We start from the raw sequence: 72,089 nt of genomic DNA, 5'->3' as shown, positions 1-72,089 counted from the left end.
ACAAGGCAAGCTATATGTGGGAGAGAGAATAAGGGGGGAGGGACAGAAAAACAAGAGAAAGAGGGAGAGAGAAGAGAAGAAAGAAAAAAAGAAAGGGAGAAAAAGAAAGAAGGAAAAAAGTATAATAGTTAGAGTTGTTAAGGGGTCCTTTGAACTTGTGTTTTGAGATGCCGTATTTTCCAAAAACACTGGACTCAGAGCATGCAAGAGGTCCTGAATGTGTTAAGGATGCAGCTCCCCCTGAGCCAACACAATTTGTTGTTTGCACTTCAAGTTAGATTCCCCATGCGTCCCTGGGAGCCAGAACAGGCACCAGCCAGTCTGTGCCAGGCTGGGACAATGCTTGTGCAGCTGGGGTCCTTTGCAGATAAGCAGACTCTCCTATTTTCATAATACTGTGGTTCCCAAGAGAAAAGAATGTAGCTTTTGCCATTGCCTTGCTCCTCCCCTTTGGGGAGGGGTCACCACCTCCCATGCCACACCCGTTTACATGGAGATTGGTGTTTTCTCCTCCTCCTCTTGTTATACTGTCATAAGTATACAAACTTCTGTAAGGACTGTGAACTCTTTGGGTTCTGCTTGTGTGTTCATGTGTGTTGTAATAAACCTGGTTTTCACATAGGTCTTGTAAATGTTGTGATTGCCTGTTGACAGAAGAAAGAAAAAGAGAGAGATTGAGAGAAAGAAAGGAGAAGAAGGATGGAAAGAGGAAAAGAGTGAAGGAGAATGAAAGAAAGAAAGAGAGAGAGCAAGAAAGAAAAAGATTGGGAAGAGGAAAGTGAGGCCAAGGCAGGGATGATGGTCTAGAAGAGTACTGAGATACTGAGAGGTGGGGAAAGTGAAGATCACATAAGGAGAATGAAGAACAGGTTTAGGGAGAGATGGAATGATAGGAGGCTATAGCTGCCAGTCAGTTAGTCAAACATTTATTAAATCTCTACTGTATTCCAGGCTCCGTGCTAAATACTAGGGACACAAAAAGGCAACAGAAAGTTTCTGCTGTCAAGAAGCTCATAGTCTAAAGGGGGAGACAATAAGCAAAAAAAATACGTACAAAGAAGTGATATACAGGATAAATAGGAAATAATTAACAACAGGAAAATATTAGAAATGATGGATTGAGAAAGGCTTCCTACAGAATATGAGATTTTAGTTGGGAAGCCAGTAGGTGGAGATAAGGAGGGAGAGCATTCCCAGGATTTCTAGATAAAGGAATTTCACAGTTCTTAATCATTGAAGTGGAACACTTGTGATGATAGTGAGGTCAAGACCATGACCATCCCTGTGTATGGCTGAGCTGAAATAAAGGGAGTAGATTATGTGAGGTGAAGAGACTGAGGAACAGGATAGCCAGGGAATATCAATGCACGTGCTGAAATCTTCAAATCAAAAGTAAGGAGTTGGGGCAGAGAAGATGACTAAGGTACTGGACTCCTTGAGAAAGGAAGAATTCACAACAGGACTAATGTGGAAATATGGTTAATATGATTGTACATGTATAGCCTATATCAGATTGCTTGCTGTCTTGGGGAGGCAGGATGGAGAAAAAAATTTGGAAGTCAAAATCTTATAACAATGAATTGTTGAAAACTATCTTTACATGTAATTTATTTTTTATTTTATTATTTTTTTTAGGCAATTGGGGTTAAGTGACTTGCCCAGGGTCACACAGCTAGTAAGTGTCAAGTGTTTCGCCTGAGGCCAGATTTGAACTCAGGCCCTCCTGACTTCAGGGCCAGTGCTCTATTCACTGTGCCACCTAGCTGCCCCCCTTTACATGTAATTTGAAAAAATAAAATGCTATTAAGTGGAAAAATATAGAAAAAGGAAGAAGAATAACCTCTGGACTGGTAGGTAACTGCCACCAGGACCTGTATCAGGTATCACCCACATAGACACCCACACACACATACATACATACATATATATATATATATATATATATATATATATATATATATATATATATATATATATATATGAAGTGGCAATAGAGAGCAAGAGGTATTCTGACTCCCCTTCCAGTACCAGTGAGTCAATAGGGTAATGAGGAAAAAGTTCAACCAGTACTGGAAAGGATGCTTAGGGATGCAATGAATTCACTGGGGAGGGTCAGGCCTCTACGAAAGCCAAAAGGAATATGGAAAGAGTATGAGAGGAAGAGGTCTAAGATGAAGAGAAAGCTGTTAATGATGAAACAGAAGCTCCAGAGGGAAGGGGTTGCCTCAAGGTAGATTGGAAAACAGGAAGAGTCGGGCAGGATGAGGTGTGGCCCAAGCCCAGGTTTTAGCCCCTTGCACCAAAGGGAATCTGAATCCCATTTGTCTACAGGCCCCAGCCCTTATCTCCCTTTGAAAGCCCTAGCCCCACCTTTTTGATCTCATCATCTATTCCCATTGTCTATTCAATCTCTCAGACCTTCCAATCAGAATCCTCTTATCTCCCTTTGAAAGCCCTAGCCCCACCTTTTTGATCTCATCATCTATTCCCATTGTCTATTCAATCTCTCAGATCTTCCAATCAGAATTCTCACCCACACCCTTTTCCCAGACCCTCCCCTGGTCACCCAAAGTCACTTTAGTATATAAGATCTACCCTGGCCCTCATTCGGGGATGAGAATCTCATCCCCACAAGGCTGGGCCTTTCTCATGCCCGCTTTTGTCCTCACAGATGTTATGTGATTTATCACTAATAAACTTTTCCTCTGGCTGGAAGAAGATTTGAATTGAATTCTTTCAGGCAGAGCCTGGTACGATCTTGGGGTTCCCAGACCTCTTCAGGGCTGGGGTGGATGAATGGAGATTAAAGAACCAAACCCATCAATTAACACAAAATTTGCTTAGTCCTTAAATTTAGGTCCCTCTAATATTAAAGAACAGGTACTGATGGGAAGCAAGAGGTGTGGTTTTCTGATTAGGCAGCTGGGGATTATATATTACAGAGACCGGAAGAGTAAGAGGTGAGAGTTTGGACCTTTGGGAGTCCTGTAAAGGGTAGACAGTGTGCCTGTCTTCTTTCAAGTATCAGGGAAGAGAGATGAACTGATGTTAGTGGTTTCACCTGGTTTTTCACAGTCCTGGAAGTAAGAAATCTGAGTCTTTGCTCCTAGGCTGACTCATTAAGGTGGGGGCCAATTGTCAGAGACTGGGATCCTGAAAGTGATTTTGGAATTGCCTGGAGGCAAAGACAAGTCAATGCAACAAGCATCCATTTATTTATTTATTCATTCATTTATTTATTCTATTAATTAATTAATTAATTTATTCATTTGCTTACTTTCTATTTACTAATTTTCTTACTTTTTTATTCATTCATCTATCCATTCATTCATTTAATCTAGTCATTCACTTATTTGTTTGTTTATCCTCTTATTCATTCACCTACTCATTTGTTTGTTTATGAAAGGTTAGATTGGTGAGATTCTGATCTTGAACTGGGTCCAGTCTACTAGCTACTAGAGCTTTGTCCTGGTCCTCAGCACAGTAGTGGTCTTTAAAACAGCTATTCCCTTCTCCGATCACAGTTTGTCTTCCTTCCACTTCTGCCTCGTTCTTGCTAAACCTCCTCTTTTCCCTCCATCCTCCCTTAATTCCTCCTTGTTCTCCTAGTCTGTCACTCCAGTTCTGGCTTAAATTTCTAGGATTAACCAGTTCAAAAAAACCACTTGAGTCTTGTCTTTCACTAGGCTGAAAGGCCTCTAGGTGGCGCTGTGGCTAGAGGACTGAACCTGGTCTGGGAAGACCTGAATGTAAATCTAGCCTTACTACATGTTCAAATCTAGACAAGTCACTTAATCTCAGCCTCAGTTTCCTCATCTGTAAAATGGGGGTGATAACAGCACCTACCTCCCGGGGTTGTTGTAAGGATAAAATCAGACGGTATTTGTAAAGCACCTGGCAAACCTTAAAAGCATTATATAAATGCTTGCTATTATTATTATTATTATTATTATTAATATTATTATTATCCATGCACTGCCAATCCATAACACTGGGTTACCCCCACTGGCTACCTGCTCAGATCCAATTCTAGCACTGATGAATGAAGCCAGGGCAATTATAGAACTGTGTGGGTGGAATCACCAACATATCTATTTTATCTTGCTATAACTGGGGCCTCACAACTCTTTTGACCCTGTCGGTGCCTGAAGTTGCTATCCACTTTCTCTCCATCTCTGTCTCTACCTCTCCTTCACTGCTGACTCCTAGAAAGAAGAAGCTACATTTGCCTTTTTTCTTACTGCTCATTTACTCCTTATTCTACTGAAACCACTCTCTCAAAGGTCATCCATGACCTCTTAATTGCTAACTCTAATGGTCTTTGCTCAGGCCTCATTAGCAGCTAGGTGGCACAGTGGATAGAGCACTGGACCTGGAGTCAGGAAGACCTGAGTTCAAATCTAGCCTCAGACACTTATTAGCTATATGACCTTGAGCAAGTCATTTTACTCTGTTTGCCTCAGTTTCTTCATCTGTAAAATGAGCTGGAGAAGGAAATAGCAAGCTGCCCCAGTATCTTTGTCAAGAAAACCTCAAGTAAGGTCATGAATCAACCACAACATCTACTTAGACCCTTCCGCAGCATTCAATGCTGGTGACCTCCTATAGATATAGAGTTGGAAATGTTAATGGAAGCCATGTAGTCCAGTCCTTTCATTTTACATATGAGGAAACTGAGGCCCAGGGAGGTTGTGTTTTGCCCAAGGTCATAGTAGTAGTCAAGAGGTCAAGAGTAGTAAGCATCAGAGGTAGAATTTGAACTCAGATCTTCTGACCCCAAAGCCAATGTTCTTTCCACTGTATCACACTGTCTTCTCCTTCCTTCTCCACCGCCCACCCCAGAAAACTTTCCCTTGCTTTCAGTGACACTACTCACTACTGTTCTCCCCATATCTATCTCCTTTTAGGTCCCCTTCACTGATTCATGAACCTCCTTCTGCCCCCTATGGTTGGATAGCCCCCAGATTTATCTCTTGGACTCTCTTCTCTCCTATTTCTACATACTCTCTCCCTAGGTAGGCACCTAAGTGGCTCAGTAGGTAGAAAATGGGACCTAGAGTCAGGATAGATACAAGTTCAAATCCAGATCTAGATATTTACTTGTGTGAATGTGGGCAAGCCACTGAACCTCTGTTTGCCTCAGTTTCTTTATCTGTAAAATGAACACAATAACAGCACTTACCTCCCAGGGTTAATCTTTGTAAGGTGCTTTACAAATCTTAAAATGCTAGCTGTTAATGTTATATTCATTGGTTTGACCTCTTAGGAGATAATTGGCAAGTCTGTATGGCTAGCTCTTAGTGGATGATACTCTCCTGCTTTCTCAGTCACCAACAGGGTGGAGCGGGGCTTTGTGCGTGCTTTTTAGCATAATGTTTTCATCGATGTTGTCAGACACCTTCGATGAGGATGAAAATGGCATCAAAGTCAGCAAATGTACTAACAGTAAATTATTTAACTCAAAAGACTAAGCCAAGACTAAAGTGAAGGGAGAATTGGCACATGACTTTTTATTCGCGTGTAATTGTGCATTCAATGCGGTCTCTGAGGCTAAGATGCAAGAAAGTATGGATCCACTCTCTGCTGCTTGTGCTAATTTTGGCCTAACAATTAATAATCAACAACAAGAAAACAGAGGTTTCACCAACCAGCACCATATCATCCACACTTGGAACCATCAGTTACAGCAAATGGAGAAATTTTGAATGCTGCGGATAAAATCACTGAAGTTGGTAGTATACTTTTGTGCACATGATGATGAGGCTGATGTACGCATTGCCAGAGCTAGCTGAGCACTGAGGAGGCTTTGAAGAGAAGAGTGGGAGAGAAGAGGTATTAGACTACCTACCAAAAGGAAAATCTCCAGAGTTGTGCTGACCTCATTGTTGTATGCCAGCAAAACCTGGATAGTATACCAGTGCCATGCCAGGAAAGGGAGTCACTTCCATTTGAATTGTCTTAGGAAGATTCTATTGCATGACAGAAAGGTACCAGACTGTGAGGTCCTTTCTAGAGCTGAACTGCCAAGCATTCAAACTCTACTGCAGAGAGTGCAACTCGGATGCACCAGCCATATTGTTTGAATGCCCAAGGTATGTTTGCCTAGAATATTTTATGGAGAATTCACACAGGGCAAGCGCTCACATGAAGTTAGAAGAAGTGGTACAAAGACACTCTCAAGATCTATTTGGAATTAATTGTGAGACATGAGAGATACTGGTACAGGACTACCCAGCATGGTGTGCGTGAATCAAAGGAGGTGCTGTTCTCTATGAGCAAAGCAGAATTGTAGTAGCTTAAAAGAAATGTGAAACACACAAATTTAGAGACCTCTCCACTCTAAATGTTTATATGGACTATTTCTGCCCAACCTGTGGTACAGCTTTCCCAGCTCGCATTGGTCTGATCAGCCACAGTTGGACACACTGTACCTTGACCCCAACATAGTGACGTCATTTTGGTCCTCTTTGAGAACAAAAGATAACAACCAACCATATCTAGCTCTAATCTTTGCTCTGAAATCCAATACATGGACTCCAACTGCCTCCCAGACATCTCCACCAGAATGTCCTGCCCCTCAGTACTTCAAACTCAACATAACTGAAACTGAAATCCATCCTCTTCCCTAAACCTACCTCTCCTCCAAAATTCCCTATTTCTATTGACAGCAACACCTTCCAATGACCCAGACTTGTGTCTCAGAACCACATCGGACTCTTCCCCTTTCTTCACATCTTCTTTCCCAGTGGGTTGCCAAGACTTGGTTCTCTCTCCATACCTTTCTCAACCATCTCCTTCCTTATTCTTACAGGCACCCTCACTTTAATCCAGGTGTTTATCAGCTCTCTTCTTTACTATTGTAACAGCCTCCCTGTTTCCAGTATGATCCTTTTATAATCCATCCTCCACATTGCTGACAATGTGTTTTTTTTCTCGGTTTGAGCATATTATTCATATACTCGAAACTCTTCAGAGGCTTTCTATTGTCTCTAGGATAAAAGGAAAACTCCTTAGCCTTACATTTAGACTTATATTAACCTTACACCCTTCACAATCTAGTTACTGGTCTTTTTCTATCATTATTCATGTTAATCCCCTTCATGACCTCTACACTCCAACATTCACATTGTCTGCTCCCCATGCCTGGAATTTGCTCCCTCTTCTTTCTGTGCATTTAAGAATCTTGTTTTTCACATAGTGGTGATTTATTCCCATAATCCTTGCTCCTGAGGAGACTGGTGGATCATTTGAGCTTGGAAGTTCTGAGCTGCTGTAAAGCTGATCTTACAGGGAGTCTACGTTGTCTGGCATCAAAATGGTGAGCCCTTGGGAGGAGAGAGTCATCCAGCTGCCTAAGGAGGAGCAAACCAGTCAGGTTGGAAAGGGAGCAGACAAAACTCTCTTTGTCGATCAGTAACAGGACCCAGCAATGAGAGGCCGCTGAACTTTCAGTCTGGGCAAGATCGGGAAACCCAGCCTTAAGCAAAACAAAAATTTGAATCCTTTTCTTTCTTCAAAGCTCAACCAGGTTGCCACCTCCTCCTAGAAGCCTTTGCTGATTTTCCCAGATGAAAGTACTTCCTTCCTCCTCAAATATTCCTTTTGCCCTTAGTCTGGATCTTCTCTTTGCCCCTACCACATTTCACTTAAACTCATATTTATTTGTGCACATGTATCCCCACCCTCACCCCCTCGGTGAAATGTAAGCTCTATGAGAGAGGGACAACTTTGTTTTCATCTTTGCATATACATAGTATTTGAACACACTGAGTGCTTATGAATGTTTGTTGAATTGAATTGAAGATGACATGACTGAGCTGTTCCCAAAGCAACCTGGTTTTCAGTGTACCCAGAGCCCAATAAAGATTCCCCTTAGGCAGATGGAATTGCCCCCCACGAGTAGTTTGCAACAAGAAATTGAATAGATTAAAGACAAAAGACTTGTTAGCTGTGTTCAACGGTTCAGATTTAAGGGTGATGTTATGTCAGCATATCCTTCATAGTTTGGAATGGGAGAATGAAAGAAGATGTTCATAGGCCTATAAACTTGTGAAGTACTCCTGAAAATGCAGCAGACAAAGCCTGGACCCCTCGAGAAAAGTTACGGAGTCCTCAATTCAAGGGCATGACATGGGCTTACTCAGTTGTAGGTTGTGATTCTCCAGAAGCAGCCAGCTAAATTTAAGGAGTCAGTGATGGACTGGGGTGTGAACAGAATTATTCCTTTGTAGATCTAAGGTTCATTCTAAATGATGACATTACATTTGGTGATGAAAAGCAACCTGGTGTAGATGAGACCATGTTGGATTTGGGGTTAGGAAGACCTGGGTTTAAATTTGGTCTCGGATGCTTTCTGGCTGCGTGGTCCTGAAGAAATCACTCAACATCTCTGATCCTCAGTTTCCTCATTTTTAAAATGGGGCTACTTTAATAAATATTATTATACGCCAAAAGATGTAGCCTTAGAGATGGACATAGTGACATATAGACCTAGCTATTTTCCATCTGTAGGTATGCATCCTAAGATCACAGATTTGAAATTGGAAGCAAGTGTAGAAGAAAAATTGTGTACTCTGTTTTGGGTGAAAGGCTGCCAAAATCAACTTATGAATTCATTCATTCTAATTACAAGCGTCTCTGCTTAGAGAAATCCAAAAAGGGAAAGAAATCCATCCTGCCTTTAAAAATTGCTTTCTTTCCCACAAGCTATTTTCACCCACAACTTATAATATTCCCCAAGACAAAATTCCGCAATGAGATACAACAAATTTATAAAACCGGGGTTTAAAGCTCAGTTAACAGTTTTCATTCTTCAGATAGTACTTACATTTTGGGATCCCGTGAAGAATCATTGTCCTAAAAACATTCAAAATCTGTTTGACCGACTAGTCTATCCAAGGTTCTTTCAGCCAGGTCAGTGGGGCACTCCAGAGATACTTCTATAACTTGAATTAACTAATGACTGTCTTCTTTCTCTTAGTCTGATCATTACCCCCATCATTTCAGGGAGGAGTCCTTTCTGGGATGATTGGGACTTTTTCTCGGTAACTGGTTAGGTCTTGGATAAGAATGATGTTAAAAGATTTCAGTGCAGGACATTGGAAATTGATAGTTAAAGAAAGCTGACATTGTGTAGGGCGCCTTGAGGGCAGCTAGATGGCACCGTGGATAGAGTTACTGGGCCAGGAGTCAGGAAGACTTGAGTTCAAATCTGGTTTGATACTAGCTGTGTGATCCTGGGCAAGTCACTTAACCCTGTTTGCCTCAGTTTCCTCATCTGTAAAAGGAGCTGGAGAAGGAAATGGCAAGCCACTCCAGTATGTTTGCCAAGAAAATCCCAAATGGGGTCATGAAGAGTCAGACATGACTGAAAAACAACTGAACAAGAAAATAGGTTGCCTTTACTTAACTGTTTTTCTCTGTTACAATAGAGAGCTTAGTGTTAGGATTACTGTGGTTAATTTTTAGAAATAATTGTTGTAAAAACAAAAAGCATCAGTAAAATATATACACTTTAAAAAAAAGAAGACGAAGCATATGAAAAATACTCTAAATCACTATTGATTAGAGAAATGCAAATTAAAATAACTCTGAGCAATACTACTTCTAGGTCTGTACCCCAAAGGGATCAAAGAGGAAGCAAAAGGACATATATGTATATAATATGTATATATTATAATATATATAATATGTATATATCTGTGTATGTATATATATTTAAATGTGTATATATGCACACAAATATATACACACAAAATATTTATAGCAGTTCTTTTTGTGGTGGCCAAGAATTGGAAATTGAGGGGGTACTCATCAATTGGAGAATGGCTGAACAAGTTGTGGTATATGATTGTGATGGAGTACTATTGTGCTATGTAAGAAATGATGAGTAGGTTGATTTTTAGAAGAATGTGTCAAGACTCATACGAACTGATGCAAAGTGAAGTTAGAAGAACCGGGAGGGCATTGTGCACAGTAACTGCAATGTTACAATGATGATCAATTGTGAAAGACTTGGCTCCTCTGGTCAATACAATGATCCAAGACAATTCCAAAGGATTCATGATGAAAAAATGCTTCCACCTACAGAGAGAGAAATGATGAACTCTGAGTGCAAATTGAAGTATAATTTTCTCCAAAAAGAAGTATGTCTTGCATACATATTTCCACCCTTATCTTTAAACTGGTTGTTAAGTATTTACCAGCATACCTGTAGCCTGATCCTACTACTGCCTGCTTTGGCCTGCTCTGTTTGCTACCTGGGCCAGATACAATCTGGTAGCCCCCCAGGCCCAGGGATTCACCATATTGGTACCAGACTTCAAGTATTCACCTATTGGCTTTAGTCCTACTGCAGCTCACGGCTCCCAAGCTCAAACAATGCCCCAGCTTCAGCCTCCTAGGTCGTAGGGATTGCAGGTATGCATCACCACACTCAGACTTGATGTTGACTTCAAGACTTCTTGGGTTTCTGATGATGGAGACCAAAGAAAAGCAATAAAGTGATATTGGAGTAAGTGTTGTGGGACTGTGAAATTTAAGAGAATCCAGGATAATGAAGAACAAATGGCCAACCCTCAGCTATTTCAAGAAAAATGAAATAAATGCAAAGACAAAAATGGAAATTAAATGGATTCCAGGTCTTAAAGACATTGCTGAAGAGATGATTTTAAAAAAATGTTAGAAAGAATCAACTGTAGCTCCTTGGGAATAAGTTTCATTTATTTTTTATTTTTAAATTCAACTTTATTTTATTTTCAGTTCCTAATTCTCTTCTCCCTCCTCCTTCTGTCCCACCCACAGAGAAGGCATGCAAAACAAATTGGGAATGGCTTTTAGAAAAGGAAAAAGATGAGCCACTTTCTTTTTTTAAAATTAATTTATTTTGATTTATCAACAATCACTTCCATAAGCTTTTGAGTTTTAAATTTTTCTCCCCGTCCCTCCCCACCTCCCTTCCCCAAGATGGTGCACAATCTGATATAGGCTATACACATACCTTCCTATTAAACATATTTTCACATTAGTCATGTTGTAAGGAAGAATTAGAACCAATAGGAGGAACCACCAGAAAGAGGAAACAAAACACAACAGAAGAAGAGAAATTAGCAAATAATATGCTTCGATCTGCATTCAAACTCCATAGTTCTTTCTTTGGATGTGGATAGCATTTTCCATCATGAGGCCTTTGGAGGTAGATGTCTTAGATCTTTGTATTGCTGAGAAGGATTAAGTCTATCAATATTAGTACCTAACTGATTATGTTATTAGCTTCTTGAGCCAAATCTGATGAGAATAAGGTTTAAACAATGCTCATCTCCCTCCCTTCTTTCCCTCTGCTTTAATAGGTTTTTGTGCCTTTTCCTGTAATGTAATTTACCCTTATCTGCCTCCTCCTTTCCTTTTCTCTCAGTACATCTTCTTAGATCAAATTAATTCACTTACTTGGATCCATTTAACCCACTTGATTAGATTTTTTTTTTGTCATTACATCAAAGTCAACTTATACTCACCCCCTCTATGTATACCCCTTTAACATGGTGTAATAACAATACAGTTCTCGAGGGTTACAAGTGTCATTTCCCTTTTAGGGATGTGTACAGTTTGTCCTTATTAATAACATGTTGTTTCTTTCTATCCCATTTACCTTTTTATGTCTCTCTTGAGTCTTGTATTTGAAGATCAAATTTTCTGTTGAGCTCTGGTCTTTTTATCAGGAAGGTTTGGAAGTCTCCTATTTTGTTGAATATCCATCTCCTTCCCTGAAAGATCATGCTCGTTTTCTCTGGGTAGTTGATCCTAGGTTGTAATCCAAGCTCCTTTGCCTTAAGGAATATCATATTTCACACCCTACAGACTTTTAATGTTGAAGCTGCAAGGTCCTGTGTAATCCTGACTGTGGTTCCATGATATTTAAATTGTTTCTTTCTGGCTGCTTGCAGTATTTTCTCTTTGACCTGGTAATTTTGGAATTTGGCTACTATATTCCTTGGTGTTTTCAATTTGGGATCTCTTTCAGAAGGTGATTGGTGGACTCTTTCCCATGGCTATTTTACCCTCTGGTTCTAGGACCTCAGGGCAGTTTTCCTTTATGATTTTCTGAAAGATACTGTCCAGGTTCTTTTTTTTCATTGTGATTTTCAGGAAGACCAATAATTTTTAAATTTTCTCTCCTGGATAGATTTTCCAGGTCAGTTGTTTTTACCAGTGAGGTATTTTATATTTTCATCTATTTTTTCATTCTTTCATTTTTTTGTTTGACTGATTCTTGCTCTCTCATAGAGTCATTAGCTTCCATTTGCCTAATTCTAATTTTTAACAAATTGTTTTCTTCTACTGGATTTTGTACCTCTTTCCTCATTTGGCCAATTGTATTTTTTAGGGATTTGTTTTCTTCACCATATTTTTTTCCAGTTGGCCAATTGTATTTTTTAAGGACTTGTTTTCTACAGTTAATTTTTGTCCTTCCTTTTCCAAGCTATTGACTCTCTCTTGCATACCTTTCATTTTTTTCCCCATTTTTTCTTCTACCTCTCTCATTTGACTTTTAAAATCCTTCTTGAGCTCTTCTAAGAGGCTTTTTGGGCTTCAGACCAGTTCATAGTCCCTTTTGAGGTTCCAGGTGTGGGTCTGTTGACCATTTTGTCCTCTTCAGAATTTGTGCCTTGATCTTCTCTCTTCCCATAATAAGAATCTATCGTACGTTTCTTTTTTGCTCATGGTGTTGTTTGCTTATTTCCTGGCCTTTAAAGAGATTGAGCTCTCCTGCTGGGGAGCAGAGAGCACTGACCCCAGCTTCTTGTGTTGGGAGCCTAGGGCCTGGTCACTGGCTTTGTATGCTGGGGCCTCCAATGCTGGCAGTTGGAGGCTGTAGGGTTCTGGCAGCTTACCTGGTGTTGGGCTGGAAGCAGCAACACTGGAACTCTAGGGGTGGGATTGGGTAGTCTGGCCCCTGGAGGTTGCTTGTTCACCCAGGCCTTTCCTTCCTTTCACTTTCTTCAGCTCCTTTCAGATGGATGTTGCAGGATGTTTATCCACCTTGGAACGCTGCTTCCCTTATTTTGCTGAGGCAGTGGGAGACCTGGTTGCTGCAGAATGCTGAGGCACCTGGTGGTTTTCTGATCTGGTTTCCACTGGTTCCCCCACTCTCACTGAGGCACTCGGGGGTCCTGGTGTTGGTGTTTGCCTGCTCCACCACCTGGGTTTCAGGATCTCCTCCTGGTATGCTGAGGTGGAGCATTCTGCTAGTTTGCTGGGATACCTCCTGTTCTGTACTGCTCCCCTTCCCCCAGAACAACATTAATCCCTCAAGTTACCTGGGCTACTGGACTGCTGCACCCCATCTTTCTTCTGGTTCAGCTGTTCCAGGGATTTTCCTGGGGTGATATTTTCTGGGCTTTCAGAAATTAATAAGGGAGGGTAAGAGCGACTTACTTCTTACTCCGCTATCTTGGCTCCCAGAAGTAGAAGCCGATGAGCCTCTTTCTAACAATAAATTCAACAATCCATACTTCGCTGAAGGAGTTGTAGAAATAGGTACAAAGTGGGGGGAGGGAGGAATCCACAAGGTCTCCAGAAGAAAAAGCTGCGAACAAGAAAGACAAAAGGTTTGAAATGGCCTTGGTTGTGATGGATGATGAAGAGAATGGTAAGAAATAATTCAATTACAACCGGGGGTAAAACAATAGGATCTGAATAAAAAGAAGAAACCGCTAATGAAAAGGCAGGAACTATTGGAAGATGACTGAGGTGAACTGTCCAGAGATACCATCCCAGGCAATGCATCTTTCTCACTTCCTTGGCTTAGATCCTTCAGATACTAATTTCAAGAGAACAAAAACTGGGGGAAAGCCTGGCAAAGGCTGGACAAGGGTGACAAAGATACATATTCCCTATGCCAGTGGAATTCCAGGCCCAACCCTTGTCCTTCCTCAAGGTGACCCAACCCTCAGGGTTCTACTCCTTGGCTTTTAGCACACTTTTTCTGTATCACTTACTCCAGGTGAAAGGAAACAAATTCTAGAGTTTACTATGTATATGCAGATAGAAATAAATAACAAATAAAAAAGAGATCAATTAATTGTGCAGAAAGAAAACTTTATTTAGTTCATAAGAACATTTAAAATATTACAAAGTTGTTAAATGTTTATCAGAACACAGTCAGATTAGTGAGACCCTTGATTCTGTTTCTTGTCAACTATCAGTTTTATTCTTGATAGAATTTTTTGAAGAGATTCTCACCTATCATGCTCAGCTGCCAGACTATTTCTTGCTTTGGATTTGATGGAGAAGAGGACTGGGAATTCTGATTCACAGAGAGAAGTTATTAGAAACCAAAGCTTCTGAACCTGAGGTATGGGCATGCTACTTTTGGAATTTTGCAATAGGATATTATAATCATTTGCTAAAAATTCCCCATGCCCCCTTAACAAGCTTCTAGTACCTCCTGAGAGTATGCATACCCCAGATTGGGAACAAGCATACCCTAGGGTGGGAACACACATGCCCTAGGTGGAAATGAATGTCCTATCCCTAGCTTAATAAATGGTTTGCTATAATGAAGACAGTTAGCTTGAGATTTTATTGATCAGCAGAGACTATTCGGTAAAACAGTCATCATCATTTATGTCACAGAAAATATTCCTTTCATATGCAGTTTTCTTTGTGTATCTACCCTATGTCTTGTTATTCTTCTGGGGAATATTTTAAATATACTATAGTAAATGTCAGAAGCAGTGGGCTGAGTTTTGAAGGAAGAAAAGGATTCTGATGGCAGAGGTGGTAAGGGAGAGCATTCCAGTCATGAGAGACAGCCTGTGCAAAGGGATGGACATGAGAGATGACATGTTATGTACAGGGAGTAGCTAATCGATCATTCTGACTAGGGGGCAGCTATGTGGTGCAGTGGACAGGGTGCCTGCTCTAGAGGCAGGGGCGCTTGAGTTCAAATCCAGCCTCAGACACTTACAAGCTGTGTGACCCTGGGCAAGTCACTTCACCCTGTTTGCCTCAGTTTCCTCATCTGTAAAATGAGCTGGAGAAGGAAATGGCAAACCACTGCAGTGTCTTTGCCAAGAAAACCCAAATGAGGTCATGGAGCATCAGACACAAGTGAAATGAAATGACCAATTGATAAATTGGAGAATCTACAGAGGAAGGCAGTCAGAATGGTGAAGGGCCTTGAGCCCATACCACGTAAGGATCAATTGAAAGAATGGGAGTATTTTGAAGGACTGTCATGTGGAGCAAAGATTAGACTTGTTCAATCTGGCCCCAGAGGACAGAAGTTGCAGAGCAGCCAATTTAGACTTACTATCAAGGAGAAACTTCCTAATAATTTTTCGCTGTTGTTTGTTTGGATGTTTCACTCATGTCTGAGTCTTTCTGGTCAAAGATACTGGAATGGTTTGCCATTTCCTTCTCCAGCTCATTTTACAGATGAAGAAACTGAGGCAGATCGGGTTAAGTGACTTGCCCAGGCTTACATAGCTCATCAGTGTTGGAGGCTGGATTTGAACTCAGGAAGATGAGTCTTTTTGACTCTAGACCCGGCACTCTATGCACCATGGCACCACCTAGCTGCCTTCTTACAATTAGACCCATCCAAAAATGGAATGGGGTGCCTCCAGAGGTGGTGGAGTTCCTGCTCACTGGAGGTCTTCAAGAAGAGGCTGTATGACCATTTGTTAGGTATTTAGTACAGAGTCCTCTCACGAGTTCTCTTCCACTTCAAATTCTGTTAAGTATGGGGGCTGCACCAATGATCTGCCAGACCTCTCAGAGACTGACTGGGAAATGCGGACATGCTCAATCTTTGGAGAACTTCAAAAGCAGAGTGAGCAGATCCAGTGGGTCACCCAGGGTGAGAGCTCCTTCCTCCCCCAAGGAGGACATAGATGCAGTCCCGGCTGGGCTCCTCCTACTCTGACCATCTCTTCTGGGAGGGGTCAGGGATCCTTCCTCTTTCCCATGTCTGAAGGCAGGAACAGGACTGCAGAGCTTGCAGCCCAGCGAGGATGGGCTCACTTCCTGAATGCCTGAGCCTGTAGTCAGGACAGTAGGGCTATTGTTGGGTTTGGTGGCTGGAAGCCTCCCACCTTCATTTCTGTGCGGCAGACTGTAGGGGAGAAGTGCCCAGTGCCCTGCAGGATGGAGAGAGAAGGAGACAACTTGGTGACGGTGTTTAACCTACTGACTGTGATGGAAGACAACAGGTACGGTTTGGGGAGACTGGGAAAGATGCTGGGGCCCATATGAAGAGGCTGTGCTAGTAGATGGATTGAGGCCGGGCTGGAGCCTGGCAATGGTAGGGGAAGGGCCATTGCTATAGTGGATAGGACACCTTTTTAATACCTTTAGAATTAATAGGATCATCCTATCATAGATTTAGATCTAGAAAGGACCTCAGAGGCCACCTAGTATAACCCTAGATGGATGAAGAAACCGAAACCCAGAGAAAAGAAGCGATTTTGCCTAAGGTCCCACAGATTAGTGTCAGAAGCAAGATTTGAACCCAGGTCCTCTGACTACAGAACCAAGGCTTTTTCCACTGTATCATGTTGTCTCAGTCCTTGGCCCCTTCACTGTGTTCCTCTCATCCCTCAGGAAACTTAGGCTACAATTAGATATCAAATCTATCCAAATTCTAAATTCCAAAAAAATTCCTACTAACTCCTGATTTTAAGCCCATTTCCCCCCCTGCATGGTACCTCACTCTGTCGTATGGTCCTCAGCAAACATGTCTCATTCTGTCCTAGTGCAGCTTAGGGACCTGGAGGTTCAGGAAAATGGACTTAGGGAATAATAGTAGTTATGCAAGAAAGAAACTCTGTGTCCATGTGTGCGTATGTTCTGAATATATGATTGTATATATGCGATACAAAGGGGCAGCTAGGTGGCACAGTGGATAGAGTGCCGGCCTGGAGGCAGGAGGATTTGAGTTCAAATACAGCTTCAAACACTTACTAATTGTGTGACCCTAGGCAAGTCACTTCACCCTGTTTGCCTCAGTTTCTTCATCTGTAAAATGAACTGGAAAAGGAAATGGCAAACTATTCCAGTATGTTTGCCAAGAAAACCCCAAAACTGGATCACAGAGAGTTGGATACGACTGAAACGACTTACTGAGAACAGTAATATATGATACATGTGCATATAATATGGGGGGTTTATATATGAATGCATATTATACATGGATATGTGTTTGTGTACTACATATATGCTCATGCATCTGGAAACTACTTAAGTCGGAGTCTGGCCTGTGAAAAGTTGGTATGGGGTTGTACAACTCTTCCTAACTGAACTGTGACCTCACCTCTTACTCCCCCTTGCTCCCTTCTTCCTGTTTCCTTATCTCTCCAATCTTGTCCTCTTCCCTCCTCCAGATCACTGCCTGGCTCCCAAAATGTCTCCCTCCTCCTCTCCCCACATTCCCACCTACTTAGCCGGCATCATGCCTAATTGTAACCTCTTCCCATGTGTTCTCATCTTCTCATTCTTGAACCTTCAGCTTTGAGTGGGTGGGGTGGGTCGAGATAGTGAACAGGGATTGGCCCTGCAGACAGATAAGATGTGGTACCACGTGGCGACTCCTAGAGATACGGCATTGTATAGTTCATATGTTTTGGGGTGGTATTAGGGTTCTAGCTTGAACCTCTGGCTCCTGACAGTGTGAATGAATGAATAAATGAAAAGACATTTATTAAGTACCTACTATGTGCCACGCACTCTGGTATAGACAGAAAAGTAAGACCAGTCTCTTCTCTGAAGGAGTTCACATTCTAATGGGAGGAGGCAACGCATATAGGAGGGCTGTGCTACAGGGGTTAAGGTTCAGCAGCAAGGTGGGTGGTGAGGCCGGAGGTTCTTAAGAGTACTTCAGCAGGGCAGATGGCAAGGGCTTGAAGTCCAGAGGGTGCAGTGGCAAGACAGATGGTGAGGGCTGGCAGTATGGAGGACATGGCAATAGTGCATATGGACCTACATTCCCCAGCTTGGGGACTCTGTCCTCTCTCAGCAGCTACAGTGCCCATCACCCATCCTGGAAACTTAGGAGAGTTTACCTCAGGACAAAGCAGCCTTAACATCCTACTTGTATATGCTGTGTGAGTGACATTCATTCTTTGATTTATTAAAAAAAATTTTGCTGGGTACCCACTATATGTCCAGCATTATGTTAAGTGCTATGAAGAATATAGAAATGAATAATACATCATCCCTGTCCACAAGGAACCTATAATCTAGTGGGAAAGATAGTAGGGCATGTACCCAAATAGCTATAATATAAGGCAGTATAAGTGTGAAATGAATGAGGATTGAAAAAGATATTCACAAGCCGAGATTAATCAGATGAATTTTGACAAAGAGACATCAAAAAAATCATTTTCACAATGACATGACAGGGGAGTTGTAGTTAGACAACTCTGTGTGTGTGTGTGTGTATGTGTGTGTGTGTGTGTGTGTGTGTGTGTATGTGAAAAGAACTGGACATTTTAATGACATACAAACTTAATTTGGGTCAATGGTATAACATGGCCACTGAGAAAGCTAAAGCCATGCTGGGATAAATAAAGAACCATGAGGTGTCCAGAATACAGAGGGGCTGTATCGGGAACATTCCTTTTGGTTTGGGCTATCACATTTTAGGAAAGACATTGACAAACTAGAGAGTGTGCAGAGGAGGGTCCCCAGGATGGCGAGAGGACAGGAGATGAAGACTTTGAGGATTGATGGAAGGAATTGGGTATCTTTGGCCTGCAGAAAAAAAGACGCAGGGAACGTGGTGGCTATTTTCAAGTGTCCCAAGGGCTGTCTCGTCGAAGGGGGGCTTGGCTTCGTCCATGTTGGCTCCAGAAGGCAGAACCAGGAGCCATAGGAGGAAGCTGCTGCCTGAAGATTTAAGTTAGATAAAGGGGAAAACTTCCTCAAATGAATGCTGCATAGAAGAAGAATGGTCATCCTCAGTGGGTTCCCCAAAACTAGAGATCTTCAAGCATGAGAACTGAGTCAACAGTTTGTCAGAAATACCTAGAGAGGATTCCTGTTTGAAGTACAGATTTGGGGAGGAAATTCATCTATTTACTAAAAGTATTTTTTTATTAATAAACAAGCATTTATTAAGAGCCAAGCACTGTGCTCTTAGCACTTTATAAATGCCTTGTTTGAACTTCACAACAATCCTGTGAGGTAGGTTCTAATATCTCCATTTTACAATTGAGAAAGCCGAGGCAAACGAAAGTGAAGTGACTTGACCAGGGTCACACAACTGGTAATTGTCTGAGGCTGGATTTGAACCTGGGTCTTCCTGACTGTAACCCAGCATTCTATCCACTGAGCCACCTAGTTGTTCCTTCATAGGGTCATATCGTTATAAATCTCAAACTGGAAAGGGACTTTAAAGGTCATCTATGAAGGAAGTGCCAGACCACTGCAGTATCTTTGCCAAGAAAACCCCAAAAAGGAGTCACAAAGAGTCGGAACACGGCTGAAAACGATCCAACAACCACAATTGGGATTCCAACCGATTCATTTTACAGATGAGGTCCTAGAGAGCTGAAGTGGATTGCCAACCCCACAGACACAGTAAGGGGCAGAGCCAGGATTTGCACCCGGGTCCTCTGAGTCCAGATCCATCGGTCTTTCCACTGTACCAACTCTAAGAGCCTTCCAATTCTACAGAATGTCTGTCATGGGACAGGATGCATGATTCCAGCTGAGGTTGTAGATGCAGAGCTGGAAGGGACCTTAGAGGTCATGGGGTCCAACCCTTTTAGTTCACGTGAAGTTGCTGTTTGTCCTTCGTTCTTGAAGAGGGCCAATGACATCAACAGGGTGATACCTTGACTTGCAAGTAAACTGGATTTAAGTGAGGCAGAGCTGTGCAAAGTCATCACTTTGTCTGAGGCAACACCCATTCAATGATTCAAGGCTAGGTAAGAATTAAGGCAAAAAATGGCCTAGTTTGCCTACCCAAAAGAATCAATCTGGAAGGGGAAGACCCTCAGGGTTTAGGCTAGAGGAGTTAAATGAGCTCCCTAAGGTCACACAGGTAGGAAGTAGCAGAGAAGGCAAATAGTGAATCAAATTCTAGTGGGTATACCACCTCTTCTGCAGGGGTGGGACTAGATGACCTCCAAGGTCCCTCCCCCTTCTAAAGCTAGGTTCTCATGACAGCCCTTATAACCCCTGACCCATTCCAATTTTCTTCAGTACTTTAAGCACTGGGGTTATTCCATTCTTGTTACATCATCATCCGGCCCTTAGTGAGCCCCCATCACAGGGTGCCCAGGAACCAAATCTGTGTCTCCTCTCGCAAACCCGTCAGAACAGGAGTCATCCATCAGGATAACCCTCTGTAGGTAGAATGAACTCCCTGAAGTGTGGGGGTGGGGAGGGCAGTAGAGGTGGGGCGGAGAAGTACTTCCTGACTCTCTTTGCTGGGAAGGGATCTGCAACTCTGGGTGCTCAGTAGCTCTTGGCTTCTTGAGGGCAGGGGTGACAACAAGAGGAAACAGAAGCTCTGCTGGAGTTTTTTGGGGGGAGAAATGCAGAAGCAGAAACTAAGACAAAATATAGAACAGAAAACAGTTACAGTGTTTCTGGACACAGACAACAGAGCCCTCATTCTGCTGGAAGAGCTGTGGTCACAGGCAAGAAGGCTGGATCATAACTCTAGAGCTGAAAGGGACATAAGAGATTAGCTAGTCCAGTTCCCTTGTTTTACAGATGAGGAAACTGAGGCCCAGAGAGGCCTTGCCCTAAATTACATGGGTGGTAAATGGCAGTGCTAGGATTTGAATCCAAGCCCTCAGGCTCCAAATCCACAGGGCTCCAGTCATCAAGGAGTGTGGGGTAGTGGGAAGATTCAAGAGAATCGAGAGGCAGTGAAGTACTAGTGTGGTAGAAAGAGCATTGGAAACTGCAGTCAGAAAACTTAGACTCTGATCTCAGCTCTGTCCCTAACTTGCTAATATCCCCATTTTACAATTGAGGAAACTGAGGCAGACGTTAAGTGACTTGCACAAGGTCACACAACTGGTGAGTGTCTGAGGCTGGATTTGAACCTAAGTCTTCCTGATTCTAGGCCCAGTACTCCACGCACTTGCTGTGTGTTCTTGAGGAAGTTATTCCCCTTCTTTAGGACTCAGTTACCCCCTCCTCAGAAGGAAGGTGTTGGCTTAGATGAGCCTTAGGATGCTTCCCAGCTCCAAATGCTAGTCCCAACTCTTTCACTTACTTGTAATCTTGGCTAAGTCATTTCCCTTCTATGAAACTTAGTTTCCTCCTCTGTAGGAAATCAAATCAGTTAATACTTAAAAAAATTAATTCAGGCTCTTCACTGGAAGGGCAAATACCGAAGCTGAAACTTAAATACTTTGGCCACAGAATGAGAAGATGGGACTCATTGGAAAAGATCCTGATGTTGGGAAAGATTGAAGGTAAAAGGAGAAAGGGATGGCAAAGATGAGATTGATAGATGGTGTCATGGAAACAAAGAGTATGAACGTGGACAGACTTTAGGAGACAGCGGAGGATAGAAGGGTGGGAGCAGTTAGGAGCTATTGGGAAACTCAAAAGGGGTGATGCCTATGGAGAGGCTTTGGAAAGTATTAGGGACTACAAGTGAGAGGGAAAGGGCAAATGAGCATGAAATTCAGGGGAAAGAGGAAGTGATCTGGGGAGGGTTGGGGGGCATGCTGGGAGGGAAGGAAGGAGCACACCCATGTGCAGGAGCAAGGGAGCTGGAGCCCAGTGAGCAGCCAGCTGAGACGGCTGACAGGTTGTTTGACAGGTAAACACATTGGTAACACAATTTGTGGGGTAAGGCTCCTGACACTAACAGGTGTTCTAGCACAGGTTGACAGGAAGACAGGAATGGAGTCATAATAAGGGGTTACATAAGTTTACTTTATTCTAGCCTAGTCTTCTTAAAAGAGGTTGATAATAGGAGCACCAGCTCCTACAGTATTCCCTAATCACACTTCTCACAGGGGCTGGTGAGAATGGTAGAAGTTACTGCTGAGGTTTAGAAATTTAAGGGTGGGGGCAGCTAGGTGGCACAGTGAATAGAGCACCAGCCCTGGAGTCAGGAGGACCTGAGTTCAAATTTGGCCTCAGACACATAACATTCACTAGCTGTGTGACTCTGGGCAAGTCACTTAACCCCAATTGCCTCACCAAAACATCCCCCAAGAGATTTAGGGGTTCTGGGACCCCAAAATCATGACATACAGGTCCTGCCCAAATGAATTTGACCCAAGCCTTCTTTTAGCTAAAGACAAGGTTTATTAGGACATTGATCGGAGTGGTTGAGATTTAAAGAATCCGCCATATTGGCCAGACTCTTAAGGAATCTAAGCATTTGTATCACTAATGCAAGCGGGCCAGATCTTAAAAATCTGAGCACCTCAATGGAGGCCAGATGGACCTTATATACAGAAAGACTGTGGGAGGGATCTAGGAGTGGCCAAATGGTCTGGGGTGACTGGAAGAGGGGCCTAAGGAGGATCTGGATGGGAGTGGCCAGTAAGGTGGGGTGACTGTGAGGTAACAGAGCCCAGGGACCTGGACCACGTGGCCAAAGGAGAGTCTAGATAGATGAAGGGTGGGAAGTGGCAGGGGATTGTTGGGAGGTAAGACAATGAAGGGATAGGCTAGGTTAAGGGTAACAGAAAATTGGGAGATTGGGTTTAGGGAATAATGAAAGGCCAGTTGATAGGATTATAGCCTCAGGTGAATGCCAAATATTTGGCCATGTGGGAAAGTCCAGGGCTTTTCCTTTTTCGGGTCCAGATCCCAAAGACATAGTCTTTTCCTTTTAGGGGTTCAGATCCCATCCCCATCATTAAGACTCCTACTGGTCCCCTAAACTTCACTGGGGGCTGATTGAGGAAAACACAGATTCTCCCTCAGCCTTGATGGGGGACAATCAAGGTAGGCACATGCATTCCTCTATGCATTACCCAAGTCCCAAAATGGGTTCCCCACTTACAGACCAGTGCCCACTTGCTTTATAGGACAAGAGACAAGGAAGGCATCTTGCCAACATTAAGCTCACAGGTTAATTTAAGCAATATCATCATGACTTAGTACAGCGTAGGCCTATATTATGTCATCCCTCTATCTCTACTGCTACTGTGGGAGAGATGTTTTCAACCATAATTTGTGGGAAATATTATCCAGGATCCTGGAACTATTATCTAAAAAGGAATGACAAAATCTTCTTTACTTACATAGATGTAAGGCCTGAAAGAACCGTGGATCTGGTGAAGATAGCCCCAGCAAAGATGTCCTGGTCTTAAGCTATCTATAGATAGGGATAGGGATTAGATCTGTGGTTTCATTGGAAAGGTGGGCTTCCCAGATGAGCAAACTCCAACTACCAATGCATGTTTCACCTCAGCAATTTACACAGAGCAGCCCAGAGCAATGAGAAAGAGATTTACTCTGTGTCATATAGCTGGGATCTGTCAGAGGTGGGATTTGAACTCCTCAGTGTGGAGCATAGAAAGAGCATTTTTGTTATTGTTCAGTTGTTTTTCAGTCCAGTCTGACTCTTTGTAACTCTTCTTGGGATTTTCTTGGCAAAGATACCAGAGGGGTTTGGCATTTCCTTCTCCGGCTCATTTTACAGATAAGGAAATTGAGGCAAAGAGGGTTAAGTGACTTGCCCAGGGTCCCACAGATAGCACCTAAGGTCACTTTTGTACTCAGCTCTTTCTGACTCCAGACCCAGCACTCTATCCACCGAGCCATCTAGTTGCCTATCCCAAACCCACAGTCTGCTACAAAGAAGGGAGATACATTTTATTTTAATTTTCTTTTTTACTACGAATTTAACAAACATCAACCAACATGAACATTTCAACACACAAAGAAAAACAGAAAAGAACTGTATGTGAAGCTCTGAACTTCACAGTCTGGGTCGTTTTTTTAAAATGTACGACATATTTAACTCAATAGTAACAAAACTGCCCTTGTCTGTGTAGGGTTTCTCACCTTACTTTCATTCTCTTTTGTGTATTTAAAAACAAAAACAAAACATTTGTTCTGACACTGTTTTCTTCCTTTTGGTCTTGTTTTTTTGTATCATAGTTACTGACAGCCCCTCACACCCACACCCACACACCCGCACATATATATTCTCTCTCTCTCCTTCATACTTCCCCTTCTGCCCTCCTCCCCCTCCCAAATAAAAGCCTTCTTTTGGAACAAACACAGTCAATCCAACCAACAGACACATTGACCGTATTAAAAACCATGTCTCCGGTCCTTCAGAAGATGCATTGTGTCGCCCCTGGTGCCAAGCTCAACCGTCATAATTACAGTGCTCCAATGCATTTTTGTAGCTGTTATCTCTCTTTCATTTACATGCATTTATAGTGTCTAATGTTTCTGTGGTTCTATTTATTTCATTTTTCATCAGTCTTGTAATGGATTTTGGGACGCCTTGAGAAGGGTTGGGATCCCCCTCCTTGGAGATGATCAAACAGATTCTGAATGATCACTTGTTGTGCATACTGTAGCAAGAATTCCTTTTCCTGTGTGTGTTTATAAGGTACAGGGGTGTGTTGATAAATGTTTAACAACTGGCTTTATGAAAAATACAGATGAAAGGCATTGGAAATTTAACAATTGGCTTCAGCACACCCCTGGGCACACACATATACATATTCACACACATATATGTACATCCCTGGGTACACATGCATACATACTGACTGGTATAAACATATAATATACATATACATATATGTGTATACAAATATATTATCTAAATACCTAGATATTTAGATAATATGATCATATCTCTCCATGATTTATCCACGTCATATCTATCTGTGCCACATGTGAACTGCTTCCACATGTAAAATATATAAAATATAAAAATAATTTAAATAATTATACATATTATTATATAATATAAAATATATCATATACAATATAGTATAATGTACAAAATATATTTATGTACATATAATATATAAAATAAATATTGAATATGTTTGATACATACTATATTATTATCTATATCTATAATTATAAATGTAACATAAATATCATTTATTTAAAAATTATAAGTATAATTTAAATAATTATATATTATATAGAATATAATATATTGTATATAATATATTATAATATATAAGATAAGATATTTAAATATGTTTTATATATATACCATATTATTATCTATTATCTATACTATATAAATATAACATATATTTATATATGGAAGCAGTTCACAAGTGGCATGGATAGATATGACTTAGTTTAGCCTATGTTTGTGGAAAGTGAGAGGACCATGTTCATGCTGAGAGCCAGATATCTGGGAGGAAGAGGTACAGGCAAAGTTCAGGACCAACAAGGCTGGGAAATCTCTCCTCCAGTCTCCCAGACAGCTTTACAGCTAGAAAGATATCTATGCCACTCATCAAATATTTCTGATGTAGAGGGAGGATAGATTCAGGACAAAAGCTGCTTTTCTGGTCACTCTTAATGGGGCAGGAGGTAGCCTTTAGCTTATGCTCACCAACTTGGCCTCTTCCCACCAAATACTGGTTACACCAAAGACCATTACAAATAGTACCTAGACCTCATTTCTAAAATATATAGAGAGTTAAGACAAATTTATAAGACTACAAGCCATTCCCCAATTGATAAATAGTCAAAGGATATGAACAGACGGTTCTCAGATGAAGAAATTAAAGCCATCTATAGTCATATGAAAAAATGTTCTAAATCATTATTGATTAGAAAAATGCAAATCAAAACAACTCTGAGGTACCACATCACACCTATCAGATTGGCCAACATGACAAAACAGGAAAATGATAATTGTTGGAGAAGATGTGGGAAAATTGGAACACTAATACATTGTTGGTGGAGTTGTGAAATGATCCAACCATTTTGGAGAACAATTTGGAACTATGCCCAAAGGGCTATAAAAATGTGCATATCCTTTGACCCAGCAATAGCGCTTCTAGGGCTATATCTCAAAGAGATCATACAAATGGGGAAAGAACCCACATGTACAAAAATATTCATAGCAGCTCTTTTTGTAGTGGTAAAGAATTGGAAAGTGAGAGGATGCCCATCAATTGGGGAATGGCTGAGCAAGTTGTGGTATATGAATGTAATAGAATACTATTGTGCTATAAGAAATGATGAACAAGGCTGACTTCAGAAAAACCTGGAAAGACTTGTATGGTCTGATGCTGAGTGAAGTGAGCAGAACCAGGAGAATGTTGTACACAGTAACAGCCACGTTATGCGATGACTAATATTGTTAAACTGAACCCTTCTCAGCATTACGAGGATCTAAGACATCTCCAGAGGCCTCGAGATGGAAAATGCTATCCACATCCAAAGAAAGAACTATGGAAGTTGAATTGCTATCTTTTTTTCTTTCTCTTCTGTTGAATTTTGTTTCCTCTTTCTGATGGTTCCTCTTATTGGTTTTAATTTTTACTTACAACTTCACTAATGTGAAATTATGTTTAATAGGAATGTAAATGTAAAGCCTACATTTGTGCACCGTCTTGGGGAGGGAGATGGGAGAGGGGAAGAAAAATTTTAAAGTCAAAAGCATATGGAAGTGATTGTTGATAAATCACAATAAATTAATAAAATAAATTAAAAACAAAACAAAACAAAAAACAAATAATGCCTAGAGATTAAACCCATTTACCAAACACAAATCAGAAAAATCCCATAGATTAAAATACAGACAGACACACACACACACACACACATATACAGACAGACATACAGACAAAAATATACCAGAATAATCAATTCTCCAGCTGGGAGAGAGATCTCAGCTCAAATCAGGAGAATTGTCTGGAGGTGGGATAGAAATTGTCTCTCATTGTCTTTATAGTTGCCAGCTGTGGAGATCAAGGAACATGATAGAGCCAACTCCCATATATGCCTTTGGCTCAGAGGGTTGCAGTCTGATCTCTCCCCCTCCCCTCCCCCTCCCCTCCCCTCTCCTCTCTCCCTCTCTCTCTCTCTCTCTCTCTCTCTCTCTCTCTCTCTCTCTCTCTCTCTCTCTCTCTCTCTCTCTCTCTCTCTCTCTCTCTCTCTCTCTCTCTCTCTCTCTCTCTCTCTCTCTCTCTCTCTCTCTCTCTCTCTCCTCTCTCTCTCTCTCTCCCCTCCCCTTTCTCTCTTCTTTTTCTGCTTCTTTCCTTTCACTTTCTCTCCTTTCTTTCCTCTGTCTGTCTGTCTCTCTCTCACACACACACATTGTATATGAAGATATATACAGTGTAAATAGAAGGTAATTTCAGAGAAAAGGCCCTAGTCATGGAGGTGGAGGGAGAGGAGAAGAACTGGGAAAGCCCTGCAGAAGGAAGAGAGTCTTAAAGGAGGCTAGGGAAGTGAGAAGGCTGTACTGAGGAGGCAGCACATTCCAGGTACTGAGGACAGCCAGTTGGGAGATCACGTGTTGTATGTGAGGCATAGCAAAGGGGCCTATGTCACTGGATTGTAGAGTGTGTTGCTGTTGTATCATTTCAGTTGTCTGACTCTTGGTGACCCCATTTGGGGTTTTCCTGGCAGAGATACTGGAGCGGTTTGCCATTTCCTTCTCGAGCTCATGTGACAGATGAGGAAACTGAGGCAAACAGGGTTAAGTGACTTGTCCAGGGTCACAGAGTTGGCAAGTGTCTGAGGCTGGATTTGAACTCGGGAAAATGAGTCTTCCTGACTTCAGGCCCAGCACTCTATACACTGTTCTACCTAGCTGCCCTTTGTAGAGTGTGCAGATAGAAGTAAAAAGTAAGGAGATTGGAAAGGCAGGAAGGGGCCATGTTGTGAAAAGCCAAGGAGAGGACTTTTTTTTTTGATCCTAGGGATAATAGGGAGGTGCTGGAGTTTATTGGTAGGGGGATGATATGTTCTAACCTGTACTTTAGCAGCTGAATCAGGGATGGATTGGGTGGACACTGCAAACTGATGATGAATGAGGTCCAGATTCTAACAGGAGGAGAAAACAGGCTGTCACCTTTGGAAAACTGCGTCTAATGGATTACTGGGCATTTAAAAGGCCCCTCCCTTTAAATTTAAAGGGCTGTAGTGGTCAAATCAGCAAGCATTAATTAGAGGTTGAACAAGAAGAGAAATCCTTCCGCTATTCATCACCTATAGTCTTTTATGTATGGGCCAAAGAGTGAAGAATTGGGTGTAGTGGTACTTCATAGGCTATTCTCAAAATCTGTGGCCAAATGGGCATCTGTTGAGGACATGTGTTCACACGCGCATGTGAAGCTGTGAACAAGTTTTACAAACATGTGGGTGTGCACAGGATTCTTTTTGTTTATGTGTGCAGAGACCTATATGTGTTTGCAAAGACTGTATATGATTCTGTATGAGTGCACAAGTTCCTGTCTGAGTGTGTGCATTTAAACAGAGAAGTAGGTTGTCACCCAAAGACAAGAAACACAAAGTCCACTTTGAGTCATGTTCAAAAGCTGAGGTTACTGAGAAAGAGTGACCTGGGGACTGGAGCAGGGTGGGTGATGGAGATCCTGGAAAACTTGTTTTCACTTCTGCCTTATGTGAGGGCTGCATTAGGGGGCTTCTGAAGTCTTTTCCAGTTGTAAATTTCTGAAAATGTCATCTCCTTCCCTCCCTAGACCAGGAGCTAGAAACTCAAAGAAGGGTGAGAATATTAGACGTTCCATCTCCTGCCTAGGATGGTAGCAATAGGCGTGTGGAGGTGGGAAGCGGCGTGTGTGGGCTTTTATTCTAACCCTCAGCTCACCAGCTACTTAACTGGTCCTTCCCACATGAACATGCTTGTTCAGTTCCTTAAGACACAGGTATCTGAAATGATTTAGAGTTAGGAAGGGCATTAGAAACCATGGAGTCTAAAATTTAAAAACAATATTCTATGGTTCTGTGTCCCATATCCAGGGCCTCCCACAAGCAGCAAGCCAAGGACAGACCTTCTCCCAAAAGCTGCTCTGCCTCCTCCAGGGTGGGACAGCTCAAACCGTTCTCTCCAGGCCTTCTTGAGACCCCAGGAGCTGAGACCAAAGACCCCAGGTCTGAACAAGAGCAGCATGGCTCCATGTCCAAGAAACCCCAGACACTTATGGAGCCCCTCTTTGATATGACTCCAGGGCCCTGGCAAAGTGAAAGTCTGGAAGAACAACTGGGACCTGGCCACCGGGCAGTCAGCACCAGGTTACTGAGCTCCCTGAGGAATAAGATCTCAGACGGAGTCTGGAGGAAGTCATGTGAAGCTACTGTAAACATCAGCAAGCAGGTTCCTATGGGCTGATGCTGGGGGGCAAGGGAGGTGACCCTGCTGTCCATCACCCCTTACCCACTTGTCATCACATCTTAAAGAGTGCGAGCCACTGGGGTCTGGACTCATGGGAGTAAGCAGCCCTCTGAGAAAGAGCTGTCTGACCGTCAAAGGCAGCATTTGGGCAATTAGATGCTTGGGTTTCTTCCTGGCTTTCTCCCCATCTCCCCCTGTGCCCTGGAATCCCTCCACCTTTGGAACCTCTGTTTCTCTCCTTTCCAAGGAGGCAATATGATGATATAGTGGAAAATGCCTTTAATTGGGAGCTAGGAGGCCTGAGTTCTAGTTCTGACTTTTCCACGGAGTAGAGTGACCCTGGGTAAATAATTTTATTTATCTAGGACTCAGTGTCCCCACCTACAAAATGGGAATAACACCTGTCCTGTGAGGATGTCTAAGATTCAAATGAGATAATATATGTATGTAAAAGTACTTTGGAAAGTACAAAGTGCTATTCAAATATGAAGTATTTTTTGTTAGTACCGTTATTACTTATCATCATGAATTAGTATTAGTATGTTACCAGTATAACAATGTGAAATTTTCAGGATTATTATGTACTAGGAATTTATTAGTGATAATAGTAAAAATTGTTGGTGGAGTGAGGGAGTGACAATAAAAACCTAGGCTGGACCAAAGTCGGCTGCCTCGCCACCATTCAATGATAACATTAACTAGCATTTATATAGCACCTTAAGGGTTACAAAGTGCTATATTATGACTATTACCTCATTTGGTCCTCACAACACCTGGGAAGGTAGGTGCTATTATTGTCCCCATTTTACAGATGAGGAAACTGAGCTAGAGAAAAGTTAAGTGACTTGCCCAGGGTCATACAGCTACTTTGTATCTGAGGCAGGATTTGAACTCAAGTCTTCCTGACTGCTAGGTACTGTACCTCATTCTCTCAACAAATATATAAAAAGTGCCTATGATGGCACTATGTTAAGGCCTGGGGAGACAAAGACAAAAACTAAAAATAATTCTTGCCCTCAGGAGGCTTACATACTATTGGGAGGTGCAACATGTGAGCAAAGAAATAAATACAATATAAATTGAAGAAGGAGGGAGGACTAATTTCTAACCCCCAACCTGCCTCCCCAGTTGCAGGAGCCAGAAGAGAATAAAATTGTCAGGGAGCTCCTGGAGACAGAGCAGACCTATGTGTCCCGCCTTCACCTGCTGGATCAGGTGAGTGATTGACATGCACCGCCTCCAATCTCCATCTTCAGGATTCCTCTCCTTTCGTGTTTACATGTCCTCTGTTCAGAGAGCTCAGTGCTGGGCACTGAGGGAGGGAATTGGCGTGGCAACAATGGAAAAGTGTGCTGGGTTTGAAGTCGGGGCCTTGGGTGTGAATCCCCACTCAGGTACTTCCTTAATAATATTCACATTAATAATATAATCAACTCATTATATAGCACCTACTAGCCAAGTGATTTACAAATATGATCTCATTTGATCCTCACAACAACCCTGGGAGGTAGGTGCTATTATGATCTCCACTTTACAGATGAGGAAACTGAGGCAAACAAGGCCACAAAGCTAGTAATAATGATGATAATAATAATAACAGCTAACATTTATATAGCACCTACTATATACCAGGCACTATGCTAAGCACTTTGCAAACATGATCTCATTTAATTTTCACAACAACCCTGTGAGGTGGGTGCTACTATTGTGTCCATTTTACAGCTGAGGAAACTGAGACAAACAGAGGTTAAATGACACCTGGTCAGGTAGGTGGCCCAGTGGGTACAGTGTTGGGCCTGGAATCAGGAAGATTCCTCTTCCTGAGTTCAAATCTGGCCTCAGACACTTCCTAGCTGTGTGACCCTGGGCAAGTCACTTAACCCTGTTTGCCTCCATTTTTTCATCTGTAAAATGAGCTGGAGAAGGAAATAGTAAAACACTCAGTAAACGTCTTTGCCACAGAGTCAGAAACAATTGAAAAAACGACACAAGCTATGTACCTATAGCGTATAAGGTCTTTGCAAATACTATCTCATTTGATCTTCAAAATAGCCTTGTGATGTAGGTGCTATTACTATTCCCATTTTAGAGATGAGGAAACTGAAGCCAACAGAAATTAAGTAGCTTGCCCAGAGCCACACAGCTAGTAAGTGTCTGAGACAGGATTCAAATTCAGCTCTTTCTGACCTCAGGCCCAGCTGAACGCCTAGCTGCCTAGTAAGCAATATTTAAATGCTAGCGAACTATTATTTATGTGGCCTTGGACAAGTCCTCTCTGGGCCTCAGTCTTCTCATGTGTAAAATGAGGGGGAAAGAGTGGCCTAAATACCTCTCAGATTCTGAATTCATGATTTCACCCTTAGAGAAAATTTCTTTTCCTTTAAGGAAGTGATGATTTCATACAGGAATCAGAAAACTGTGGCCGGTGAATCTGGCCCTGGCCTGTTTTTGTACAGCCTGAGCTAAGAATAGTTTTTACATTTTTAAGTAGTAAGAGGATGGTTCACCAACCCCTGAATTCTAGTAGGAAGGTGGAATATAAAAATCTTATAAAACAAAGACTTCAGGTCTTTGTCAATTTAAACGTTACACCGCGTCAGAAGTGCCCATCGGATACCGGCTGTATAACCTTGAGCAGGTCACCAGCTCTCTGGCACTCAGCTTTCTCCACACCAGACAGAGCGCCTCTTTCCTAGGAGTGCCCTCTGGCTGCCTGGATCACTCTTCCATCAGTCTGAATGAATTCTGCCTTCAGGTTTTCTTTGAGGAGCTGTTGAAGGAAGCTCGCAGCAGCAAGGCTTTCTCTGAAGATGTTGTCAAACTCATCTTTTCCAACATCTCCTCCATTCACCAATTCCACTCCCAGTTCTTCCTCCCAGAGCTTCAGAGAAGAGTGGACGAATGGTGAGTGGGGGTGGCTGGGTCCACCTGGGGAGGGAGAAGCAATGGGGTGCTTTGCACATAGTAGGTACTCCACAGATGTTTGTTGAATTGAATTGAGTTGAAATGGTGGACTGCATGTCAGGAGAACCAGCATGGGCACTGTGGATCTTGGGAAAAAATTTTCCCTCGCCAGGTCTCATTTTTTTCTTCTATAAAATGGGGGAGAACAAACCTGATCTGCTACCAGTTTTTGTATAGCCTGAGAGATGAATACAATTTATTTTAAAATGTAAGCACTATTTTTTCCTCATGGATTGTACAGGTGACAGAACACATTTGGCCCTCTGGCCATGGCTTACTGACTCTCAGATAGTGGATAGAGGACTGGCCTTGGAGTCGGAAAGACTTGGAATGAGGTCCTACTTCTGACATATACTAGCCATTCTGACCATGGGCAAGTAAATTAAATAAAAAAAAATATATATACATATATATATATGTGTGTGTATATATATATATATATATATATACATATATGTATATACACACACACACACATATATACACACATACACACACACACTCTCTCTCTCTCTCTCTCTCTCTCTCTCTCTCTCTCTATATATATATATATATATATATATATGCGAAAAAAACTCTTTGTAAATTTTAAGGATTGAGGTCAATGTGCTCTCTATTATTTGGAGGCAGCTATGTGATATAGTGGCCAGAGTGCAGGTTTGGAGTCAAGAAGACCTGAATTTGAATCTTGTTTCAGTTACCCACTAACTAAATGACCCTCTTTGCTTCTCTCAGGCTCAGTTTCCTCATCTGGGAAATGGGGATAATAAAAACCTCCCGGGGTTGTCATGAGGGTCAAATAAGATAACGTATGTAAAATGCTTTCTAACCTTGAAGCACCATATGGATGTTAACCGTTACTAGTATTAGCACTAGTTAACCTCTCAGAGACCAGCTTTCAAAGGCCAAGTTACGGATAAGTTGCATTGCTGGTAGAGTGTTCCACACATGAATTCCCTCCATACAGGTGAAGATCCCTACTCCCTGGCACCCCACCCCCACCCCCAAAAGGAAGTTAGGTGTTAAAACTGATGATCATTCAGTTCTAGAATTCTTTGATTCCATCTCTTTGAAAAGAGTCAAAGATCAAGGAGAGATGCTGGGTTAATTTTACAGACTGAGCTATTTACTCTGATGAGTACAGATAGAGAGCTTACTATGTGGTCATCTCTGTGCTAAAAGAGAGTCACAGAAATGGAAGGTGCAGTCCCTGCCTTCAAGGAATTTATTATTAGACAAGGATCCACTCCTTAAATTATTCGTTCATACATCCTCAATGCTTCCCTGCACATAGTGAGGAAACAATAATTTGTTAAGCACCTACTATGAGCCAGGCAAGAGCAGCTAGATGGCGTGGTGGATAGAGTGCTGGGCCTAAAGTCAGAAAGACTCCTCTTCTTGAGTTCAAATCTGGCTTCAGACACTTATTGGCTGTGTGACCCGGGACAAGTCACTTTATCCTATTTGCCTCAGTTTCCTCATCTATTAAAAAATGAGCTAGAGAAGGAAATGGCAAACCACTCTGGTATCTTTGCCAAGAAAACTCCAAATGGGGTCACGTAGAGTCAGGGGTGACTGAACAATGACTGAACAGGTCACAGTGCCAGGCACTGTGCTAAGCACTTTACACGCATTTTTTCATTTGAGCTTCACAAAAATCCTGGGAGAAAGGTCATATTATGATCTTCATTTTACAACTGAAGAAATTGAGGCAGACAGGTTAAGTGACTTGTCCGTGGACACACAACTTAGTAAGTGTTTGAGGCCAGATTTGAACTCAGGTCTTCACTACTACAGGACCACTGCTCTATCCATTGCACCATCTAGCTGCCTTAATTAATGTCTGTTGAATTGAATTGACTTGGATTCTATAGTTGGATAATAAGAATTGGAAGGGAACTTTGAGGTCATTGAGTCCAATCTCCTCAATTTACAGATCAGGAAACTGAGACACAAAAAGGTTAAAGTGACTTGTCCACAATTACTCAGGTAGTAAGTGGCCTATAACAAATCCTCTGACTCCAAATTCAGCATTCTTTATTCTGGATGGCATCGTAGTATTAATTGTGTTTGTCGTCAGTGTTACTTCCTCCCGGAGGACATCAGGGCTGTCCTGGTCTATTAGGATTATTGGCAACCCTTGCCATATCTAGATTATAAGGTCATAGATTTAAAATTAGAAGGGACCTTAAAGGACATTGAGCCCAATTCCATTATTTCACATATGAGGAAACTGAGGTCCAGAAAAGTTGATCGACACAGAGTCACAAAGTAGGTAAGTATCAGGGGTGGGATTTGAACCTGAGTCTTCTTAATTGCAAGTCCAATCAGTGCCTCACCCACTGCACCACAAAGCCTAGATATTATTGGTTCAAAGGCCTGAGGATAAGGGATGAGGTCCTTGCCCACAGGGCTGCCGTCCCCCGCATTGGTGATGTGATCCAGAAACTGGCGCCCTTTCTGAAGATGTACGGCGAGTATGTGAAGAACTTTGAGCGGGCAGCAGAGCTGCTGGCCATATGGATGGAGAAGTGCCCACCCTTCCAAGAGGTCATCACTCGAATCCAGGTGGAGAGCCTGAAGCTCTAGATGCCAGAGCAGGGGTGGGAGGAGGTATAGAATGGGCACAGGGACAGGAAGGGAAAGACAGAGAGGCCATTGCACCCTTGACATCTCAAATGAGGAGAAAACAAATTCTCATCTTTCCCATGTCATCACTTGAAAAACTGAGGCCTGAGAAAAATACCTGCCCCTAAGCCCCTTCTTATGCATGCCACACATAAACCAAGAGTCACGGTCGGGTCCCGGTCAGCTGGATGGCCAGCCTGTCCTTACTCTGTCGGCCTCATCTCCCACCTCTCCCTTTCAGGTGGGGCAGCACGCACTGGCCCGTCAGACCCTGTCACTACCCTCCCAAACTTTGGGTATCTGCGACCAAATTCATATAATTCTAGAGCTGAAAGGGACCTTCAAGGTCACGTTGTCCAACTCCCTCCTTCACAGAGAAGGAAACCAAGACGCAGAGAGGGCAGGGTCACACGGGAATTTCAGGACAGAGCTGAGGCTAGAATCCAGGTCTCCTGCATCTTCCCACTACCCCATCCTGTATCTCTTCCCTCTGGATCCACCCCCAGGCCTGGAATATCTGCATTCTGCCCCATCTAGGCTGAGTAGCAGTCTGACCTTCCCTCCACTCCCACCCCCTCACTTCTCTTCTTGCCCCCAAGAACAGCGAGGTCTGTGGCAACCTCACCCTGCAACATCACATGCTGGAGCCCGTGCAAAGGATCCCTCGCTATGAGCTGCTGCTGAAGGAGTATGTGCAGAAGCTACCCGCTGATGCCCCGGACCAGGCGGATGCCCAGAGTAAGGTCTTAGCCCGGGGACGTGGGAGGGATAGATTGGACAGGGAGCCATGAACACGGCCATTTCTTCATGTATTCACTCAGTTATTCAATGACCACATGGCCTCATTTCTTATTCTGAGCCCCCATCGGTAGTGCTTTGCTTGTGTCTCTCTTAGGAACCTCTCACGTATTGTGTGCCTTATTCTACTGTTATATTCTTATTTTATTCCTCTACCTGTGCTATAAGTTATGTCTTCTTTCTTCTTTTTTTAAAGTTTATTTTTAGTTTTCAACATTAACTTGTATAAGATTTTGAGTTGCAAAATTTCCCCCCTCCCCAAGACAGCATGCAATCTAATATAGGCTTTACATGGACAATCATATTAAACACATTTCCACATGAGGCATGTTGTGAAAGAAGAATCATATATATCTTATTTATTTCAATGTTCTGTTCTTTGTCAAATGGAATCAGGAACTTACTATGTGCAACAAATAGATACAGGTGCTAGGACAGATACTTTTTATTGTTGTCATTTGTCCTTCTTGAAGAGGACCATGACATCAGGTAATTGGTGCCACGACTTGCAAGTGAATTGGATTTAAGTGAGGGAGGGCTGTGCAAGGTCACCAGCCTCACTTTCTCCTCCAGAGCCATTTGGGTCCAATGGCAAGATACAGATCAAGACTACTGGAGATGGTCCCCACTAGGAGAGAAGAAAAGCATATAAGTCTCATTCCTACCCTTGAAGAGCTTATGGTCTTTTACCCTGGAGTGAGGAATCAAACCCTAGAGAATGAGATTCAGGAATTGTCCTAAACCAGAGGTGGGGAGCCTGTGGCCACATGTGGGCCCTCTAGGTCCTCAAGTGTGGCCCTGGTTCCCCACCGCTGTCCTAAACTTAAGACTGCTTAATATGGGCTCTGCACATAGTAGGTGCCTAAAAAATGATTATTAAACTGAATGGCATGTTTCCCCAACACTGTGAATCTTGGTAATATCCACCTCGTATAAGCCTTCTCTACCCTTTTACCTAAGGCTTTGTCTCTAACAGGAGTCACCCAAGTTGGGGGTAGGAGTTAACTGGGAAAAAAGATAGGTATCCTTCCTGACATCAGCCTCCCAGCTTAAGAACCAGCCCCAAATACTTCTTGTTTCCCTTAATAACCCAATGTAGACCCGCCTCTTTTTGGGGAGTTCTAAAGAGCCTCTTTCAGAACCCAGAACTGCCCCCCCCACCAGTTTTAGTGTCCCAGCATTCACAAAGCAAGTCCTTTCCCCCATCCATCCTTTTTGTGACTTTGCAACTCTCTCTTTCAGAAGCTCTGGACATGATCTTCTCTGCTGCTCAGCATTCTAATGCAGCCATCACTGAGATGGTGAGCTGGGACCCCTCAGCTCTCAGCAGGGTGGGAGCCTCAAATCCTAAAGTTTCTAATTCCTTCTGATCCTCCTGCTAGGCCCTCCAAGTGCCCCAACATCCCTGTACCGTGGCTGCCCCCTCATTCCTGGACTTTCTCCTCCCTGATTTACTCTGGGTCCACGGTAATCACTTGCCCTGGAAGCTGCTATTTCCCCTGGATCCTGTCATCTGCTAACACCCCCTCATTTCCTCACCCCTCTCAATCAGCCCATGAACATGCATTTGTCAAGCTCCTACTATGGGCCAGAGACTAAGCAAGATGCTGGGGTTACCAAAGCAAAAGCAAGGCAGTGTACCTGCCCTCAGGGAGCTTACATTCGATCATAGGAAATAACCTGAGTTGTTTGAAACACATAAGTAAATACAAAGTAATTTCTAGTGGGGAATACTAGTAGTCAGTGGGATCAGGAAAGGCCTCTCAGGACCAGAGATGAAGCAGGTTGTCCACTTCTTGGCAGAGAAATGATGGACTGAGGATGAAGAATGAGTCGTATATTTTTTGGACATGACCATGCTGGAATTTGTTTTGTATATTTGTATATGTATGTATATTTGTATACAAATATACTATGTGTACAGGTATATTTGTCGCAATGGTTTTTCTTTTCTTTTTTTTTTTTCCCCAGTGATGGGAGAAGAGGGAGAGAAAATTATTTTTTGTTCATTGAAAAAACAAAATATAATTTAAAAATTAACCCTCAGAAAAAAAAAAAAGGAAAGGCCTCACGTATGGGGTCAAGTTTGAGCATAGCTAGGAGCTTCGCTTACTAAGAGGTGGAGGGGAGGAGAGGATGCATCCCAAAGTTATGGAAAAGCTGCCCACTCGTACTCTCTTATATCTTCTGATATATGCTACCTCCCCACAGGGGAATCTTCCCGAGCTAGATCTACGTCTTCTTGTTAAAAGCATATTTTTTAGACAAAACGTCTTGTCCAGCTCCCTTGTCTGCATGTTTCAGGGCGTCCCAACTCTAGAAGTCAGAGAGTTCTGGACCTCTATGATCCAGGTTCTCCCTAAGAACCAGGGGATACAGAATGGCCCAGACGTACTTCATGTCCTTCCCGTACTGGGTTTTCTCATTCTCTCTCTCCCTCCCCAGGAGCGTCTACAGAACCTGTGGGATGTGTACCAGCGTCTGGGCCTTGAGGATGATATCGTAGACCCCTCCAATGAATTGCTCCAGGAAGGCCCCATCCAGAAGATCTCCTTCAGACACAGCAGCACCATGGAGCGTTACTTGTTCTTGGTAGGGGAGGGGGGCTCAAAGGACTGAGGCTGTTTTTCACTGGGGTATGGGACTGAGAAGGTCTGTCTGACTCCAAGGCCAGCATGCTAGCCACTATACCATGACATCTTTGCTCAGGTATAGGTTAGACCGGTCAGAGGCGTGCTGGTGAATGTTTAACAACCAGGTCCTCCAGAAAAACTTATGAAAGACACATTTAATCTGCATTGTTAATATTTTCTCCATCATTTTCTTAAGTCAAGGGTTTTGTTTTGTTTTGTTTTTAAGTTCTGCAGATTAAACCTTAAGTTGTATGGATTAAAGAGAACACTAACTCAAGCCCTGATTTGTAGCTTTGCTGATGTCAGAGGTGTAAATGCTTATGCAGAAGATTTAACAATAGGCTTTTAGGAACCTATCTGATCCAACTTCAACACACCCCTGGACCAGGTGAACTCTGAAGTGCCTTCCAGTTCTGTTACTCTGTAGAAGTACAGGACAAACCCATCAACTGTCTGGGTTCACTATGCTCCTGCCACTAGGCAGGAGAAGATTGAGGAGAGCTCTACTGAGTCACTCCTAGCTCTGAATCCCTCTGATATTGTATCATGCATGAGAATGTCAGAACAGGCCTCCAGACACTGTCTATGCATCTAGGGCAAATCATAGGCTTTCTAATGCTCTCAGGTGGAAAGAATTAGCACGTGTAAATCCCTCTGGTGCTTCATCACACTCAGTCCTGCTCTCTAGGGGCCCTCTGTCCATTTCTCAGCCCTAGGGCCCTATCGAGGATGATGAAGTTCAAAGACTCCTTTGACTGTTATGGCTGAAAAAACCTGGCACGTGGAGATGACATTGGGTAAATGCCATCCTCATCATCATGCAAACTGTGAGAGACATGGCCATCTCCCCATGGTCCTTTGATGCGAACTAGGAGACTAAGAATCTATTGGATTCCAAGGGAGCAGCCTTGGACAAGGTGCAGTCTATAGAGAGCAAGCACTGAGCTGAGAATTGGAATTTAACCTAGGTTTGAGTGCTTAGCTCCGTCACTTACTGGACAGCTAAATAATGAAGTGAATTGAGTGTAAGACCTAGAGTCAGGGAGACCTGAGTTTGAATCCTGCCTCAGATACCAACAGTGTGATTCTGGGCAAATCACTTAACTTCCTTGACTCAGTTTCTCCATCTGTAAAATGGGGATGATGATGATAATAATAATACTTTTCTCCCATGGATGTGGTGAGATAATATGTAAAATGCTTTGTAAACCTTAAAGTACCATATAAATGACAATTATTATGATTACTACTGCTCAGCATGCGCTCTTGGATAAGTCACTTAAATTCTTTGGGCCTCATTTTCCTTATCTGTAAAGGGCTGAGTGAGTTCAATCGTTTTTCAGTTGTGTCTGTCTACTTGTGACTCCATTTGGGATTTTCTTGGCAAAGATAGTGGAGTGGTTTGCCATTTTCTTCTCCAGCTCATTTTGCAGATGAGGAAACTGAGGAAAAGAGTTAAACAGAGTAACTTGCCCAGGGTCATACAGCTAGTAAGTTCAAATCTGAGTCCAGATCTGAACTCAGGTTCACCATGCCTGGTGCTCTATCCACTGTGCCACCTAGCTGCCCCCTCATCTGTAAAGGAGGATTATTAATACCTGCACTGAGAGACAGGGTGCTTTAGTGGCTAGAGAGCTGGCTTTGGGGTCAGGAATGCCTAAGTTCAAATCTCATCTCTGGCATGTACTGACTGTGTGACCCTGAGCAAAAAAAAAAATACCTCCCAACCCCCCTCTCCCCTCACTCTTTAAAACTATATTTTGTAAAACATCTGCATGATCTGTATTTGGGGAAGAGATTTCTGTACTAGAAGTTCCTTGCACTAGTAAAATCACAGGTCCAGATGTTTAAAGTATATATATATATATATAGCTATACACACGCATATATATTACCCATATTATTTGGCTATTGTGAAACTCAAATGAGATAATGCATGTAACTCTTTGAAGTGTTAGGTTCATGTTGGCCATTATTACTTGAATGGTGACCATATGTCTTTTCCTCCTTCAGTTCAACAATATGCTGCTGTACTGCGTGCCTAAGGTGATTCAGGTTGGGGCTCAGTTCCAGGTGAGGACACGAATAGATGTGGCTGGAATGAAGGTGAGATTCTCTCTGGCCCCTCCACTCTATTTATTGTATGGATATCTTTTATTTTTATATCATATCTCCCCCCCCCAGATATATCCTTCCCTTCTCCACTACCCAGTAAGCCATACCTTGTAACAAATGTAAGATACATGGGAGTGGAGTGTGACTGAATATGTAGACGTGGCTTGTGGGTAGCATGGATATGTATGATCTGAAATCTGATCTAATCCCACCTGTCTCTTTTGTGGGAAGTAGGAGAAACATTGTCCTGGCCCTTTCAGCAGCTAAATGAGAGGAGGGGCAGGTAAGCAGGCAAGGTCCAGGACCTCCAAAGCTGGGCAATCTGTCCTTCAGTCTCCAAGAGGGAGATAGATTAGATTTATCTATCTGCCACCTGCCAAATCTCTGGTACAATAGGTTCAGAACAGAAGCTGCTTCCCTGATCACTCTTAAGGGGGGAGGGCAGCCCCCAGCTTACACTTGCTAGTTTAGTCCCTTCCCACCAAACAATGGTTACACAAAGGGCCATCATAAATAGAAAGAATAAGTAAGCTCATTTACCTAAGCAAAACAGCAAGTGGAAGACATTCAGAGACATTCCACAGATTAGAATATATCAGAGAATATACAAAAGTGAATGAGATCTTCAGCTGGGATTGAGATAAGATCTCAGCTCAAACTAGGAGAAAGATGGTGATGTCATCAAGGAGAGGTCCACTCGCCATGGTCTCCCTGGAGATCAAGGAACACACACACACACACACATACACACACACACAAAACCTTCCAATAGGCCCTTTTGCCACGTCTCCCTAAAGAGTTTTTGGAACCAACTCAAGTAAGTCCCTTACCACAGAGACACAATGTTATGCTTAGCATTATTTCAGCCAATCAGGAGTAACCTATCCCTCCAAATACACAGTAAGAAGCATAGGGCTGCCCTACCGCAAAAATGCCCCTGGTTTGGACAGAAGCAGAATCACACAAAGAATAAGAAAAAACAGAAAGACAAAAAAAAGACAACAACCCCAAAACCAGTTCACCAAAAGCCAGCCAGCATACCATCTGTATCTGACAGCACATGCAACATTCTACACCCATAGTCTTTCATGTTTGCAAAAGAAGGAGGGTTTATTTTCTCAACTCCAGAGTAATTTGCTTCTTAAACAGGAGCAGAGAATTTAAAGGTAGTGAGGAAGGTGTGTGCTCTGGGAGCAGAAAGGGATTAATCCAACTTAGCTCCTTGAGATCCTGGTCTAGGTCAGCCCTAGACAAATATGGAGGACAAGTTTCCCAAAGGAAAAGAGTAACAGTATTTTATTGAAGGAGCAAAGGATTTACAAAAGATGTTAGGAGACCTGGGTTCAAATTCTGGCTTGTCATGTGCATTAACTATGGAATGCCATACGGAATGCTTTCACCCAGTTTATTGATAGAAATGTTGGTTAGTACAGGCCCAAGGTTAGAACCCTGCAATACTCTGCTATTGTTCTTCAGTCATTTCTCAGTTGTTTCTGACTCTTCCTGATCCCATTTGGGGTTTTCTTGGCAAAGGTACTGGAGTGATTTGCCATTTCCTTCTCTAGCTCATTTTACAGATGAGGAAACTGAGGCAAACAGGGTGACGTGACTTGCCCAGGGTCACACAGCTAGTAAGTATCTGAGACCAGATTTGAACACAGAAATATGAATGGGTTCCCAGCCAGTGCTCTATCCATTACGCCATCTAGCTTACCTATGGGGATACTAGCTCAGGTTCGATATATTCATTGGGTCTGTTCACTTAAAGCTAAGCCCTGACTGGTTTAATTATCTGTCAGCAGACACAATTAGCTCAAACCAAAGGCCATTTCTAAAAAGGTATAATGGGAATGAGCAGCTGGGTGGCACAGTGAATAAAAACACTGGGCTTGGAATCAGTAAGACCCATTTTCTTGATTTCAAATCTAGCTCCGTACACACTAGTTGTGTGACTCTGGGCAAGTCACTTAACCCTATTTGCCTCAGTTTCCTCATCTGGAAAATGAGCTGGAGAAGGAAATAGCAAACCGCTCTGGTATCTTCGCCAAGAAAACCCCAAATGGGGTCACAAAGAGTCAGACATGACTGAACAACAAACAAACAAAAATAGAACAGTAGCAGCAAACTATTCTTGCCTCCCCATAAATGTAAGGTACACTCTCCCCTGCATACATACAGATTGATGAGAAGAGCAGGTATATACAAGGCTAGTATTAGTGTAAACACGAGCAGAGTGGTGCATATTTAGTGATCACAGCTTCCCTTCTGGTTCTCAGAAATCCCTTTAAAAACGAATTCTAGAATTATTCAAGTCAAGCTCATTAGTCTACAAGTTTGAAAAAGCTATCTTTTTTTCCCCTTTTCTTGATAATCTGGACGAGATTTTCCTGTCTGTAGTGCTATGGCACCCATCCCATTCTCTGGGTTTTTTCTGATGTCACTGGTAGTAGTTTGGCAATCAGCTCTACAAATTATCTCAGTACTGAGGAATGTAGTTTGTTTGAGACTAGGAACTCCAACTCATTGGGAGAAGTGAGGTGCTTGCTTACCATGGCCTCACTTACCCTGGGTTTCAAATTCTGTTAACCACTTTTGGTCTATGTTTCCCAGTTAGATCATTCTCTTAGGTAGAAAAAAAAGGAAGAAAAATGGGAGTTGAATAGTTCAACTTTTTCTCCATCATACATCATCACCGTTACCTTATCTCTTCTTTGACCTTCCTTTTGGCCCCCAGCATAGCTTATAAAAAGTCCCCTCCTCCTTTATCAGGGTGGAGTGGATAAGAGTGCCAGGCCTGGAGTCAGGAAGACCTGAGTTCAAATCCAACCTCAGACACCAGCTGTGTGACCCTGGGCAGGTCACTTAACCTTGTTTCCCTCAATTTCCCTGTTGTGCCACCTAACTGTCCCTCCTTTTTGGGTGATATTACCTGTCCTTGCTCCCACCTTCTGTCTATGTATTTAAAAAGTCTAAGTTATTTGAACTGTCCGTCTCCATCAGTGTCTCTAGAAAGCTCCCCCTTTTCTTCCTTATCAGAATAATTTACCTAGTTAGAATTTCATTATTGAGAGCATCCTACCTCTCTAGAGTCAACATTCCCCATAGAGTCTTAAGCCCTGAGGTCCTACTTATCTTTTCTCCTAACTCTCCACTCTCCCCAAATTTAGGGGAGTTCATGTATGATTCTCAGATGGGGTGGTCACTTCCTTCCAAGGTTTTGCTTGCTCCTATTTAAGTCAATAGTTCTCCCTTAGTAGTCAGAATCAAATCCAGAATAGCAGTTCCCCTCATCACTTCCTCAATCTTTTGCTGTGATCAGCTATTTGCTTTTAGCAAAGAGTTCCAGCAGATAGAAAAGCAGTAACTTCAACTGCTTTATCTCCTCACTACGTGTCCCCGAGTTGCATGGCGCCTATTTCTTGTTTGTGTACTTATTTCTGATCTTAAGTGAATGAGTGTCTAGAGACCAAGTTATGACCTCGTGAGCTTCAAAGGGATGGAAGAGCTGTGAGAAGTCCCCTTAGCAAAATTATCTGGTAGCAGCTGTAGCTGAGCTTGGTGAAGCCCTAGATTAGGAAGCAACCTTTGTGACCCAGCCTAGTGAATTGAGACAGCAGCTGAGATGCCAAGTCCTTATAAAATTACAGATTCCAAGCATACCCTGGCTGATTTTTCCTCCCAAGGTTCTGAAAAATTTCTGGCCCCGGGGAGGAACTACCACTGCCTTTTAATGTAACAGCCATCCCAGAATCTACCAGAAATGGGTGTCTTGTAACAGGTATGCCTGGGAGAATGTCGTGTTTCCTATGAACAAGTCTCTTAACTAGCTCAGCTAGCTTCTTCCAGGATGCAGTGTCTCAGCTGCAAGGTCAGTCTTCAAGCAGGTCACATCTCAAGACTGATTCCTCATCAGATTCAGTTACTGATGCTGTCTGCTACCCACTCCAGTTGCTGAGGGGACCTCTTATACCTCTTCCCACTTTTGAAGCTCTTAAGGTCACAACATGAGTTACTCCATCTCTGAGTACTCATTCACCTAAGATTAGAAAAGAAGTAAACAGAAGTAAACCATGGTTTCAGGGACATGTCGTAACCAGGTGAGGAGGTGAGAGCCGCTGAATCCACTGCCGTTTCCTCCACCCGGAGGCTCATAGTAATCCTCCTCGCCAGTTTCTATCCAATACGTGGAACACTGGAGAAGGAAGAAAAGGAAGAAAACAAGTATTTAATATTAATAGAAACCATCACAGAAGAAAAATGTAAAAAGATCCAAGGAGGCACATAGCCATCCGTTCTATACAAACTCAACTCTTGCTCTTTTATCAGCCTTCTAGCTCCAAAGCCAACCAGAAAACACATAGTACTAATCTCTCAGTCACTCAAGGCTAAAAGAAGGCAGCTAGGATGCACAGTGGATAGAGCATGGAGCCTAGAGTCAGGAAAACCTGAGTTCAAATCCTTCCTCAAACACTTACTAGTTATATGACCATGGGCAAGTCACTTTATTGCTGCCTGCCTCCATTTCCTCAACTGTAAAATGGGGATCATAATAGCACCTACCTCTCAGGATTATTGTGAGGATTAAATGAGATAATATTTGTGAAGTGCCTAGTATGGTACCTGGTACAGTACATTAAATACTTAATAAAGGCTTGTTTCTTTCCTTTCTTTCCATGATGTCCCATGGATTGAAACTGGATAGAGATTATTTGCATGCATTGCATATCCCACCAGGAAGGGCAAATTCACATATGTTCTAAGGACCCCCATTTTACCACTTTGCTTTGAAATTTCTAATTTGCTTCATTTATTGCCCAAACTCTACATATCTATACATAGACTCTGAAGCTGTGAATATTATTACTGACTTTCTTTCTGGAGATCGTCTCCTGGGAATTGTTTTACAGCCAAGGATTTAGAAATCCGAGATGTGTCATGTGTGAGGAATAGCAAGTAGATTGAGGGGAATAAAGAACAAGGGGCTGCTAGGTGGCACCATAGTGCACGAAGTGCTGGGTCTGGAGCCAGGAAGACTCATTTTCTTGAGTTCAAATCTGGCTTCAGACACTTACTAGCCGTGTGATCCTGGGCAAGTCACTTCACCCTGTTTGCCTCAGTTTCCTCATCTGTAAAATGAGCTGGAGAAGGAAATGGCTAACCACTCCAGTATCTTTGCCAAGAAAACCCCAGTTGGGGTCACAAAAGGTTGGACACAACTGAACAGCCACAAAATTTAAGAAGATTCTGAAGGTAGGCAGGGGCCATGTTGAAGAGCTTTAAAAGCCAAGCAAAGGAATTTATATTTAACCCTAGAAAGTATAGAATTTATTGAATAGGAAAGTGACATGGTCAGACCCGTGTTTTAAGAAAATTATTTTTGCACCTGAGCAGAGGATGGATTAGAGAGGAGATAGATTGGAGGAAGGGAGACCAAATAAGAAAGCTATTATAATAGTCCAGGGGAGTAGGGATGAGTGCCTAAACTATAATGATGATGACAGTGTGAGTGAAAAGAAGGGGATATATGCCAGAGATTTATTTGTTTGTTTGTTTGTTTTGCTTCAGTCTGCTTTTCTCCATTTCATTTATTTACTTTGTTTTTGCTTTTGGTGAGGCAATTGGGGTTAAGTGACTTACCCAGGGTCACACAGCTAGTCAGTGTTATGTGTGTGCAAGAGATTTTGTGGTGATAGAAATGACAAGATTTAGCAACAAATTATCCATGTGGAGTGAGAGAGTAAGGAGTCAAAGATGACAATGAAGTTGTGAACTTGGATGACTTAAAGGCTGGTGGTGACTTCAAAAACAGTAGGGAAGTTCAGAAAAGGGATGAGTTTAGAGGGAAAGGTAATAAGCTCTATTTGAACATACTGAGTTTGAGATGTCTATAAGACATCCAGTGTCCAATCAGTATTTCGTGATGTGGAACTGGAACTCAGAAGAGAGGTTGGGGCAGGATATATTTAATACATGGTAACTGATGAGGTCACTAAGTGAGAGGAGAGGGACCAGGATAGTACCTTAGAATACACACACAGGGGCAGCTAGGTGGATAGATTACTGGCCCTGGATTCAGGAGGACCTGAGCTCAAATCCGTCTCAGACCAGACACTTGACACTTGACACTTACTAGCTGTGTGACCCTGAGCAAGTCACTTAACCCCAGTGCCTAGAAAAAACAAACAAACAAAGCAACAAATCTTCATTTGTAAAAGAGCATAATAGGGTTGTTACCAGGACCAAACGAGATGATGTGGGAAGAGGTCACATCAGTCAGTCAGCAAACATTTATTAGGCACCTACTATGTGCTGGGGATACAAAGAAAGGCAAAAGACAGTCCCTGCCCTGGAGGAGCTCACAATCTAATGGGGAGACAGCATCAAATAACTATGTAAAAACAAGCTGTAGACAGGATGAATTGGAGATAATCCAAGGAGAGAAGGCACTAGACTTGAGGAGGAGTGGGAATGACTTCTTTTATGTATTTATTTTTAGGAAATTGGGGTTAAGTGACTTGCCCAGGGTCACACAACTAGTAAGTGTCAAATGTTTGATGTGAAGCCAGATTTGAACTCAGGTCCTCCTGACTTCAGGGCCAGTGCTCTATCCACCTAGCTGCCCCCCCCATGACTTCCTTTAAAAGAAGGTGGGAGTTTAGCTGAGACTCGAAGGAAGCCAGGAGGTAGAGATGAGGAGGGAAAACATTCCAGGTGTAGGGGGACAGCTCATGAAAACGCCCAGTGCTCTGTGAATTGTACAGAACTCACCCTTGCAATCTCTTACGAATACAGCAGCATCCTGGGAAACGTATATAACGCACACTTGAAATTCCATGCAAAATCTCCCAATTCTGCTCTTCCTCACAGTAAAAAATAGCTTGATAGAAACACAAATTTTGAGAAACACTGCAGTAATATATGTATTTTTGCAAACTTTAAAATGCTATATAAATGTGAGTTATTATTTATGCCCTGCCTGTCTCAGTGCCTCCTGTCATAATAAAACCATGTGCATTTATGAAAAAGGTGTTTTTAAAGCTGCCTTGTTGCATTCTAGGCAGCTGCCAACTCTTCTACCCCAGGCCTGGCACTTTACCTAAGCCCCTGAGCTACCCCTCTGTGCCAGACCCAACAGTCAAACCGTGTTGACTCCTAATTAGATGGAGAGTGTCAGGAGCAGAACCTGTTGGCTACTGTTGGCAGCCTGGGAGCTAGCCCCAAAAGGGCATCTCGGGCTGGCATTTTCTGGGCATTGCTCTGCCTGCCTGTTCTTGGAGAGACTGTGAATTATTATCTGGAAGCTTATCTGTTCTCGACTTGGCTCAGGCTTTACTTCCTGAAGTCAACCCTCAGCCTTCTGGGAAATGAAGCATTACTACTTCCAGTGAACACAGAGTCACTGCCCAGAGCCTGCATTCTTAGACATGCCCAGGATGCCTATATGCATACAAGCTTATATTGTGCAGGTAAGCATAAGAGGATATTTTCAGGAATGCAATATAGCACAATAAATATTTTTAAAAGTACCTACTATGTGCTAGGCACTGTGCTTAGTACTGAGGATACAAATAAGAAAAAGGAAGACAGCCCCTGCCTTCAAGGAGCTTATAATCTTTTTTTTTTTTGACTAGGCTATGGGGTTAAATGACTTGCCCAGGGTCACACAGCTAGTGAGTGTTATATGTGTCTGAGGCCAGATTTGAACTCAGGTCTTCCTGAATCCAAGGCCGGTACTCTATCCAAGGGAGCTTATAATCTAATGGGGGAAGACAAAACACAAAAGGGAACCAGAAGGTGGGGGAGGTACAATGTTCCTAGCATGAGGGCTTGATGATAGTGGAGAGGCATCCAAAGAGTTCAGCCAGTGGGACATGAAGCATTTGCTGGGCTTCTGAGCCCTCTTCATATGAAGGCTTTGAGTGCCAAGTACCAAAGCTGAAAGCAGTCTTTCTGATGAGTTGTTTTTTTTTTCCTTTTGCTTTTTGGTGAGGCAATTGGGATTAAGTGACTTGGCCAGGGTCACACAGCTAGTAAGTGTCAAGTGTCTGAGGTCGCATTTGAATTCAGGTCCTCCTGACTCTAAGACTGGAGCTCTATCCACTGCACCACCAAACTGCCCCTTTCTGATAAATTTTGAGCACGATCTTAGCATGTGCGTGTGTGTGTGTGTGTGTGTGTGTGTGTGTGAGAGAGAGAGAGAGAGAGAGAGAGAGAGACTCACATATACTCACACATATATATCACATATATATGTCCTACATAAATATATGTGATATATATATGTGATATATATCATATATAAATATATGTGATATATCATATATAAATATATGTGATATATATATGTGATATATATCATATATAATATATGTGATATATATCATATATATATGTGTGTGTGTATATATATATATGTGTATATATATATGGCGGAGAGGTGGGGGAATACTCTTATTCCCCAGATGCGGCTTGACACTCTTCCCCACAGTGGTTCAGCATGTCTTGGAGGACTTTGCCCATCCTCTACTAACCTAAGCATCCAAAGAGGTTAGAGGAGAAGATGGGCCTCTGGAAAAGGAGAGAGAGTAGTGTCCTAGACCAGTGGAAGTCAGGGGATAGGGAAGGAGGTGCAATGTGAGACTTCACCCAAGGTCTGACCGTCTCTGATGCTGTCTCTTACCTACCCCCTCTCCCAACGTTCCATTCAATGGAATCTGTCACGGGTGCTGGAATTCCTGGTTCGATTCTGGTCACGTGGGTACACAATTGGTGTATTTGTTGGAGGGATATGTTGGCTGTGTGTATCTCAAAACATCTCTATGTGCGTCTCTTCCCAAGTCTGTTCCCTGTGTTTATGCATTTCTGTTAGTGTCTGTGCTTGTACGTGTCTCTGAGCATGTCTCTAAATGGATGTCTAAGTAGGGATGTCCATGGAAATGTTTGCAGGTGCATGTGTCTCTGAATATTCCTCCCTGTGTGTGAATCTCTGTGGATGTCTCTGAGTCCCTGGTTCTCTTATATACCTATGCATATCTGTGGGCGGGTGTATGTGTGTGTGTGCAAATACACTATCCTTTCCTGGAGAGGATACCGTTTATCAGGCAGAAGGGAAGGGGATAATCCCAATGTCTGCTGTTCATCTGAGATGTGTATCACAGAATAACACAATTATGTAGGGCTTAAGAACGCAGAGCGTCGGAGCCTAGAGGACGTCAGAGCTAGGAGAGGCCTTAGAACACACAGAGTGTCAGAGCATAGGATAGGATGTCAGAGCTGGAAGAGGCCTTAGAACACTGAGTGTCAGAGCATAGGATAGGATGTCAGAGCTGGGAGAGGCCTTAGAACACTGAGTGTCAGAGCCTAGGACAGAGACGTCAGATCTGGTAGAGGCCTTAGAACGTAGGATGTAGGAGCATAAAACAGGGATGTCAGAGCTAGGAGGGACTCTAAAAACCATCTATTCCAGTGCCTTCCTTTATCTGCATTGGCTCAAGAGCCTCTGCCTGTGGTTTGGAATCAGGCTGGTCTAAAGGCAAAACAATGAAGTCACCCAGGGAGATGTGGCCTCCTCTTCCTCCTCTACAGGCTTCATCATCCTGGTCCCTGATCCCTGCCCTCCCCCTTCTCTTCCTGAGGGTAGCATCATGTGTGGTCTTCTTGTCTGTACTGTAATTTCCAGGGAAGCATTTCTCAAACTAATTTGGCCACAAGAAATTCTTGGACTTAAAATCTATTGATGGAATCTGTAAAGGCTAGTTGGGAGGGGCTGAGAGAATGAAATACCCAGCCATAGAGAAAAGCTAGGGAAATGTTGGAACAAAATAAGTGAAATTTAAGCCTATTTTCATGCCAAAAAAATGTTGCCACATATAATAAATATATTTGATCCCTGTATAATTTGTTCTAGGAGAAGATTTTGATGCTAGTAATATTTTCCCTTCTAGAGGAAATATCATGGTAGCCCTGTGGATAAAGTGTTGGCCTTGGAGTCAGAAAGACCTGAGTTCAAACCCTGCCTCAGAGATGTGTTAGCTGTGTGACCCTGAATAAGTCACTTAACTTCTATTTGAGTTTCCTCATCTGTAAAATGAGAGGAATAATAGGCACCTACCTCCCAGGGTTGATGTGAAGATCAAATGAAATACGTGGAAAGCGCTTGGCAAACCTTCAGGTGTTATATAAATGCTAACTTTTATTATCTCTCCAAAAAGGGTAAATATCACTACTAGCATGAAAAAGTTCTCACAGATCCACATAGTCACACTGCCCCAAACCCCCAGGGTTCAGAGGAACATTTGGGAAGTTTGTTAGATTCCCTCACAGCAACAGCTCTCATTTTACAGATGAGGAAACTGAGGCAAACGGTGGTTAAATGACTTGCCGAGGGTAACAGAGTTAGTAAAGGTCTGAGGCTAGATTTGAACTCAGGAAGATGAGTCTGCCTGACTCCAGTCCTGGTACTCTGTGCACTGTGGTGCCACCTAGCTGCCCCCCTTCTCATAAGCAGAGGCTGGATACCATCTATCAGGGAGATTATAGGGAGGATTCTATTTCATATACGGGGTTGGACTACATTCCCCCTGACATCCCTTCCAACTCAGAAATTCTGTGATTCTGCAGAGAGCTGACTTCTAAGAGAATGCTGTCCAACTCGAGGGCCTGGAAACGTGCATTGGTCCGGTAGTAGACTGGACAGCAGCGACCGCTTCTTCTCCAGGCTGCAGACTGCTGCCTCCCCCTCTTTTGTGAACACGCCTGGCCAAGGCCAAACTTGATGCGACCCAGAACACCCAGCGGGATAACTTGCTTTCTGCTCCTGAATGACTCTTCTTACCCTTTAGGTCCGGGAACTGAATGATGTGGAATTTCCTCACTCTTTCTTGGTGTCTGGGAAACAGAGGACCCTGGAACTGCAAGCCCAGTAAGGCATCTTGAGTGTACCAGAGGTGGGGAGCAGACAGGACACCTGTGGGGTCGGGTGAGGGTGGCCATGGGGAGATGGAGCCTGACTCTCCTTAATGGATATGTCCTATTTTGGGGCAGGTCTCAGGAAGAAATGAACACCTGGATCCAGGTAACCTCACCCTCACTCAGCCTGGGAGGTGGGACGTGGGGAGGGGAAGGCGGTCACAGCTTCAGCAGAGAGAACCGCGTTCCAGTTTTTCTATCCTGCCATCCCTAACTCACAAACATAACCACAGATCACTTCTCCCAAGACCTCGTTCTCCCTCTGCCAAGTGGATTGAGCCAAAGTCTCAACCCCCTTCCCTTTGCCAGGGTCACCCACCCAGGGACAACCAGCTAAATGAGGGAGGTGGGTGTTTTCGGTCACTTAATCAGTGGGTAGCCCCTCCAACCGAAAATGATCTCTCCTCTGTCTTGTACCATCTTTATTTATGCATGTGTCTGCACATTTCCGTTTCCCAGCTAGATCATGGTTCCCTTTAGGGCAGACGCAATTTCACTCTCATGTGTGAAACCATTATGCTTAGCACATAGTAGATTGTCCCACATACAATAGGTACTTAATAAATGCTTGTTGAGTTGAATGTGTTGAGAGCCTAGGTGTGCCACAATCAGGTACTGAGGAAGAGAGAAAAATAAATATGAGAAAAAGTCCTTGCCTTCAAGGGACTTAATGTTTAACTAGGAAGATATGGCATAACCACATCCACTTATCAGAAAGGATTTATTAAGCCTCTACTATGTGTCAGGTACTGTAGTAGACCCTAATGATACAAAGACAAAGAATAATTAAGTCCCTGCCCTCAAGGAGCATATACTCTAAGTACTAACTAGGGAGATAGCACAGACAGTCAATCAATCCATCAATAATAATTTATTAAGCTCCTACTATGTGCCAGGTATTGTAGTAGGCCCTAATGATACAAACACAAAGAATAATAAATTAGTCCCTGCTTTCAAGGAGCATATACTCTATCAGGAAGGATAACAATAATATAAGTACTAACTAGGGAGACACGGCACAGATGCATCAATCAATTCATCAGTAATAATTTATTGGGGCCACACTGTGTGCCAGCTAAATGATGCAGTAGATAAGAGTGCCAGGCCTGGAGTCAGGAAGACATCTTCCTGAGTTCAAATCTGGCCTCAGACATTTACTAGCTATGTGACCCTGGGCAAGTCACTTACCCTGTTTGCCTCAGTTTCCTCATCTGTAAAAATGACCTGGAGAAGGAAATGGCAAACCGCTCCAGTATCTTTGCCAAGAAAACCCTAAATAGGGTCGTGAAGAGTCAGACAGAACTGAAAAATGGCTAAACAACACCACTGTGTGCCAGATATATACTAGTTACTGTGGATACAAATACAAAGAATTATAAAGTCCCTCCCCTCAGGGAACAAATATTCTATCAGAAAGGATAACTAACAGTATAAACAGAGCATGATAAATGCCCAGTGGCTGGTGTGGGACATTAAGCACTATAGGAGTCAGCTGGGGAGATCAAGGAAGCTTCCTGGAGGAGGTGACTTCAGATGGACCTTGAATGATAGGGTGGATTTAGATAGTCTAAAAGAAATGGGAGGAGCCTTTGAGGCTTCCTTTATCTCCTCTCTGGAGCTATCTCGGCCCTGCTTTGGGGGGCTGGCATTGAGGTATGACCTTCCCTCCCATTTAAAGGTGTTTATGCTCAGCCCCAGCCTGGGGCCCAGGGTAGACACTAGCCAGTGAATTCATCTTCTTTCAGGCCATTGGAATTCCCCAGGTTACTGTGTGGCTCTGTGGCCAGGGAAGGAAGAGAGATACATCTATGGGGAGGCCCAGGGTCCTTGGATATGGGGAACTGGCCACGACAATTAATCTATCATTCTTCCTGTTCCCAGTCTTGCCAGCGGGCCATTGACCAAATTGGGAAGCGGCATGAAACCTTCAAAGCCGCGGTCCAGGGGCCTGAGGGAGACACAGAGGAGCACCAGGTAAATTGCACTGAGCCCTGCTCCTCCCCACAAAAAATATCCCCTATTTCTTTGCTGTAGTCAGGCCTACTTCACAAACAATGGAGTCATCTGTGCAGTGTAGGAAACTCTCCACTCCTGCTCCCCCCCGCAAAAAAAAAATCTTCCCTGCATCTGAAATTTCATGTTTCCAATTTATTTCTTAATATGATTTTTTTCCCAATTTATTTCTTTAGCACCTTCTCTCTGCAAATAAATTCTGAATGAGAGAGCCCATTCCAGTGAGGAGTTAGTGAAAGAGCAGAGCTGGGCAGGATAACAGTGAGAAAAGGGCTGAATGAGGCAGCTAGGTAGTGCAGTGGTTAGAGCATCGGACCTGGAATCAGAAAGGCCTGAATTCAAATCAGGCCTTAGACACCTGCTAGGTGAGATGACAAGTCACTCCAGGTAAGTTTCCTTATCTGTAAAGTAGGGATGAGGCCACTAGGTGGCACAATAGTGCACAGAGTGCTGGGGCTGGAGTCAGGAAGACTCATCTTCCTGAGTTCAAATCTCTATCAGCTGTGTGACCCTGGGCAAATCACTTCACGCTGTTTGTGTCCGTTTCCTCATCTGTATCTCTGCCCAGAAAATCCTAAATGAGGTCACGAAGTGTAGAACATGACTGAAATGACTAAGCAACAAAAGGAGGGATGATAAAATGAGATAATATTTGTAAAGTGCCTTGTAAACGTTAAAGCATGATATAAATGCTAGTTCTAATAATAATAGTTGTTATTGCTAAGTTTGAAGACCTGGATTCGATTCTCAGACTCACTATTCATTTCTGTGACCTTGGGCAAATCACTTCCCTTCTCTGAGACTCAGTTTCCTCATCTGTAAAATGGGGTGGAGGGGTCAGATGAAATAATCATAAGGTGCCTCATAACAGCTATAGCAGAAGTTTTTTCTTTATTAATTTATTTTAATTTATCAACAATCACTTCCATAAGCTTTTGAGTTTTAAATTTTTCTTCCATTCTCCCAGCTCCCTCCCCAAGACAGCGTGCAATCTGATATAGGCTATACACATACATTCCTATTAAACATATTTTCACATTAGTCATATTGTAAGGAAGAATTAGAACCAAGAGGAGGAACCACAAGAAAGAGGAAACAAAACAAAACAGAAGAAAAAAATAGCAAATACTATGCTTCGCTCTGCATTCAAACTCCACAGTTCTTTCTCTGAATGTGGATAGCATTTGTCATCATGAGACTTGGAATTGTCTTAGATCCTTGCATTGCTGAGAAGAGCTAAGTCTATCAAAGTCAGTCATCGCACAACGTGGCTGTTACTGTGTTCAACATTCTCCTGGTTCTGCTCACTTCACTCAGCATCAGACCATACAAGTCTTTCCAGGTTTTTCTGAAGTCTGCCTGCTCATCATTTCTTATAGCACAATAGTATTCCATTACATTCATATACCACAAATTGCTCAGCCATTCCCCAATTCATGGCCATTCCCTCAATTTCCAATTTTTTGCCACTGTAGCGGAAGTTCTTAACCTGGGTGGTGGTGGTGAACTTTCTCTTTGTTTTTAGTACTTTGATAATTATTTCGATATAATTTATTTCCTTCGCAATCTTACCTATTTTATTTTATGCATTTAAAAACATTATTCAGAGAAAGGAGTCCATCAGCTTCAGCAGAATGCCAAAGAGACCCAGGGCACTCCCAAGTTTAAGAACTCCTGCTCTAAAGCATATGGATGCAGGGGTGCAGAACAATGAATGGCCCAAGGGGGGCTGGGGGAGGAGGGGAGATCAGCTGTAAAGGAGGACCCGGCACAGGAAAGGGAAGAGAGCGGCACTGAGGAGAAACTGCCTGCTTTGCAACAATCACTTCCATAAGATTTTGAGTTTTTCATTTTTCTTCCCCTCTCCCTTCTGCAGTGGGGCTTGGCTGAGGAAGGGACTCTAGGGAGAGGGCAGCTGTTTGGGAGTGGTGTGAGCCTAGAAAGCCCAAGCCAAAGGGACGGAAAAGGAAGGCTAAAGACGGAGGGTGAAGGAAGGGAGCGAGCGAGACGGCCTCTGGGAAGAAGATAGTGTGCTCCAGTGGGCAGAGCCCTAGGCTGGGAGCCTGGACGCCTTGGGTTCTCATCCTGGCTTTGCTACTAAATTGTGTGACCGGGGTTCTGAGTTTCCTCATTTGTCGAGTGGAGATGATATTAATGCCTTACCTATCTACGCCTCAAAGTGCTCTAAATCTTAGTATTTCAGGTAGAGTCTGGGAAAATAGGAAGTGATAAATAGTTGCAGGGATGGGAGATGAGCAAAGGGAAGAGGGTCAGGAGGTTTCTAAGTCTCCACCCCTCTGCTCAGCTGAAGTCTGAAGAGCTGGGCATCAGAGCTCCCCAGTGGGTCCGTGACAAGATGGTGACCATGTGCATGCGCTGCAAGACGCCCTTCAATGTCCTCACCCGGAGACGGCACCACTGCAGGGCATGCGGCTACGTGAGCACTCTCCTCCCTCTCCCCTTTCTTTATCTTCATCAGCTTCCTCTTTCCCTTACCTATCCCTCCCCTTTCTCAACAGTCTGTCTCTTTCAGTCAATCAACAAACATTTATTGAGAGCTTATTTGCCTTGTGTTCAGTACTGTGGTAAGCACTGTGAGGAATGCACATAACTAGGGTAGGTCCACAGGGCTTTGTCCCAAGTCGATGAAATTTAGAGGGCACAGAACTTGAAAGCATGTAGTTCAGCAGTTAGAACTGACTCCAGTTGTTAATTCCTTTCTCCCATTCAACCAAATATATCTTAATTATATTATTTTTAAATCATGAATTACAAAATTGATTTCTGTAATGTTTTGTGCTACTTTCCACAGGCAAGAGGGCATTTGTGTTTCTTGCCTGGCACATAGTAAGCTCTTAATAAACACATTGACTTGATTTAGCTTCTTGTCCCAAGGGCCCCAAATTGCTGCTTATGGCTCTGGGGGATGTAACAGTAATAGACAGTAATCCTCCCCTTTCTTTTCTTTTATTCTTTCTATCCTTTGCTGGCTTCTTTTCTCCTCATTATCCTTAACTGCTCCTCTCCTGGGACTCAGTCCCAGGCTCTTGATCTTCTTTTTTCTACACTCACTCTTTGGGGACTTCATTCATTTTATGGCTTCAATTATTGCCAAAGGTCGTAACCACAATGACATATTTATCAATATTGCCCCCTTTTTTGGGAGAGGGGACCCAGACCTCAGCTAGAAGTGACTTACACGTTTGTGTGCTTTCCCATAATAGAAAGGAAGCAATGCCCATCTGCCCTGTTCCTGGGCTGGAAGCTGTGTCACCACAGATGTTGGCATCTTGGACAGAGCCCCAGCTGTCCTCCCCTAGTTTCAGCTCTGTACTTTGAAGATAGCGATGAGGGCAGTAAATATTATTGATTGATAGCCACCTTTTTGTTTCCCTCTGCCTATCCTTCCTCTTCTCCCTGTCTCTTTCTTTCACCCTGAACTGCCCCCAATTCATAGACACACATACCCATCTAGTCTCAGGCCAGGCCAGTGCTTGCATTACCCCTGACCCCAGTTCTCCTGCAGGTGGTGTGTGCTAAGTGCTCTGATTACAGAGCTAGGTTGAAATACGATGACAGTCGCCTCAACCGGGTCTGCCTCGAGTGTTATGTCTTCCTCACCGGAAACCTACTGCCAGAGGACAAGGAAGATAAGAAGAAAGGGATCCTCGAGGTGAGGAAGGGGTGTGGCCGCCCTCCAGAGCAACGTTGTCCATTTCTCCCTGCCTCTATCTTCTGGTACCCCTTCCACTTGTCCATTAACACTCACCCCTCCACTTCCCTCTCTCTGTCCTAGCCACAACAGATACCATTTTCAGACCAGATAAACATTATCACCATGGGAATGGACCCAAACTAAGCCCATCCCTTCTTCCTGCTCTTGATCTGGTATTCTCTGCCTATTCTATCTCTGGGCAGCTAGGTCCAGACCTGGAGTCAGGAAGATGTGAGTTCAAATGTGGTTGCAGACACTGACCAGCTCTGTAACCCTGGGTAAGTCACTTAACCCTGTTTGCCTCAGTTTCCTCATCTGTAAAATGACCTGGAGAAGGAAATGACAAACCACTCTACTATCTTTGTGACCCAAAGAGTTGGACCCAACTGGACAGCAGTACTCTATCTCTATGCTCAAGGGAATACTGAGCTTCACTGCTCTGGGCTTCCTTTATCTCATTCTTCAAAAAATTCTGAGGGTCTTCCACTCCCAAACTGATTCTTTTATGAAGGCAAACTAGGCTATCTTTTGCCTCAGTTCTTACCTAGCCTTAATCACTGAATGGGCCTTGCCTCAAACAAACTGAGACCTGGGAAAGACCTTGGCTTAAAAAGGCCAAGGTCTCCCGCTACATCCAGAGCCATCACCAGTCATCTTGACCTATGTCTTGCCATTGGACTCCCATGACTCTGGAGGATAAAGTGAGGCTGATGACTCTTGCACAGCCCTGCCTCACTTAAATCCTATTCACTTGCAAGTCAAGACATCACCCTCCTGATGTCATTGTCCTCTTGGAGAATGAAGGACGAACAACAATCTTCAAAACTCCACCCCAGCCCCCTGGCCCCAGGACTGGCCCTGGTTTAGAGCCTGCCTTAGGGAGACTCATCTCTCCAGAATGTATCTAGAATCAGAGAATTTTTGAGTTGTCAGGGGCCTTACAGGTCAATTCATCCAACTGCCTGGCCTTAGAGATGAGGAAGCCAGGACCCATGTTTTCAGGTAATCTGGAACAAAACAGAATTTTAGTTTCTGTTGGCTTTACTCTCATTTTGACTTAGAATAAAAGAAAAAAGGGGGCACCCCACCCCAATGCACACATGCCACCCCTGATGTAAACTTGCAAAGACAGAACTGATGGACCCTTGCCCACATTAATAGGAACTGAGTAAGTCAAACCTGAGTTCTTATGCTCCTCAGACTTCCCTGACTTCCCACATGGCTGTTTCCTTCTCTCTCTCTTCCTTCCTCCTTCCCTCCTTTTCTTTTTCTTTCTCCCTCTCTGTCTCTCTCTGTCTTCTTTCTGTCTGTTCCTTCCTTCCTTCCTTTCTTCTTTCTTTCCTTGTAAACGACTTCCCCCAGAGTTGCTCATAGTAGGTGTCAGAGACAAGATTCAAACCCAACTCTCCTGACTCTGAATCCAACCAATGGCCCACACTACCATGTTGTCATCCCCACTCCACCCCCCCACCTGTCCCCTTCTTCTACCTGACCCTTGTGTCCTGGATGCTCCAGTTTGCTAATATTCTCCATTGCACCCTGACTGTGGCCTAGAGTCTTCTGTCACTTTTCTTCCAGTATCTTGCCATCTCTACCCAGTCCCATGAAATGCAGGGCTGTCCTGGTGTTCAATTCTTTTTTTTTCCCTTAAAACTTTTATTTATTTATTTATTTTTAGGCAATTGGGGTTAAGTGATTTGCCCAGGGTCACACAGCTAATAAGCGTCAAGTGTTTGGTATGAGGGCAGATTTTTTAAAAATTTTATTAATTTATTATCAACAATCACTTCCATATGCTTTTGAGTTGAAAATTTTTCTCCCCCTTCCTCCCCCCACCCTCCCCAAGACGGCACACAATCTGATAGAGGCTTTACATTTACATTCCTATTAAACATATTTTCACATTAGTGAAGTTGTAAGTAAAAATTAAAACCAATAGGAGGAACCATCAGAAAGAGGAAACAAAACTCAACAGAAGGTAAAAATAAGTGATAGCGATTCGACTTCCATACTTCTTTCTTTGGATGCGGACAACATTTTCCATCCCAAGGCTTCTGGAGATGTCTTAGATCCTCGTAATGCTGAGAAGGGTTCAGTTTAACAATCTTAGTCATTGCCTAATGTGGCTGTTATTGTGTACAAAGTCCTCTTGGTTCTGCTCACTTCACTCAGCATCAGTTCATGTAAGTCTTTCCAGGTTTTTCTGAAGTCAGCCTGTTCATCATTTCTTATAGCACAATAGTATTCCATTACATTCATATACCACAACTTCTGAGGCCAGATTTGAACTGAGGTCCTCCTGCCTACAGGGATGGTGCTCTATCCACGGCATCGCCTAGCTGCCTCATGGTGTTCAATTCTTGTTGCCCCAGTACAGGGGCAATCCCAGCAATAATGATAAAGACAGCACATATTCACACACATTACAATGCAATTCAACATTGATTAAGTGTTTCCTGTGTTCCTAAGGTGATATACTGGCCACTTAAGGAGATACAGAAATGGAAAGTAATCTAATTCAAGAAGCTTACAGTCTAACTGGGGGCAGAGAGCTACAGCACAAATAAATATGTGGCGAGGTTGAGGGGGAAGGGGGCGAAGGGATGATTCAAGGTATTCTAACCCCTCCTGGTATACCTTCCAGTCCCACCTACCTCGCTCTTCAAGACTCCCCCGTCCCACTGTCCAGTGGGCTCAGAGCAGGCTGGTGGCATGTGGTCTAGATCTGCCCCCTCTCCTATTGTCAGCGCTCCATATGACTAATGGCAAAGTATTCTCCCAACCTCCAGGGATGGCTATTGTGGTCTAGTGTAGTAGACAAATATCCATCTGGGAGTTAGGAAGACCTGGCTTCTAGTGCCGATAAATACTGGTTTATGACCCTATAACCCTGTAACCTCCCAGTGGCCCTACTCCCACACTGCCCCATCTGAAAATTCTGTAAGGCTATAAGTTTCAGAGCAGCAGCTGATCTGTCAGTCAGTCAACTATCATTTATGAAGCACCTCCTATGTGCTGGTCACTGTGCTAAGTGCTAGAGATACCAAGACCAAAAATCAATCCCTGCTCTCAAGGAGCTCACAGTCCGATGAACTAGTGCTTCTGTATCCACCAGGGGCAGGGAACCTCCTGCCTGAATTGAAAGCTCAGATTTGGACCCCCAAATTCTCTAGAGCTCAGGAGCAGCTAAGACTCTGGGAGGAGGGGTGTTCCGCATGTCTTCTCCCTCTTCTCCACCAGGGGGCTCCACCAGGAGGACACTGCTCTGGATGGGGCTACATTGTCAGGCAGCCAGTGGAAACAGTGTCCCTGGGGCTCGGGAATCTTCTCTGGGACACAGGGGACCCCAGGTTTTCTCCTGCCACGAGCATGTGCCCGGTGGCACCTCCACACAGGTGCACACATGCGCACCCACGTACTTGAACGCCCGCCTGGAATGCCATTGCTTCCCCTTTCTACCTCTTCAAATCTTGCCTCCATTGCAAAGCTCACCTCCTCCATGAAGCTTTCCTAGATTGCTCCTGCCCACACAGATCTCTCCCTCCTCCCAGCTCATACAATCACACCTGGAAGGCACCTTTCAAGACTCTTCTTTTACAGGGAAGGAAATTGAGGAGATGGAGATTGGTTTCCAATTCCTCCTAGCTCTTTGGGGGGATTATTCCACACAAACTGATGGGTGTCCCTGTGCATTTCCCAGAAAGAGTCTTCGAAGGTATCGGAACAGAGCCTAATGTGCAGCTTCCTGCAGCTCCTGGGAGACAAGTGGGGGAAGGCCAGTAGCCGAGGCTGGTGTGTCATCCCCAGAGACGACCCCCTGGTGCTTTACATCTATGCTGCCCCACAGGTAATCACCACCATCAGTAGCCCTTCCTGCCTCTCCCAGAGCCCACCTTCACACTTGCTATCTCCAGCCATTACAAGAGAAGTAAGCAATAAAGATATCATCTCTCTTTTTTTATGGGGGTGGGGAGGGAGGGAGGGAGAGAAAGAGAGACCAGGTGACTTGCCCAAGGTCACACAGCAAGTCAATGATGCAACCAAGATTTGAACCCAAGTCTCCTGACTTGTAGTCCAGTGTTCGTGCTTCAGGTAGTGATTATTTTTCCCCGAAAGTGTTGAACAATTCCTTGACACCCACCCTCATACCTATTGAAAGGTCCTAATTCCTGTCCCTCTGCAAGGTGGAAGGGTACTCCTAAACAGGATAAAATTGTCCATTATCAATGTTCCCTTCCTTTCCTCCTTTCTTCCCTCCTTCCTTCTATCCTTCCCTCCCTCTTTTTTACCCCACTTTCTGCTTTCTTGCCTTCCCAGGATATGAAAGCTCACACCTCCATTCCCCTGCTGGGGTACCAGGTGACAAGTGGACCCCTGGCCGATCCTCGAGCGTTCCAGCTCCAACAATCTGGTCTGGTCTACTCATTCAGGGCTGAATCTGAGGACCTAAAGGGGCAGTGGATGAAGGCCATAGATCGGGCAGCCAGAGGTCCGAGCTTCACTGGAGCTGAGGGTGAACTGTCAGACTGAACCAGGGTGAGGGGAGCTGCATCTTCTTCACCTCCGAACACACACACACACACACACACACACACACACACACACACACACACACACACACCTGCTGATTGGCTACTCCCTCTTTTGAGGTAGAGTTATTTTTATCCTCTCCTCTATTAATTCTCATCTGCCTGAATGAAAACAGATTGGGACCCCAGAAATGAAACCCTGCATTTAGTAACTATAAATAAGGAAGCTTGTATATCTGTCTTGCTATCCTCTGTGGGAAATGAGAGACTTAGAGGGAAGACCCCTTGCTGAAGGGCACCCAGGATGAGGGTGACCTCAAGGCTAGAAATCAAAACAACAGAAAAAGAAATAGCAAGATGGAGGAGGAGGGTCAGGGAGAAGAGGAGCCAGTGGGGTGCAGTGGAAAGGGTTGAACTTGAAGTTACAGAATCTGCATTCAAATCAGGTTCTCCCACTTACTACCTGTGTGACTGTGGGCAGGTTACTTGGCTTTCCTGGGTCTCAGTTTCCTCAACTGTAAAAAGAGGGAGTTGAACTAGGTGAATTCTAAGGTCCCTTCCAGCTCTAAATCTCTGGTCCTGTGATAGAAAGAAAGGGAGGAAGGAAGAAGAAGGGAAGGAGAAAGAGAAGAGGAATGTTGGAGGGAAAAGAAGGAAGAGTTAGGGTTAGGGGTAGAGTTTAGAGTTAGGGTTAGGGTTAGTGGGGAGAAGAGAATATAGGAAAGCCTGAAAGAGGGGGAGAGTTGAATTGAGCCCCATATCTCTGGGGGACACATTCCTCTAGTCAACCTGTCATTTTAATGGTGCTGGACAAAGGTGATTGCCAGAGGATGGTAGTGTGCCAAGAAAGCCATTTGCATGGCCCCTCAGTCCCTTAGGATGGAAAAGGGGCATGTTGCATGAAGGCGATGGCCCAGGAAGTCAGATGGTGATATGATAGACACGTTTCAGGGTGGCTCGGAAGAAGGATGGTGGGTCATGGTGGGGAAAGGGCTCTGTGTTCAAAAATGGAAGGGGTGAGTCCAAGAAAGACGACGGGGCTGCCCAAGGTGACCTCCCACCCACTTCACATTCTGCCCCAGTATATCCCACCCCCAACCTCCACTCCGCTTCTGCCAGATCTTTCCCTAGTCCTGTCTTCCCCAGCTCTGGCACATCCACGTTCAATTCTCCAAGCCCGCCACAGAACAGGCAGCTGAGATGCAGACCCCTGGACAACTGGCCCCTGCATACTATGCCTCAGATAATGCCCTGAAACGGAGGTCCCCGGGGGCCTCTCTTCTTCTCCCTGTCCCAGAAACAGAGGGAGGAGCGCTTGGCATGGAAAGGTAGGGCAGCTGCTAAAAACACCATCTCCACAAGGGGGCGGGCCACCACCACGGAGCACACACCTGCACACCTTCCTCCGCCTTAGAATCACAGAGTTTCCTACCAAAGAGAACATCTAGTCTACCCCCTTTTATATGTGGAAACTGCTTTGCCAAGAGGAGACTGGTGGACTCCACCCGAGAGAGTTCTTGAGCAACGAACAACGGTAACAGATAACATTTATGCAGGGTCTTTACATTTGATCCTCCTAATAATTCTGTGAGGTAGGGGCTATTATTAGCTCCCCCATTTTACAGATTAGGAAACTGAGGCTAAGAGCAGTTAACTGACTTGCACCAAGTCATACAGCTGATACATTTCTGAAACAGGATTTGAACTCAAGTCTTCCTGACTGACCTTCTATCCACCATCTCTCTCTTTTTCTCTCTCTCCCTCCATATGTATGTATATGTATGTATGCATGCATGTGTATTGCATTTACAGATATGCACATGTACACATGTTATATACGCATGTACATGTGTGTTTATATGTATATACACCTGCATATGTGCATGTATATATTTATGCTTTATAGCATACACATACATGCAATTATATATATGTATATATATATGTATGTATGTCTCCATATGTGTATGTGTGCATATATCCTTCCCCCAACCTGGAAAATGCCCACCATTTTTTTTAATGTCCACCATTTTTGTACGATGAGTGGGCACCAGCAGAACATGATGGCAGTAAGACACACATGTAGACAACATTTGTGGCCAAGAGAACTCCCAGCTGCCGATCTGCAAGACCTCGATGCCCTTTTTTTTTTTTTGCTAGGCAGTGAGGTTAAGTGACTCGCCCAGGGTCACACAGCTAGTGAGTGTTTTGTGTCTGAGGCCAGATTTGAACTTGGGTCCTCCTGAGTCCAAGGCCGTTGCTCTATCCACTGCACCACCTAGCTGTCCATCGATGCCCTTTCTTCTCACCAATGGGCATAGCACCTTGCTGGATGGGCTTCTCAGCAGGGCTTGCTCCTCACCCTGCACAATGTTCCTGCTAGCAGAATCAATCTGATAGAGTCCTCGGGCTCACTTCTCAATGGGCGGCAGGGTTGTTTGGGGAATGACAGACTGGTCGGGAGAGTGGGAAAGACAGTCACTGTCCTCTCCTATCCCCACCCCAGAACCACACCCCCAAGATGCAGGAGGTGTTAGGAGTGAGGAATTCCTGGGGGGAAAGTTAGGGGGTGGAGAGAAGGATTAAGCACTTGGTACTTACTTACTCCTTATGTTGTTAATTAAGAAAGGCAGGGAAGGTCTAGCAAATAGAGGGTCTGCCTTGGAGTCAGGAAAAACCTGGATTCAAGGCCCGTCTCTGACACATTCTGTGTGACCCTGGGTGAACCCCTTCTCCTCATAGACAGTGTGGGTTGGACCTGTCACCTCAGCTGCCAAATTACCAAATACTCCTTCCAAACTCCAGGAAGAAGCAATGGGAATGTGGTAGCTAAAGAGTCTGGAAGAATTGATACATGGGCTGGGGGCCCTTGGCCACCTGCCACCTCTCTGTGCCTCCGGGCAACTTTCTGAGACTAGAAATTGCAGAGCAGATATCAAACCTGCACAGCTTCCTCATGGAAAGTTCCCTACACCAGTGAACTCACAAGTGTGGACAAAAGAAAAAGGTGAACTATCTGTTTGTGTATATGGTCTGTCCCAACCAGGGGAGTGTAAATGCAAACCTCAGGCTGGATGATTGACTATCTTTATTCATTTCTGTGTCTCTTTCAGAGCCCTGAACCATTCTTTGTACTTTTTAAGGTCACTCAGCAAACACTTATACTCTACTATGCACAGGGCACTCAGCTGCAAAGAGTAAAAAACAAACGTGATAGTCCCAGCCCTCAAAGAGTTTACTCTCTACTCGAGGAGGGACATGAGGTACGTAAGTGTAATACAATGTCAGATGTGTTGAGGACCAAGGAGAGAGGCAAAGCGCCTTAAGGAAGTTAGAAAAGTCTGTCACTTTTATCTGGAGGGAAGCAGGAGTTTTTTCAAGGAAAAAGGTGGCCCTTGAGCTGGGAAAGTGGGCTTGTTTTTATTCGGTGCCCTGCACATAGGAGGCTCTCAACAAAGGAGTGAATGAATGAACTAACCAGTGAAGGGCCTGCCCTAACAGGGCCCTGTTCTGAGAAATATCCTGCCGAAGGATCCCTTTTACTCAGGGTGGCTGGTCACTCCCCCCTTTATCTCTCCCCCTCCTGCAGCCTCAGCCTCAGGGATGCCTTCAGAGCTGCCTGTCTCCCTCCTCCCTCCCTCCCTCCCCTTCTGAGGCACGCTGCCACCTCTTCCTGCTCTACCGGCACAGTCTCTCCCCACCACTTTCAAACCTCCCTTTGCCCTCGTTCCCCCTATGGCCCCGTGCCTGGGCCAGCTGCCCGATGGGTCTGTGCCAACAGAAACAGCTGAGAGTCACCTTTCCCTCCGTGGGAAGCAGAGAGCTGCCTGGGCCCCTCCTGCCATGCTGTGTCATGGTTCTCACGGGGCCCTGTGAGCAGGATGAGAGGCCTGACAAACATTCAAACACTGGCTCGCTCTCTCTTTCCATTCTCTCTTTCTCTCCTTCCATTATCTCCTCCTCCTCCTTCTCTCTCTCTCCCTCCCTCCTTCACTATCTCTCCATTTTCTCTCTTTCTCTCCCTCCATTCTCTCTTTCTGTCTCTTCCCTTCTGTCTGTCTGTCTGTCTCCCTGTCTCTGTCTCTTTCTCTCTCCTCTGTCTCTCTGACTATTTCTGTCTGTCTGTCTCTCCCTCCTCTCTATCTCTGTCTCTGTCTCTCCCCACTCCACTTTCTTCGTCCATCCTATTTCCATTCTCTCTTTCTCTGCTTCCATTTTCTCCTCTCTCTCTCTCTCCCTTTCATTATCTCTCTATTTTCTCTCTTTCTCTCCCTCCATTCTCTCTCTCTCTTTCTCTCTCTTCCCCTCTATCTCTCTCTGCCTCTGCCTCTGTCTCCCTTTCATTATCTCTCCATTTTCTGTCTTTCTCTCCCTCCATTCTCTCTCTCTTCCCTTCTGTCTGTCTGTCTGTCTCTCTGCCTCTGCCTCTGTCTCTCCCTTCCATTATCTCTCCATTTTCTCTCTTTCTCTCCCTCCATTCTCTCTCTCTTTCTCTCTCTTCTCCTCTGTCTGTCTCTGTCTCTCTCTCTCTTCTCTCTGTCTCTGTATCTGTCTCTCTATTTCTGTCTGTCCCTGTCTCTGTCTCTCTCTCCCTCCTCTCTATCTCTTTCTCTGTCTCTCTCTCCCACTCCACTTTCTCCATCCTATTTCCATTCTCTCCATTTTCTCTCCCTCCAGGCTAGCTCTATACCCACTCCTTCCCAGCTGTCTCTTTGCACAGAGTTGACAATGCATCTTTGTCAACTTGAATTAAATTTCAGCTCTTCTTTCACCACTTTAAGACAGCATGGAGGGGCAGCTAGGTGGCGCAGTGGATAGAGCACCAGCCCTGAAGTCAGGAGGACCTGAGTTCAAATTCGGCCTCAGACCAAACACTTGACACTAGCTGTGTGACCCTGGGCAAGTCACTTAATAAAAAGGAAAAAAAGAGAGCATGGCACAGTGGCTAGAGAGCTGGCTTCAAAGCCCAGAAGACTTGGGTTCAAGTGTGGACTCTGAACCATACCAGCTGTGTGACCCTGGGCAACTCATTTAACTGCTCGGTGCTCGAGGCAATTCTCTAAGATTATAAATTTCAGAGAAGGTGCTGCTGACCTGCATTGGCAGTGAAGTTTCCTCACCTGGGAGTTGTTTGTATTAGTGAAATCCCAGCTTTCGTCTCTATTCCCCTAGGGGCGCCGGAGCCGGTCCTGAAGTCAGGAAGACCTGAATACAAATTAGATCTCAGGCACTTCCTAGCTATATGCCCTGGGCAAGTCACTTCACCCTGTTTGCCTCAGTTTCCTCATCCGTAAAATGAGTGGAGAAGGAAATAGCAAACCACTCTAGTATCTTTGCCAAGGAAACCCCAAATAGGGTCACGGAGAGTCAGACATGACTGGAATGACCGAACAGTGACAAAAACAGCCTTGAGGCCAGTGGAAGATGGCAGGCTTCTCCTGCCCAGCGCTGCAGAGCCTATGCTTGGAGGAGTTCTCGCATTTCCTCTTTCCCAGCCTCGCAGGTCCAGCAAGAGAAGGAAGACGACATCTCAGAAATTGTCGTGGAAAGCAATGGAAAAATGCATTTCATTTCCAGAAATTTTGTCTTACAGTATTTTTCAAGAACTTTTCTATTCTAGGAATCAAGGTTCATTCTTATAAGTGGATAAGGCTATGACCTAAAAAGTTGACATCAGACAGACGTAGGCTCAAATCTCACCTGTGACATCCACAGGCAGCAGTGCCCCTAGACAGCTGGCCAACACAGTAAATCGCAGAACATACAGCAAATGCTGATCTGTCAGTCAGCCAGCAAGCATTTATAAATAGCTAATAGTTTAACAATAGGGGCGCCTAGGTGATGCAGCGGATAGAACACTGGGCCAAGAGAACCAGGAAGACCTGTGTTCAAATCCAGCCTCAGACACTTCCTAGCTGTGTGACCCTGGGCAAGTCACTCAACCCCTATTTTCCTCACAGATCACTGCCTTGTTGTGGTGGTAGTTATCACTAGCTGACAAGGTGATCCCCTGGAAAAAGAAATGGCAAACCACTCCAGTATCTTTGCCAAGAAAACCCCATGGACATCTGGTTCATGGGGTCATGAAGAATCAAATAACAAAGAGTTAACAATCGTATAGCACCTACTGCATGATAGGCAACTTACTTTACAATTATTATCTCACTTCATCCTCACAACCACTCTGAAAAGCACGGTCTATTATTATTATTTTTTAACTAAATGTTCACTTTGTTTTGTTTTGTTTTTAATATTTTGTTTTTATTTTTTTTTATGAGTTCCAAATTTCTCACCCCTCCCCACACCCCAAGATGGCATGCATTCTGAATACCCCTTCCCCTGGTCTGCCTTCTCTTCTATCTCTCCCCCCTCCCTTCTCTTATCCCCTTCTATTTTCCTGTAGAGCAGGATAGACTTCTGTACCCCCATTTCCTGTATTTCTTATTTCCCAGTTGCATGTGAAAACATTTTTTTAAAACATGTGTTTTTAAAACTTTGAGTTCCAAATTTTCTCCCTTCCTCCCTCCCCACCCTTATTGAAAAGGCAAACAACTCAATATAGGTTGTACACGTGCAGTTATGCAAAACACTTCCTTAGTAGACATGTTGTGAAAAACTAACTCTATTTCCCTTAATCCTATCCTGCCCTCCCATCTATTCTATTCTTTCTTTTGACCCTGTCCCTCCTCAGAAGTATTTACTTCTGATTACCCCCTTTCCCAATCTGCCCTCCTCTCTATCACCCCCCTGCTCTCTTGTCCCCTTCTCCCTCTATTTTCCTGTAGGGTAAGACAGATTTCCATATCCAATTGAATGAAGCACAGTCTATTATTATCCCCATTTTACAGATGAGAAAACTGAGGCTGAGATTAAGTGACTTGTCTGGAGTTAAACATTTATAGTAAAGCCAGATTTTCATCCAGGTCTTCCAAGACCAGGTCCAGCCCTCTAGCTACAGCACCACCTAGAGGCCTTTTAGCCTAGTAAAAGACAGAGAGAAGACTCAAGGCGTGTGGTTTTTTGAACTGGTTAATCCTAGAGTCTAGGTTGTGAAGGGGTTAAATGACTTACCCAGGATCACACAACTAGCGAGAGTCTGAGGTTGAATTTGAACTCAGGTCTTTCTGGCTCCAGGCCCCGCACTCTATCCACTAAACCACCTAGCTGCCCTGGGTACCATGCAAAGCACCAGGGATACAAAGAAAGACAATCTGGGAGCTCTCCACATTAATTAAATTGCATGTCTGGTTTTTTAAAAAGGCTTGGTCAGACTTCGTTTTTCTGCAGTGTCTGGAATAAGCTTGGGCACTTAGAAGATTGACATGTAATCAGAACTAGAGCTATGGATTCCTGTGAACTCAGCTTCAAGCTTGAAGGTTTATCAATAATTCCTTCTCTACATGGAGTAAATAAATGCTCCTGACCCAGAAAGTCCCAATCAAGCAATTTGTTGTTCAAACCTGTCTGTCTCTTGGCGACCCCATTTGGGGTTTTCTTGGCAAAGATACCAGAAGGGTTTGCCATTTGCTCTCCAGCTCATTTAACAGATGAGGAAACTGAGGCACACAGGGTACAGTGACTTGCCCAGGGTCACACAGCTACTAGGTGTCTGAGGCCAGATTTGAGCTTGGGAAGATGAGTCTTCCTGACTTCAGGCCTAGCACTGTATCTGTTGTGCTACCTAGTTGCCCATAACAAGCAGTTAACTAGCTGGCAGATAGTAAGGGCTTAATAAATGCTAATTGGTTGATTGATAGAGGAGTCAAGGATGACGCCAAGGTTATAAAACCTGGGTAACTGAGAAGATGGTGGTGTCCTCCACAGAAACAGTACGTTTGGATGAGGGGCAGAGTTAGGGGGTCAGAGTGGGGAAAATGGCACTGACCACTGTATACTTTCCAAATGCCTCCATTTACACTGTCTCATTCAGTCTTCACAACAACCTAATGAGACAGGTTGTATTCCCGAAATTGAGGCATGAATTCTTTAATTCTCCTAATTCTCTAATGTAGCTCTGTACGTGCCTAAAGTCTCCTGGCACATCAGTGACAGAAGCCACGATAGAACTCAGTTCTTTGTCAAGGGTTCCTTTTGCTATAATTAACACCAGGATTCAGAATGACTTCTTTAAATAGCACCTTCCCTGTTCAATTTAAAATGCCATTATATTTTAATCACACGTAAATGCTCAATAACATTTGTTGAATGATGAAATGAATGAAAAAAATTAACTTCGCCTAAATTTTATAATAGGAATATAGCTATTGAGTGATTGAGTGAGGAGGGATTTTTTTGTCTACATTCCCATATTGGACTTTGTATTTGGGGTGTGTCTCAAGTTCTGGGAATTTTCAACATTTTAAATCAGAATAACAAAGGCATACAGTGACGATACTCAGAAGTCTGCTCCCTGTCTGGGGTTGCTCTTCGGCAGGATGACTTTCAAGGTAGAAGCCCAGCACCTCCTTAAGCAAGAGCCCCATCTATCCAAGCCTTGTTTTCTGACTAACTTTCGCCTTCCCTGAGGACCTGCAGAGTCATTAAATGTTTTGATTTAAATGGCCTTTCCCAATAGGTCATGCCAGGACACAGGACTGATGGAGCTGGAGAAGGGCCTTACCGACCATCCAGTACAACCCCCTTATTAGACAGATGAGCAAACCAAGGCCCCAGGAACAGAAGTGACTTGCCCAGGGAGCAACGGGGAAAGTTCATGGCAGGGCTGGGATGAGGAATGAAAGCTAAGTGTAGGACTCAGGGCCTGGGTTTCCTGCTTTTCAAGATTGCTAAATAGGACATCTGTCACTGACAATGAATGTAATGATCTTAACTGTGGACAAGCTGTTTCCTTACTGTTTTCACCATGAGTGCCCCTTCCCTCCCCCCTTTTCCTCCTGCCTGGAGGAGGGAGTGTATTGGTTCCAGGGACTCTGTCTCCCTGTTCCATCCATCATCCTAAATCCATAGACTTTGGGTCTGGAAGGAATCTTAGAGAACATCTCATCTTGCTTTTCTATCAAGGGGGAAACTGAAACCCAAGATAAGTGACTTTCCTAAGGTCATACAGATGGTAGGGAGCAGAGCTGGCATTCAGTTCTAGATCCTCTGACCTCAGCGCTCTTTCTACTGAACTATATTTCCCCCACGTCCTGGATCAGATGGCCTTTAGGGCCCTTTCTATCCTCCATCCAGGCACAGCTAGGTGGAGCAGTGGATAGAATGCTGGTCCTGAAGTCAGGAAGACTCATCTTCCTGAGTTCAAATCTGGCCTCAAGACTCTAGCTGTGTGACTGTGGACAAGTCACTTTACCCTGTGTGCCTCAGTTTCTCATCTGCAAAATGAGCTGGAAATGGCAAACCATTCCAGTATCTTTGCCAAGAAAACCCCAAATGGCATCACCAAGAGTCAGACAAGATTGAACAACAACTCTTTCTGCCAGCTAACTGTCTTGCTCTGGTTAGGTTTTTTGTGGCACTGATAACCTGGGGACTATAAGGTACTGTATATACTATACTGTATATATATATACATATACACACACACACTATAGTATATATATATATATATACTATATATATAAACACATATATACTATATATATACACACATATATATGTGTGTGTATCTGTGTGTATATATAGTATAGCACTATAAGAGACAGCCTAATGCAGTGGGAAAACAACAACATTGAATCTAAATATAAGATAAAGCATTTATCAAGCACTTGGTGTATGCCAGAAAGTACTGGGGATATGAATATAAGAAAACAAGAGCGTTCCTACTCTCCAGGACCTTACATTCTAATAGGGGAAGATACAACATAAAAGTAAGCCGGAAAGCAGGGAGGGCTTGGGGGCAGAGGATGGAGGGGTCTGAGGACCTGGGTGTGAAGCCTGGCTCTCCTACCTAATGCCCTATGACCTCAGGCAAGTCACTTACCCACGCAGTTTCCTCATTTGTATAATAAGGAAGGGATAGACCCACTAGATAATCTCTAAGGTATCTTCCTGATCTGCATTATAGGATCATAGATTCAGAGCTGTCAGGGACCTTAGAGATCATTTAGTCAAACTCCATCATTTTACAGATAGGTAGCATTTAAATAACACTTTGAAGTTTGCAAAGTGCTTTAGCTGTTAGCTCATTCGATCCTGACAAGAACCCTGAACAACCCTGGGAAGCAGGGGGTGTCATTATCCCCTTTTTGCAGGTGAGGAAACAGGCTGAGAGAGGACCCTTGCCTGGTAAGTTTCTGCGGCAGGATTTGAACTCATGTCCCCCCCTCTGCCACTAACTCCCTAGATAAGGGACTCATTCTCAGAAGCATGAAGTCCTCAAGGTTACGAGAACAATAAGTAGGAGAGGCAGCATTCACACCCAGGCCCTTTGAACTCCAATCCCAATGTTCCCATACCGTGCTGGCCTCATGATCACA

The 72,089-nt window shown here is 43.7% G+C and overlaps 1 protein-coding gene across 2 annotated transcripts; it reads left to right on the top strand.

Moving 5' to 3' along the window:
- Positions 1 to 15,965: 15,965 nt before the first annotated feature.
- Positions 15,966 to 61,886, top strand: FGD2 (FYVE, RhoGEF and PH domain containing 2). 2 transcript variants are annotated; one of them, XM_020999560.2, is made up of 16 exons: positions 15,966 to 16,214; positions 28,918 to 29,272; positions 30,419 to 30,505; positions 32,046 to 32,194; positions 34,666 to 34,822; positions 35,482 to 35,620; positions 36,923 to 36,981; positions 38,126 to 38,272; positions 40,327 to 40,419; positions 51,270 to 51,349; positions 51,472 to 51,502; positions 53,278 to 53,370; positions 55,715 to 55,846; positions 56,936 to 57,082; positions 60,825 to 60,971; positions 61,442 to 61,886. In XM_020999560.2, the coding sequence occupies exons 1-16, from the start codon at positions 16,150 to 16,152 to the stop codon at positions 61,652 to 61,654; spliced, it is 2,094 nt and encodes a 697-aa protein (XP_020855219.1). In that variant the 5' UTR covers positions 15,966 to 16,149; the 3' UTR covers positions 61,655 to 61,886. The 2 variants fall into 2 exon arrangements, with proteins under 2 accessions (XP_020855219.1, XP_078011521.1); XM_078155395.1 differs by lacking the exons at positions 15,966 to 16,214; positions 28,918 to 29,272; positions 30,419 to 30,505; positions 32,046 to 32,194 and having other exon boundaries at positions 34,740 to 34,822; positions 35,487 to 35,620.
- Positions 61,887 to 72,089: the final 10,203 nt, after the last annotated feature.

Source organism: Phascolarctos cinereus, unplaced genomic scaffold, assembly GCF_003287225.1.
Source record: "Phascolarctos cinereus isolate Bilbo 61053 unplaced genomic scaffold, phaCin_HiC Scaffold_5;HRSCAF=322, whole genome shotgun sequence".
Taxonomy (NCBI): Eukaryota; Metazoa; Chordata; class Mammalia; order Diprotodontia; family Phascolarctidae; genus Phascolarctos; species Phascolarctos cinereus.
Note: the sequence above shows the minus strand (reverse complement) of the source record. Positions and strands in the feature narration are given on the sequence as shown.

Bases quoted from the DNA above. Each gene is read 5' to 3' on its own strand.
- FGD2 (XM_020999560.2), top strand. From the start codon at position 16,150: ATGGAGAGAGAAGGAGACAACTTGGTGACGGTGTTTAACCTACTGACT. The intron at 32,195-34,665 runs GTGAGTGGGGGT...CCTTGCCCACAG, and splicing joins CAGAGAAGAGTGGACGAATG to GGCTGCCGTCCCCCGCATTG. The intron at 40,420-51,269 runs GTGAGATTCTCT...CTTACCCTTTAG, and splicing joins TAGATGTGGCTGGAATGAAG to GTCCGGGAACTGAATGATGT.